The 72089-nt window shown below is 46.1% G+C and overlaps 2 protein-coding genes across 2 annotated transcripts; one reads left to right on the top strand and one right to left on the bottom strand.

The window, feature by feature from the left end:
* Positions 1 to 15649: 15649 nt before the first annotated feature.
* CCDC152 (coiled-coil domain containing 152) lies at positions 15650 to 39054 on the top strand. Its single transcript, XM_015424463.1, has 8 exons — positions 15650 to 15712; positions 16855 to 16960; positions 27695 to 27763; positions 30165 to 30229; positions 33750 to 33852; positions 35445 to 35572; positions 37517 to 37603; positions 38938 to 39054. The coding sequence occupies exons 1-8, from the start codon at positions 15650 to 15652 to the stop codon at positions 39052 to 39054; spliced, it is 738 nt and encodes a 245-aa protein (XP_015279949.1).
* Positions 39055 to 40692: 1638 nt separating this feature from the next.
* On the bottom strand, positions 40693 to 49135 carry SEPP1 (selenoprotein P, plasma, 1). Its single transcript, XM_015424483.1, has 5 exons — positions 49003 to 49135; positions 47349 to 47564; positions 44605 to 44817; positions 43256 to 43373; positions 40693 to 41120 (listed from the first exon to the last, which is right to left on the bottom strand). The coding sequence occupies exons 2-5, from the start codon at positions 47549 to 47551 to the stop codon at positions 40866 to 40868; spliced, it is 789 nt and encodes a 262-aa protein (XP_015279969.1). The 5' UTR covers positions 47552 to 47564; positions 49003 to 49135; the 3' UTR covers positions 40693 to 40865.
* Positions 49136 to 72089: the final 22954 nt, after the last annotated feature.

Raw genomic sequence — 72089 nt, 5'->3', positions numbered from 1 at the left:
TGCTGACTGGGAAGAATTCATCAGGCTTCTTCCTGCATTCAGTGAAGATGCAGGTGTTTGTCTTGAAGATAAACTAAAGATGTAGTAAGTGGGCATTCCTTTTTTGTTATTCGCTCAACGAACCTTCCCTCATCTTGTCCCTTCCAATTGCCAAGGGAAATAAGCTGAGAGAACCAGAGACACCAGGAGGGAAAAGCCATCAGCCTCTTATTCTACCTGAAAGTCAGAACCTTGCTTCTTTTTATTCAGTGTAATGTGTAGCCAGATCCGAAGGACTCTGTCAGAACTAACAGCCTATATCTCAAGTAGAGTTAAAGGCTGCAGTCACACAAACTAACTAATCCACTTTCAATCCACTTTCAATGCACTTTCCAACTGGATTTTGTAAGTTCACATTCAGTCGGAAAGTGCACTGAAAGTGGATTATTAAGCATGTGTGACCGCAGCCCTAGATAAGCAGGTCGCTGCCATTTTTAACTGAGACCTGAAGTTGTGACCAAGGGGTTACCCCTCTGGCATGACAAACCTGAACCAAGGTTCCCAATTCAAGACAACAGGTGTGAACTTAAACAAATCCCAGCATCCTGAATCATGTAAACATGCCTTCTGAAGCAAACCAAATCACATCTGGAGGCTCTGTTATGCTTAAGCACTTCTGAGGAATATAGTTCAGAAACAGTAACTTCAGAAATCAATGTTTCTGACATACTTGCTATTTTAACAAAAGCTATTTTTCTAAACGGCAAATATAAGCAAGGGTGTTGCCTTCTCAGCGGCTGGAACTAGGAAATTCTGTGTTTGGCTTGTATTTTTAAGACAAATTGTATTAGATACTCTGCTGAAGTGTTACAGCTTATTTTTCCTGACAGCCGCCTTCTTTGATTCTCACTCAGCACTAATGCCATTAAAGCTATGTAAGTCTTTGTCGGGGGCAAGGGAGCCTTATACTATATTTCTATATTGATGGAGCATTTCAATCACCAAAAACTAGTTAAATACCTCAATCAATCTCAGAATGTCACTTTGGTACTTCGCTGGTTACACAAGCCATTATAACTCTAATATGAAGAATTGTTGTCTTTCTGTTTATATTTAACTTGCCTCATGTCAGTGTTGTTATTTCTTCTCCAAGTTTAATAAATTTATTTTCGTTGATCCATCTTGGTATCTTTTGTATGCTTTCCTGCAGACGTTTTTTGAAGGATGAAAATGCATTTAAGCCGGAGAAACGCTTCACTGATTGACCGTCAGCCAGCACATTTGCACAACACATTTTCCAAATTACTGCAGTGCTTTTGGCATATAGGGAGGCCTTTGAACAACTCTGAGAAACTTCAGTTGCTTCAAAGAATACTGAGTTATTTAGAAAATGTCTGTGCTACTTTGCCAGAGGGCCTGCTTAAAGTGGCTTACAAAAGAATACATAACCATAAAATAATATAGAAATCCTGTAGATCTGGTCACATTTCACGTATGTGTAAAGTGATGTCAAGTCGCAGTCAACTTATGGCAACCCCGGGTGGGTTTTTCAAGGCAAGGAACATTCAGAGGTGGCATGCCATTGCCTGTCTCGGTGTAGCTGACCCTGATATTCCTTGGTGGTCTCCCATCCAGGCACTAAACATGGCTGACCCCACTTAGCTTCCAAGATCTGATGAGATTGGGCTAGCCTGGGCCGTCCAGGTCAAGGTAGTCACATTTTATGTATTTATTTATTTATTTATTTATTTTATTCTATTTATACCCCGCCCTCCCCACTGAGGCAGGCTCAGGGCGGCTTAGGTAAAGGGTAAAGGTTTCCCTTGCTCGAAAGCCAATCGAATCCGACTCTAGGGATGCGGTGCTCACCTCCGTTTCCAAGCCGAAGAGCCAGCGTTGTCCAAAGACGTTTCCGTGGTCATGTAGCCGGCATGACTAGATGCCGAGGTGCACGGAATGCTGTTACCTTCCCACCAAAGTGGTACCTACTTATCTACTTGCAATTTCTTGCTTTCAAACTGCTAGGTTGGCAGGAGCTGGAACTAGAGATGGGAGCTCACTCCGTCCTTGGGTCTCGAACTGCTGAACTACCGACCTTCCAGCCTGCAGTTCAGCGTCTTAACCACTTGAGCCACTGCAGCCCAGGGCGGCTTACATATATACAATAGCTAAAAACAACAATATAATGAAAGCATTAAATCTTAAAACAACAACATAAGGTGCTAGTAACATTTGCTGTATCCAAAGAAGTGAGCAGTGACTCACAAAAGCTCATAGCCGGCCACATATTTTCTTAGTCTTTAAGGTGCTACTGGACTCTTGCTCTCTTCTACATTCGACTAGAGCCCAAGGATTTTCACTGGCTACAAGTTTGTTTCTGAGCACAATTCAAAATACTGATTCTTACCCTTTTTCAGTCAAGCAGAGTTTTCTTGTGCAGGGTTACTCCAGTCTAAGCCCATAAATGATTGGAGTAACTCTGCATCGAGTTGCATCATAAGCAACCTAAGACACGGATATCGAGAAGCCAGAAAGGTAGCAGTTATGGGATCAGCAATTTAATGCTCAATAAATACGGCATATTTATGTCAGTGACTTCAAGAAATCATACCACATAAGTCCACAGTAACATTTCAGCAGACATAGGGTTGCCAACCTCCACATGGTACCTGGAGATCTCCTGCTACTCTGATTGATCTCTAGATTATCAAGATCAGTTCCTCTAGACAAAATAACTTCTTTGGACAGTGGACGCTGTGGTATTATATTCTGCTGAGGTCCTTCCGCTCCCCAAACCCTGCCCTCCCCAGGTTCCACCCTTCAAATCTCCAGGTATTTCCCAATCCAGACCTGGCAACCCTATGATGAAGCTGTTTCCAAAGGTGTTGGCGATTGCCTGACTGAACCGAGACCTTTAAATTGGGTATAAGCATAAAGATGCCCTTGCAAAATGTGAGAAATCTTTGTGCTAGTACTGCCAAGCCAGTGTGGCATAGGGGTTAGAGTGTCAGACTAGGATCTGGGAGACCTAGTTTCAAATCCCCACGTGTGCCATGAAGGCTCACTGGGTGACCTTGGGCCAGGTACACTGCCTCGGCCTAACCTACCTCACAGGGTTGTTGTGAGGATAAAATGGAGGAGAGGAGAATGACACAAGCTGCTTCGGGCCCCCATTGGGAAGAAATTGAATGAAGTAAATAAAAAACCATAGATACTGAGAGGATTAGATAGTCTCCACCTGCTCAGACACTGGCTCCTACACGAAGTTCTCCAGCTGATACAGAAGGTGGATTCCTGAGACGTGAAAGAAGAGACTTAAAACATCAGCTTCACACATAGACATCAACTGGACCTTAACGAGCAACATTGAGTGGGAAATCTGAATAACATATCAGATTTCTCTCACCACCAAGGTCCTGGTTCAGTTTTACTCAGACTTCCCAGGCTATAAAATAGCTGTACGATAAACCAAGTCACAGGGCAGACTGAGGTCAAAATGGCCCTGGAAAAGGACAATACCTCACCCTGCTACCACAGCCCCCTCACCCAACGGAGGGCCAAAGAGTCAGTTGGAGAAAAAGGAAATGCCACCACGCAGAGACCGAAGACAGAAGCTGCTGAGCTCTTCCTTGCCAACAGCACAGGATTTTACGTGGTAAAATTAAATGGAAGATCCGCACTTGCCAACAGAGTAACTCATTGTCTGCATTTGTCCAGTGATAATACTGTGCATCCTATTGTTTTCATAACTCAAATGCCATCTACGCACCACCTTGCATCTCCCCCAAAAATCCTGCTGACTTTTTTCAAAGGGAAAACAGGATAGACTACAGTAATAAGTATTATATACATTATATATTGTATCTCCTGTATTCTCAGTTAAATTTCTGTCCCTGCTCCCTTCTATCGTTTCATAGCACTGCAAAATACAGCTGAACGTCATCCTGGGATCTATTGTTCCAATGCATTACAAATAATGCCCATTTTCCATAAACTTGATACCATATGAATTCAACATTAGTTATAGCAACTTTGAAATGAATGAAAAATCCCATGTTAATTTTTTTTATTTATCTACTTATTTAAAACAATTCTATACCACCTCTTCAGAGACCTGCTCAAGGCAGAGGAGGAGGAGGAGACTGAATCTATACTCTGCCCTTCACTCAGAGTCTCAGAACAGCTTACAATCTCCTTCCCTTCCTCTACCCACAACAAACACCCTGTGAGGTAGGTGGGGCTGAGAGAGCTCTGAGAGAACTGTGACTGACCCAAGGTCACCCAGCTGGCTGCATGTGGAGGAGTGGGGAATCAAACCCGGTTCTCCCAGATTAGAGTTCATCACTCTTAACCACTGCACCAAACTTAAAACAATTAAAATTAACAACCTTTTAAAAACAGCCAATCACTCAGAAGCATAAAGCACACAAAAACCCAGCCATATAAAAGCACATTCAAACTGAAAACATGACACCTTTTACCACTGCATTAAAAGAAGACAGATTTCCCCCCCCCCCCAGTATGAGTCAATAGAGATGCAGCCTGTGATTATCGAACCCATAATAATTTCTAAGTTAATTGTACATGATAGCCATAATGGGATATGCAATTGTCACCATCACTACTTTGACACTGACGGATGGGAGTGGGGACAGAAACTCTTAAGATACAAAAGAAATAGAAGATACTAATAATGCTAGTTTCACTTAGATCATTTTCCCTTCTCCCCCCCCCAAAAGAAAAAAACACAGTTCTCACTGCATGACATCAGCAATTTTCATTTGGAGTTGTGTGAAGAATCAAAAAGCAGATTGTGATATATAAGGCATGGAGGAGCCACATCACAAAGAAATGGGCTGATGAAGTCAAAACTCCTAGTTGCTAACGTGAACTCCCTGCATGAGCTTAAATGGCTTATTCTATCCCAAGCCCTAAAGTTTAAAAAAATGGCAATGACAATTCTGATCCATCTTCGTTTCAGGAATAGAATCTGCTATTTATAGGAACAATATCAGAATGGTACTTTGTTATCCAGATAATAGTTCCATTACTGTCAGCTTGGTGTAAATTACAAGAGTTATCCTTTTCTATCAGTAACTTTTTTATTATTGATATACCAATAAAGCACAAACCTCAATTAGGAAAGAGAATGCATACCACCACCACCCACATCTTATATCTAGTATCAATAGCAACTGTTAACTTTATCTAGAAATTAGGGGAAAGGCCCGTTGTGGAAATAAATACAACAACCTCTAGAAAGAGGCTCTGGGCGGGTGCCCCGGCCTTGGACACTCAGTGTCAATTTGCTGTGGTGACGTCAGCAGGGTATAATGACACTGAGTCCCCCATTTTCTCCAGAGGAACTGATCTCTGCTACCTAAAGAACAGTTGTAATTCTGAGGGATCTCCAGCCCTCACCTGGAGATTGGCAATGATGGTTCCCCAGAAGGGAATAGTTGGTTTGGAGGGTGAAGTCTATGGCTTTGTATCTGTCTGAGGTCCCACGCCTCCTGAAACCTCACCCTCTACAGGCTCCATCCCTCACATCTCCAGGAATTTCCCACCTGGAGTTGAGAACCCTATCTCCTTCCCAGCCAATCATCAACCTACCTTTATTTCCCCCTCACTCTTCAGCTTTCCACCCCCCACACACCTGCAGCCTCTCCCGTGCTCTGAAGCCCTGACTTCTACGTCACATTGGCTGTCATGGGGGCCACCTCAGCAGCATATAAGGATACAGAGCCCACCATTTTCTCCAGGGGAACTGATCTCTGCCATCTGGAAAGCAGTTGTAATTCTGAGTGATCTCCAGCCCTCACCTGGAGATTGGACACATTTTACCTCAGAAGAGCAAACTGTTTAGAATGTTAGAGGCAAAAGCCAATCAAGTTGCATATGCAAACGACCTCTGTGTTCCAAGGCAAAGGCCAATGAGGCTGTGTATGCAAATAACCTTTGTGTTCTGACTGGCTGTGGGGGGGGAGAGGAAGAGCAAACTGTTAAGAATGTTGGAGGCAGGACTCAGGCAAAGCAGCCAGTGGATAGGGAGACCCTCTGAATGACAGATCAGAGAGCGAACTGGTTTTGGAGCTTGTGGAATGTTCTAGAGAAGTGCCACCACCATTCGGCTTTTATTTATAAGAGAGATATTTCATCTCTTCTGTGGCTGGAGCTGTGTTGGGGAAATTAGATAATCTTTCATAGGGCCAAAGGAATGATTAATGGTGGGTATTCTCTGCAGAAAAGAACACAATCCATTGTTCTGCTCTGAAGTGAAATGACAAAACAAGACTGGTCTGAAATTGTGTATCCTTTCTTCCTTGTTTGTGTGATGAATTCAGTTACATGGACTGATCCCAATATATTGCATGTTTTACTTTAATTTTCTCAAAGCTATTCATGTTTAGGATTCAGGAGGCAAAAAATAGGAGGCCATATATTTAATTAATGCCATCTATTTAAGTTGTTCAAAACAGTAACAGTCAAAACTTGAGGATTTATTTATTTATTTATTTGAAAAACAAGATTGGGTCTTGTAGAAGTGATTAATTTTAGGTGACATTCAAAGACAAATACATGGAATACCAGTCCATCAACAAGTTTGGAGGCATAACTTCTGAATGAGTGCTGAGGGGCGACAACAGTGAGATGGTTTGGCCTTCATGTTGTGCATATAGTGTTTCCAGAAGCATCTGGTAAGGTACTGTGAAACAGGATTCTGGATGCTGGATCAGATGGATCATCATTACTCTGATGTAGCATAGCTGTTCTTTGTTCATTGAATTATGAGATCTTACTGTATATCTATAAGGTCCCGTTCACACTAGCCGATTTGGGCCGGGAGCGGGACAGTTCGGAGCCGGATCAAACCGGCGCGATCACACCACAACATCTGGGAAGTGTATTGCTTCCGTGGCCGAACTGCCCCTTCCCCGCCCAAAGCCGCCTCAAACCGAACCACCTACCTGGGTGGTTCAAACGGAAGAGGCGCTTCTTCCCGGGCGTTTGATCGCCGGCGCAACTTTGCGCCGGCACAACCCCGGCCCGGAGCCGAACTGCGCATGCTCGGACATGCGCAGTTCGGCCGGCCCCCGGTTAGGGCCGTGTTTTCTCCCCGGCGTTTGATCGCGCCGGGGAGAAACGGCGGCGCGGCCGGGGGATCCGTGGGATCCCGCCGCGCCGTGTCAACGTTGGCGCGGCTTTTAAAAGCCGCGCCTTCAAGCGCCTTTTCCCCTGCCGTGTGGCAGGGGCCTAAGAGAACTATATTCGATACTGAGCATCTAAAATAAGCCTGCACATCCTGTGAGCTACAACAGTATGTGTGTCTCCCACAACAGCTCGCCCAAGACTTGATAAACCTGCAATATTTGCTCAGGCCTTCTAAAATAGGGAGTAGTGAAGCTCTTGGAAGACCACAGGTCATAGCTGTTTTTGACTTGGTGGGATAAAGGTTGCACTGACCTGAGACTAGATACATTTTACAACACAGGATACTCTATTTTTACCCCATCTCGAAATGGAATCATATGGAATCCTCTGCATAAGTGTTTATAGTACTATTGATTAGTCCTGAAAATGATTATTGTGTACATGCATAATTGTTATGTATTCACTTGTTGGATTTTGCAAGTTCACAAATACTAAATTGAATTCCAAGCAAATTCAACCAACAAAGATGGGGAAGAATACTGTAGCCTGTGTTGTATTTATTAATTTATTTTCAACATTTATATCCCCTTTTCAAGAAGAAGAAGAAGAAGTAGAAGTAGAAGTAGTAGTAGTAGTAGTAGTAGTAGTAGTAGTAGTAGTAGTAGTAGTAGTAGTTTTATTGCGGGATTTATTCCTGACTGTGAACACCTCTCACCTGGTGGGGTTTGGGTTTTAGGAGGACTTGGGGCTCTGAGCCACCTCATCTCTCTGCTCATGCTGAGCAGAGGGGCTTAGCTACTGGGTACCTCGGCTGAGGACCAGCATTTTATATCCTCCCACCTCTCCTTATTGTGAACACCTCTCCCCTGGTGGGGTTTGGATGTTAGGTGGACTCAGGGCTCTGAGCCACCCTCCCATCCCTCCTGACTGTGAACAGTGGGCACAAAGGGTCCTTGTAGTGGAAGGAAGAAGTCCTCCACCTCCTGTGTACCACAGGTCCCCGTTCCCGGGCACCAAGCCCATCCTGCCAGCCCAGTGGAACTACAAAAGTAGAAAGATCACGGGACAGGTTGTCAAAGAATACACACCATGAAAAATGATGAAAATTGCAAATTATATGAACAATTAAATTTATGTAATGCAATTAATATCTCCGTTTCTATGCACCAAAAATTCAACAATCTTTTAGTGTCCCTTATAAACTGCTGACACAGTCTCATTCATTCATTCCACGGGTGAACTCCATATATCCCAACCATCAAGTGTCCTTATTATGATTTGACTTTGTTGAAAACTGAAAGCGATGGAGGTTATCAGCTGACTTATCTTCCATTCTGTGCTCCCACAAAGCTCACAAACATGACTCCAACAGGCCAGCTATAATGCCTGTTTCACCAGTTTCTTCGTGGGAAATTCTGAAATACAAACTTCAAAGATTCATCCAGTTAAGGATGGCCGATCAATCCTAGGTTTCCAAAACAGCAATAATTGCCAAAACTTCTCTTATCAGTGGCGGCACTGATGTAGGGCATGTAGAGGAGCATCAAGGGGAGGTCCCCCATGAGTTTGATGTCTCTAGCTTAAACAGGGACTATTCTGTACACTGCAGAACCTCCTGAGCCTGTGCCTGTCATTTCCCCAGAAAGCACTTTCCTGGGGGCACCTATTTAAGATAGAGTTGCTACCAAATGCAACTCTGTTAAGTAGCTACGTGGATTCCTTCCCACCAGTCAGAGTACTCTTTATTACTCTCCTTGCCCTGTTATTTCACATAGGGCTTGATTAAAACAGAACAGAGCAACCAGCCAAACAAAGAAAAAGACAGTCAGAATAACCAAGTTGTTCACAATTTGCCACTTAAATCTCTGGCTGGCAACCATTAATCAGGCGTAGCCCACCCACCCCCAGTCATTCTAACAAACAACCCTAAACACAGCAAGCTTTCTTTTTTTGAATCTTTTAAAGGTACTGAAACATTAAAATGTGAAATTATGACCAAGTATTGTAATGTGGACAACTGGCAATCCTTGCATTTAGAAAGAAAGCCAGGTTGCAAGACCCTGCCCATTGTGAACAAGCATCCATTTTATTTTGACTCAGTGGGGCATGGAGATCTTTTGAGAAAACAACTACTGCCTTTTTAAAAATTCAATTGCAGTCCTCATTCAGCAGAATACAAAAAACATTTCATTCTTACCTACAGGTACTTATAAAGCTATTCTATGGCTGCGGTCAGGTGACAGGCTTGGTGTGTCTGGCTGTGCCTTTATTTTATCTGGTGTTACTTGTTCCGAACAGGTTTGTCCAAACAGGCCACCCTTAACCCACCTCACCACATGCTCACTCTGTGGTTGACCATTCAGATTCTTGCGGCACAGTAACCACAGAGTGGGTGGTCAGGCGGCATTCTTTTTTAAATTGTCTTTCACACATGCACAGAAATGTTCATTCAAAGCACCATTCCATTCTGACAGAAATTGTGCCAAATACTGCGGCTTCTCTCAGCCTCCTTCATTTCACCTCTCTTCCTTGGAATGTATAGGTGGGAAAGTGTAAGCATCATGTAGATTTACATGAGGGTAGCCCCACTGACTTTGGTACATTTACTCTTGTGTCAATCGTGGGACGCTCTCAAAGAGCAACTCTGAAGCAGAAAACCCTTTTCCTGCTAGTACAGTTGGCATGGGGGAAGGTGGGATGGGGAGTAGGGTTGCCAGCTCCAGGCAGGGAAACTCCTGGAGATTTGGGGGTGGAGCCTGGGGAGAACTGAGACCTCACTGGGATACAATGCCATAGAATCCACCTTCCAAAGCATTCATTTTCTCTCTGTAATCTGGTTAACTTTAGCCAAGGTCTATGCCCAGAAAGCCCTGCACACACTTTTGAGGCAGATATTCAGCCCAGGTTTGCCCAGAAGTAAGGTGCCTGGATTTAAAATTTTTTCCAACTTTACCCAAGTCTCCCTGAATTAGAGATGCCAGGCTCTCCAGGCTCCCTGCAAATATGGGAGCCTAACTAGGGACTATTTCCATGGCTCTACAACCCCAAGAAACAGGAGAGATGTGTTGGGGTGATTTGTCTCTCAAAAACAACTCACCCGGGGGCCCCGATCCTGACAGAATGTTTGGGTGCAGAAACACACAAGCGATGATTCAAAACCCTGGGGCGAAGATCCGCTTATGCGCACGTCACTAACTGAATTTTTTTAAATGGTGTGCAGACAGAAGTGTCCAATCAGACTTCCCAAATGGCATGATTTCACAATAGAGAGTCCAGAAATCAGGAAATGTGCAGTGAGACCAGTTCAATCCACAAAGAACGGACTTCCTCTGGTGTCAGGAAAGTCAGGGGTGAGAACGGGGCACCGGTGACTGGGGAATGGGCTAGAGAGTGCCAGGGCTCTTTTTGTAGAAAAAGCCCAGCAGGAACTCATTAGCATAATAGGCCACACCCAACAGCAGGAACTCATTAGCATATCGGGCCACACCCCTGACAGCACAGCTCATTAGCACATTAGGCCGCACCCCCACGTTACCAGAAGTGTGGTTATCCAGCCACATCCACCTTTCGCTTGTTATTCTGTTTACCTTGTTTGTTGTCAAAACTCAGGGCTTTTTTGTAGCAGGAACTCCTTTGCATGTTAGGCCACACACCCCTAAAGTAGCCAATCCTAATGAGTTTCTGCTGTTGGGTGTGGCTTATTATGCTAATGAGTTCCTGCTGGGCGTGGCCAACTCCGTTCCTGTGTGTTCTTGCCCAAAAATAGCCCTGGAGATGTCACTGTCTGAATGAGCATTTTCAATCCAGAGGGGAGAAGCGATGACATCAGATCAAACAGCTCATCCGGTTACAGCCTATGTTCTGTTTTGCTGAATCACTGAGTAATTGACTACACTGCTCCAATGTCTGGCTTGTGGCACAACATACCAGATGACCTTTCTGTCCAATCTGGCACCTTGCCATTCACCAGGGTCATGAGATGAGCTTATGGGTAGGTTTACCAAGTGGCGGCGGGGGATCTGCATGTCTTCACAGAATCCCTGCCGCGGGGATGGCGACACGCGTTGCACCCGCCGTCGCCAGGATGTGACGCTACGCGTCGCTCTGACAACGGGACTCCAAACAGCCCTGTTGCCAGAGCGACGCGTTGCGTCACATCCTGGCGACGGCGGGTGCAACACGTATCGCCGATCCTGTGAAGACATGCGGATCCCCTGCCGCCACTTGGTAAGCCTACTTATGGGACACACACACACATTCTGATTCAGACCATTTCTCTATTAAGGTCAGTTTTGTCTACACCCAATATTTTTGAACCTGTGAGCATCCTTTGAATTCTGACCCAGGGTGGTGGGCACAATCGCAAAATGGCTGCCACAGGAGGTGGAGCCACGCACAAAATATCAGGGAGTGAGGCCATGACTAACTCTAACAATAACTCTTCAACATTTCAGGCAGAGGCTATGTTTTATAGGATGTATTTTAAAATGAACATATGGTTTAAAAATATCTTCTTGCACACATGCAGTTTACCTTCAGTCACACACTGAAGATCCTTAAGCTAAGGGGGCAGCTGCTGCCAAAGCATTTTTTAGAAATCTGCACAGCCAATCAGAAGCCCCTGCTGTGCAAAAGCCCCACCTAACCCCACTGTGGCAGCAGAACTTGATTGGATACCACTTGTTGTGGGGATGTGCTAGCAGTGGAGGAAGGTGGAGAACATCTTGCTAACAGCAGCCAAATAAGGTCTGGGCTGAGTTTGCTTCTCCTCTTTTTGCTGGTATTTAGCCTGAGCATACTCAGTGGTGCAAACCAAAGGGCTCTTAAGCCATGGCTCAGAACTAGGGTTGCCAACATGTAGGGCTGCCAAGTCCCCCCGGGGGGTAGGTAAACCCCTCTTTGGAGGCCCAATTTCCGCCGCCGCAGAATCGGGCCCCGGGGGGGACCCCCACCCCGGCGTGCACGTCAGCCGGAGGTGACGTGATGACCCCGGGCACGCTGGGGGCGGGGCCACAGCCATCTGAGGGGGAAACTCTATGTATTCCTACTTTGTATCAAGTACTTTTTGATCCTAGCTCTTTAAAAACATATATAAGGATTCTTTAACAAAGATTTCAAATTGTTTGAATTGCTTCATACAATATAATTTCTCTGCTTTTGTTTGTAATTCATTCACGGAGTGTCTTCATATTTATACAGCCTCCTGGTGGTGGCTGGAGATCTCCTGGGATTATGACTGATCTCCAGGCAACAGAGATTGGTTAACCTGCAGAAAATGGCCACTTTGGAAGGAGCACTCTACAGCATTATACCCTAATGTGAGTCTGTGACCCTTTCCTCCCCAAACCCTCCCCAAACCCCACCCTCCTCAAGCTCCACACACACCCAAATCTTCAGGTATTTCCAAGCCTGGAGCTGGCAACCTTATGGGATTGCGACTAAGAGGATGTAATCATATTTTGTGAACCTGTACTGAGGAAAATTATGGAAAATTAAATATAAGTTTTTACAGCGTTCCGTGCGCCTTGGTTTTTAGTCATGCCGGCCACATGACCACGGAAACGTCTTCGGACAGCGCTGGCTCTTCGGCTTTGAAACGGAGATGAGCACCGCAACCCTAGAGTCGGATTCGACTGGCTTTCGAGCAAATGAACCTTTACCTTTACCTTACTTTAGAAAAGCTTCAGGCATGGCACAAAACTCAGCTCCAAATTCTCTCTGTCAGCATGTGGATGAATATATTACCAGACCAGTGCGGGGAAGCACTTCCAACCCTGTTTGTGTCAATAATGGCATGCTCCATCTAAATGGTGCTTGATTCGCTTGGGGGTTTTTTTTCCCTTGGGGGGGGGGGGGAGGCCTGGCAACACCTACAGTTTAAAGCAAAAATCTTTCACTCTGAGGGAATTTTTTATAGAATCGGTGTTTTAAAAAAATAGAAACTGGCTCCAGAATGTTACAAATATAGGTAGCAGCCTAGTTTTGCCATTTCTAAGTGCTGCATTATTCCGCGTAAGCACTGGTCACACACAACAAATGTGTGTCGAATGAGCAGGCGCGGCCCAGTTTTCATCTGCTTCCACAGCTCCGGAACGTATTCTGTGTGAAGGCTACCTTACCCAACCAAACAGGAAATAAAGGTCCGGCCTACTCTTTTAAGAGCAGTTTGATAGAGAGAGATCCGTGTGAATCCTTTCACCGCGTGGTCCTCAACACAAATCACCTGCTAATTCCTGTGGACCAAGGGACGGTGGTAGGGCAGCCTGGTTCAAAAACTGGCCGCCCTAATTATGGTGCTTCCTTTCTCTCATACACCGGAATACTACACACAGACCTTGTTGTGGCTCACCATGGGCTGAGTTATGTTTCTCTTGAAGAGGGAGGGGGAATGTTTAGTTGTGGAGGAAAGCCTAAATGGCATCCCTTGTGTTTGTTAGTTTGTTTTTAGTTATTTATGTCCTCCTTTTCTCCCCAGTGAGGGCCTAAAGTGGCTTACCACCTTGTTCTTCCCCTCTTTTTTGTCTTCACAACAACCGGCCTGTCAGCAGGCTTGCCAGCAGCCTGAGGGAAAGTGTTCTGTCCCCTTAACAGGGGCTTAAATGTGTGGAAATGGGCAGCTAAAGCATGGACGGAAGCAGCGTCGTTTGATAAATAACCTCCCATCAAGCTTCTGTTCAAGGAGAGAACTTTTTCTTCTTCTCCAGGGTCCTGGCAACCCTCATCCCGTGAGGTAGGTTAGGCTGAGAGGCAATAACTGGCCCAAGATCAGTCAGCCAACTTCTGTTTTGGAGTTTAGCGTTTCAGACTTATAGTGGTTAAGTGCGCGGACTCTAATCTGGGAGAACCGGGTTTGATTCCCCACTCCTCCACTTGCACCTGCTGATGTGACCTTGGGTCAGTCACAAGCTCTGGCACAGCTGTCCTTGAAAAAGAGCAGTTTGTGTCAGAGCTCTCTCAGCCCCACCCACCTCACAGGGTGTCTGTTGTGGGGAGGGGAAGGGAAAGGAGTTTGTAAGCCGTTCTGAGACTCCAAGTGAAGGGCGGGGTATAAATCCAATCTCTTCTTCTTTTCTTCTTCTATGTGACTAGATCAAGATGGGTACCCGTGTCAGTCTGTCTGTAACAGTAGGAAAGAGTAAAAGACCTTATGAAGAAGTGAGCAGTGACTCACGAAAGCTCATGTCCTGCCACAAATTTTGTTACTCTTTAAGGAGCTGCTGGACTCTTGCTCTTTTTTACGACTTATGTGACTAGGGCCCCAGTCACACAGAGAATTAGCTGCGCTGCAGGCTGTGGAAGGTCGGTAGTTCAGCAGTTCGAGACCCGAGTTGCCGCATGACGGAGTGAGCTCCCGTCTCTAGTTCCAGCTCCTGCCAACCTAGCAGTTCGAAAGCTAGAAATTGCAAGTAGATAAATAGGTCCCACTTCAGTGGGAAGGTAACAGCGTTCCGTGCGCCTTGTTGTTTAGTCATGCCGGCCACATGACCACGGAAACGTCTTCGGACAGTGCTGGCTCTTTGGCTTTGAAACGGAGATGAGCACCACAACCCTAGAGTCGGATTCGACGGGCTTTCGAGCAAGGGAACCTTTACCTTTAGGGACAGCTGCCGTGCGGATTTTACGGGCGCAATCACACGTGAACGTTTGGCAAGTGTCCCGGCTGCACCCGTAGGCAACCTGTGGCGCCCGGCCAAAGAAGCGGAGTGAAAAGATAGTTGCAGTATTTTCTGGGAAACGTGCAGCGCGGGCAGATGTCAGATCGTGGAAGCACTGGTATCCCGTCGCATCCGGCGCCTGTCCACATCCCACCGGATTGGTTTTTTGGAAGACTCTGTGGTATGCGCACAAACACGCATGTGCACAAACGCGGTACTGCTGCGTTGCCACACTTCACCATCACCGTGTGATCAGTGGCTGATGGCCTGAGCACGGAGCCTTGGGGAAAAGGTCTGATCGCGATACCGCGCTTCATTTCGCTCCGGAGCAGAAAGCCTCACTCCCCCCCCCCCCGGATTATCTTGCTTGTGTGACTGGGGCCTAGGTATGTCAATTGAAGTGAGGGGAATCAAGCTCCAATAGATAAACAGCTTCAAGAAATTATGTTTGGAATACTGTTTTCTGAATATTTCCAAAGTAGATATTAAAAAAACAGTAAGAGAAACAGAAGGATGTTTACAAGCACTAATAAAGATGGAAAGTATTATGCCAACAACATTCCCTATCAAAGACGTATCAAATTTTGTTGGATGTTAAGAAAAATAGCAATCCTAGTTTTGTTCACAGGAGGGGTTGGGGAACATAATTTAATAAGCATAGAGAGATGTCTCTGTTGTTGTTAGGTGAGTAATACATTCAATTTTGTCAATGGGATCGCACGTTATACCAAAATATAGACTATGTGACAGTAATCCTTGATCCAACATTAATGAAGAAAGAATTGTGCTAATCTGGTTCTAATTCTTAAATACATGTTTCTTTTCTGCAGAAAGCACTTGAGTGATCTTGCACATAACTTAGCATGAAGAAAATGAGTGTGGTAAATCTGAATAAACTGCTAGATGATTTCTCGCATATTGAAAAGGTACTGCTGTATGAAAGTAATACCAAACATTTAGTTTGCTGTGTCATTGCCATGCTAATGTGTTTATGTAGATTTATTGAAAAATTTCTTTCACTCTTTCTCTATAGAACTTTTCAGATGTTGTGTTACAGTCATGCGTACCAGAAGCCTACTAACTGTGTGCAATGGAAATGTGTGTTACCCACAATCCATCCAATATGCACAGTCACCATGAACAGAGTAGCACATATATTTACCATCCATATACACCTCAGGTTGTCAACAGACCTGGACTAGAAAATGTACATTATACCTTTAACAGAGGCATAATGTGAGAAAATGGGCAACTGGAGCTTTTGATGGCACGGCGGTAAATAACTCACTTGGTAAATAACACCCCATTAAGCCTCTATAAAAGGGATAGGACACTGTCCTCCTCTAGTTAATTGGCAACCCTACATAAAGCTTTAGTATTAAAAAAATACACAATTTTGGGGGGCCAGGGCTGTATGCACATGGTAAATATGATCATTGCTCTTGCCTATACAATACAGTGAGTGATTGTATAGGGAAGATTTTTCTCTGTTGTTCTGTGCTGTTTTTATTTGATTGTTTGTTTGTTTGTTGCGGCTTATATCCTGCCCTGCCCCACAAGCTGGCTCAGGGCAGGCCACATCATATCACAATACAGCAGCAGTTTAAAGCATTAAATAATCGTTAAGATGTTAAGATAAGTGAAAACATTAAATAATCTACATAATAATCTGAATCTCCTAACCGACAGTTCAGCAATTGATTACATACTAAAGTACACTGACCCCATGCAAGAAGGGGCAATAGATCAAGATGTATCAGGTTGACTGCTCCTGGCGGCAGTTGATATACAAGCACTGTGGGTGGCCAGTGCCGGGGAGACCAATGTTATTGGACCTCCGCTGCCTCAACCAAAGGCCTGGCAGAAATCTCAGTTTTACAGGCCCTGCAGAATTGTAACAAGTACCGCAGGGCCCTGATCTCACTTGGGAGCATGTTCCACCAAGTATGCTCCCAGTACGTCTGAACAGAACTAATATGATCACAGACAACTGTGGTTCACAATAAAGACATTTTTAAAAAATGGAAGCACAAAAGTTTTCATTTGTAATCTAAACAATTCCCAACAGAAAATATCAGAACTTCATGGAGAAAATAACCGTCTGACTCTTCAGCTGGAAAAAGCAAACAAATTACTAACCATCGGCCAATCACATGAAGAATCAGCCAAAGAAGGTGAGTCACTTGGAAGTGTTTTCCTGCATTCCTATCTCTCCTTATATATAATTGTGTTTTCGCATGGCAACATTCAATGCACTCCCAAATCAATTGGCTGACTGAACTGCCACTCAGTCGCTGTCCCATTTTCCACTGGCTGTGTTGCCTGAGTCCTGCCCACACATGCACCACCCAGCCTCTCCGTCTCAGTGTGCTGGGTGGTGACGGAGGGGCCGGACGCTCCGGCAGCCAAACGGCCATGAGGCCAAGCCTTCTACCACCCTGCCATGGAAGCTTCCTGGATAATGACCTTGGGCCAGTCTCTGCCTCACCTACCTCACAAGGCTACTGTGAGGATAAAATCCAGGAGAGGGCCCTCATGAGGGAGGAGGGCAGAGTATACCTTTTCCCCATATAAGTGAGGGAAATCATCAGACATAAAGCGCGCATTCCTTTTTGAAAGGGGCCCCTTCTCATCCCCCCCTTTATTATTGCCTTCCCCTTTGGTCATACCAGAAGCCAAGGCCGAAAGCCGCGCCTGCAATGAAGCTCGCTCACGACGGGGTCCTCCCAAGGCAGCCTCAGCTTGGCTCGCCCTCTTCCCACGTACATGCTTGGAGGTGAGCGTGGTGATGCTCCAGATAAGCCCGCCGAGCCGCGAGTTGGGCGAGCCCCTGCCGGGCCCTCCTCCTCCTGCTGTGCTGCCACTGCCTCCTGCACTGAGCGCAGCCCCCAGCTTGGCCTGCCCCAACAGGCCGGGTAGGGCGCTCAGCCTCCACTGCACCACATTCCTCATCCCTGGGCCACTGCCACCAATGCTCCAGCTCCCCTCAGCCGCCGCAGCCCTGGCAGAGAAGGCCGCAGTCTGCCCTGGCAGAGCTCGCCTGCCCGGTCAGCTGCCGCCAGTGCACGCTCACTTCCAGGCTCGTCCTGAGGAGGCCAAGGGGAGGGCCTGGTGCTCTTCGCCGTGCACTTTACTTGAGAGGAAACCCTCACGGAGCCAAGTGGGGCTTCCTTCTGAGTAGGCAGGCCGACTGGCCAGCCTACACTGGAGCGCTGAGGGAAGGAAACGGAAGGCCCGTCCTGAGGGGAAAACAGGCCATGGGCAGCCTGAGGAGATTTTCCCGCAGTCCCCAGAATGGTTTACAAATGCGTGGAGTTAAAGTTACGGTTGCCAACGCTCGGGTGGGGGCTGGAGATCTCCCGAAGCTAGAGCTAGGGTTATTTGAAATGCAAAAAAAGGGGGAGGATATTTTCCTGACCGACTGCTTCAAACAAGTGGTCATTATGACAAATCTCCTTTTAAATACCCCTACTATTACAGCTGTGGTCATTGCTACTCATCTCTCCTTATGTATAAGTCCATTTTCGAGTGGCTACATTCAATGCGCTCAATGTGGATTGCCATCATATCCTTCTAGAGCTCGTTGTATTGCTTCTACAACGAGCTTTGCGGCTAGTATTTAATAGATTTAGTATTTTGTATCATTTGTAAATGAATCTAGCATGCAACATGCAATGTCCTAATCAATATTTTATAAAAATACTGCCTTCTCTGAAGAAACATACAAAGGACAAGAGTGAAAAGACTTCTCAAACCATTATGTTTGTGTGTTTATCTGAGCACTTACATGTACAGTGGCACAAAGCTCAAGTGAATATAATTGAAAATAGGTTACAGACCATCCTCTCAAGCTTATACATATTCAAGACAAGAGGAGTGGAGGTTGGAGAAAAGAAAGACGACTAGCCTAACAATTCGAAACTCACTAATTGACTTGTTAACTGGTATTTGCATCCTTTGGGGCCAAGCTAATATTCCCTTGCTGGTGCTTTTGCCTAGATCCTCCCATCCTTTTTCCCTCACTGGACAATAGGCACACTCATGTCCACTTTCCACTCCTTCACTATAGATATACTGAATTCATTGCTAAGTAGGGTTGCTAACCTCCAGGTGGGAGCTGGAGATCCCGCAGATCTACAACTAATCTCCAGACTAAATAACTTACTATTTATTTGAAATATTATTCCACTTCTCGAGAAAATGCCTGCTTTTGAAGGTGGCACTATAACCTACTGAGGTCCCTCCCCTCCCTAAAGCCCACCCCCCCCAGGCTCCACCTTCAAATCTCCACCAGGTATTTCTGAACCCGGAGTTGGCAACTCTCCTGCTAAGTACCAGGCAACCAAGCAGGCTTTAGGGTCCCTTGCAAGATGCCCTGTGGCGGTCCCACCATGCAAGCACGTATACACGTGGGAAAGGAATGCAGTGCTTTAATGTGCCTTTAACCCCCATTAGCATTGACAAGATGCATGGGACATTAATGCGCTCCACTGTCTCTGGGTGCCTCTCACCCTTCCCTGCATGAAATAGGAGACTGCCTGGCAAGGGGATTGCAGCCTCAGGGGTTACTGAGCTGATCTCCCATTCCTGATGGACATGTAGAAGCCAGGTTGGTAGCATGCTGTCTTCCAGAATGCGGTCACTGGCAGACACCTCACTGTGCCAACCCTTGACACGTTGGTCTTGAGCAACTCTGGCCCATGCTGTGGAATTCTGGACATTTGTAAAAAGGGTCCCTAAATTGGGGAACACAATTTACTTATTAGAACATTTATATCCAGGGGTCGTTTCGTAGAAAAAGAGCTAGGGGAACTCATTAGCATAACTCATTAGCATATGCCACACCCCCTGACATCATAAGCCCTGGCAGTGGACCTGCAAGGCCGGCGGGAGTGTGAGGAAGCCCCGTGAAGGCCCTCCCTGGCCCCAGGCAGGCAGGGGTGGGGAGAGGCAGGGAGGAAGCAACTTACCCTCCCTCTCCTCCTGCCTCCTCCTGGCTGAATGAGGGCCAGAAGTGGGGCGGCCGGAAGCAGGGGGCGGGGCTTCATCATGTGCCCTGCCCCCCGCACCTCACCTGGGGAAACTGCGTTCCCCCGCGATCCCCCCCGAAATGACCTCTGTTTATATCCCACATTTCCTTATGGTTCAAGGCGGCTTACAGTAACAGAGTAAAACATTTCCAGTTAAAACTAAAAAATAAAATAGCAAATCCTAGACCCCCGCCCCAAAATAGGTGCCTGCCATTCAAACCCCCTCAAAAGCCCTCTCCACTTGCCACTTACACAGTTACCATCTGTTTCACGGCATCCACATACAGAGACCGAAAAAGCTGATGATTATCTCCTAAAAGGTTCTGCTCATGGTGTTCTAAATCAGAGGTCATTTCGGGGGGGAACGCAGTTCCCCCGGGTGAGGTACGGGGGGCGGGGCACATGACAAAGCCCCGCCCCCTGCTTCCGGCCGCCCCACTTCCGGCCCTCATTCAGCCAGGAGGAGGCAGGAGAAGAGGGAGGGTAAGTTGCTTCCTCCCTGCCTCTCCCCACCCCTGCCTGCCTGGGGCCAGGGAGGGCCTTCGCGGGGCTTCCTTGCACTCCCACCGGCCTTGCAGGTCCACCGCCGGGCCCCTCATGGGGCTCGGCAGTGGAGCTGCAAGGCCGGCACCGGCGGCTGGGACCGTTGGGGGTGGGGTGTGTGGCCTTATGACACACTTCCGGTGATGTCAGGGGGTGTGGCATATGCTAATGAGTTATGCTAATGAGTTCGCCTAGCTCTTTTTCTACGAAATGACCCCTGTTCTAAATAATGAATGTTGTGCATTAAAATACACCTTATTCTGAAGTGTTAGAGCACTTAATAAAGTTCCATCAAAACAATGTCTGCTTCTAGTTTCAAAATGACCCCAAAAAGGTTCACAGCAGTGATTTATAAAACTACAGTCAACAAACTACTTGTGCCGGAGTGCTTATGTCCAAGACTGTGCTCACCTGCTTATCAACCTGCAAAACCCGCCATAAGGTCACATTTGGTACACCTGGTACTAAATGCTTCTTTGCTCCTATGGCAAGACTGTTAATCGGGCCACCTTTTTTTTCCTGGAAAGGTCTTTAGAGCTGCAAGCAGAAATTCAGGCTCTGAAGCTTTCCTTTAGTATTCAAGGATAGTGATTTGAAAATGTTCAGCTGCTGACAGTGCAAGCCTGTGCAGCTTTACTCATAAGTAAGCCGATTTATCCAATGGGGCTTACTTCCAAAGTAAGCATTCTTAGGCCTGCAGCCTGAATCACTGGCTTTCACTTGGATTAGTTACCTGTCTAATCTGTTTAACAAAAACTTTGAATGTTTGCATTCTTTACTGGGAGAAGTGAATGCAATAATAAACATTGTCATGTCTTTTTTGTAATTGTGCCTATATTCTACTATGACATTCATATAGTAGAAAATTATTAAATATGACTGTAGATTAAAAGCAGCCCAATGGTTCTGGATTAACAAAGAAACAGAGCAATTCCATATACACTAAATATAAAAACCATCCTTTAAGTAGGTAAAACATTAGCATCTGTAGAAGCAGAAAAGAGCAAGAATCTAGTACCACCTTAGACTAACAACATTTGTGGCAGAGTATGAGCTTTCGATAAGCAGCGACTCACGAAACCTTATACCTTGCCACAACTGTTTAGTCTTTAAGGTGCTACTGGACACTTGCTCTTTTCTGCTGCTGCAGACTAACACAGCTGTCCACCCATCTTGATCTGTTTGCATCTGTGAATAGTTGAAGCATTAGCATTCAAAACTAGATTGATACTGTATAACAAAATTCACTTTTCTTAATCCCCTCCCATAGACCCCCCTCACACGGAAAATTAAATTCTTGGTTTTGGTGCTTGCTAGGCTATATTGATGGTTAGCTTGCAAACCTGTGACTGGTTAGTGCAAATGGTTTTAACAAGAGAACTGTGATGTTCCTATAATGACTGTAGATATTCACCTGCCTGAGCAATCTACCTGCAAAGGATGGGGTCTGAAACCAGTGCTCTGCACAAAAGGAGGGAAGGACAGGGGTGGGGGAGGTTTGGACAGAAGAAGACAAGAATTTAGCAATGGTACTGTAGAAAAATGCGAAGCAGTCTAGCAGGATTTACAAAACCTGAAGCAGATGCAAAGTTCACATCAGGGTTGCCCGGTTCCCCCTGGCCACCAACGGGGGATGTGGGGGATAGGGTTGCCAGATACAGGCTGAGAAACTCCTGGAGATTTGGGGATGCAGCCTGGGGAAGACAGGGGACTCAGCGGGGTACATTGCCATAGAGTCCATCCTCCAAAGCCACATTTTTTTCCAGGGGAATTGATCCCTGTAATCTGGAGATGAGCTTTAATTCTGGGGATCCCCAGGTCCCACCTGGAGGCTGGCATCCAGTGCTGGCCCACTCACTAGGCGAACTAGGCATTCGCCTAGAGCATGGGGCCATCATGGGGGCGCTGGGCCGGGGAAGCCAGGCGGCTGCCGGAGGCCCCTCCCCGGGCCCTGAAGCCAAGCCCGCTTGCGGGGAGGGCGGGGTAAAAATGTCTAAATAAATAAATAAATAAGCCATCCCAGCCAGCTGGCTTCCCTCTGTCCTGCGTGGCCTGCCTGCCCCATCGAGCGCTGAGGCGCCCCAACCCTCCGGCTCCTGATGTGCTGGCTGACTCACCCCCCAGCCTCGCTGGCTGACTCACCCCCCAGCCTCGCTGGCTGACTCACCCCCCAGCCTCGCTGGCTGACTCACCCCCCAGCCTCGCTGGCTGACTCACCCCCCAGCCTCGCTGGCTGACTCACCCCCCAGCCTCGCTGGCTGACTCACCCCCCAGCCTCGCTGGCTGACTCACCCCCCAGCCTCGCTGGCTGACTCACCCCCCAGCCTGGCTGGCTGACTCCCCCCCCCCGGGTGGCGAGGCGAGGAAGGCCAAGGAGGGAGGTGTTGGAATGGCATCACCAGGGGGGCGAGTGGGGTCTTGTGACTCTCCGCTCCACCAGAACTCTCCTGCTCTTCCTCCCACCCTCCCTCACTTCCACTAGCCTACCTGGCAGGGCCTGCCTTGGGCGCAGTGGGGGAGGGGGGGGACCAAAACACCCTTCCACCGCCCGGCCACCTCCTCTTCCCACGGCCTGGAGCTGTTCTTTGCACCAGAACCTCCGGGCAGGCGGGCTCACGAGTAGAGCGCAGCACTGGTTGCCTTCACTCCTCTTTCCGGAGCATGCTGCCCAGAGCCCCGCAATCAAGAGCAGCATCAGTGCGCGCAACCCCCGGATTAAAGGCCACAGGACTGGGCCACAGAGACATTTAGCGCCAGCCAGGGCGACATGAAAGCAGCCTCGCAATAATCCAACAGAGGGAATTTATTTCCGCCGCGGAAATTCCATGTTAGAGAAAGGGGACCCAAGAACAGGAGGATGCGCCCAGCACAACAGGATGGGAAGGGAAAGGGAAAGCAGCTCTGTGGCGGGCCCTGAGGGGAAGGCAGGGTAGGGACTAGTCTGAGTGGAATGGCGGCTTTTGGCAGGGAGATCCAGGTGGGTCGAAGACCCAGCAGGCCGGGGCCAGCCGCCCATCCGGGTGTGGTAGGGGGGAGGAGGGAGAGGCCCTCTCCTCAGCCTCCTTTGCACACCCCCTTTCCCAGCCGAGGCACCTGGGGAGCCGCCGGCAGCCTCCTCATTCCCCCCACCCGAACGGGGCGGCAGCTGGGCAATGCCCCAGGGGGGGAATGTGCCAGAACGTCGCCGCCCCTCTTCCTCCCAGAAGGAGCTGGCAGCTCCACACAACCCTCCCGCTGGGCTTTCCCCCCCCCCGCCTAAACTCCTGGCCACAGCCCTGCCTAGAGGTTGGCAACTCTGTAATTGGTGGGCGCACGGCGGGGGGGGGGGCACCAGAAGGTAGCCTCACCTTCTGGTAGGAAAAAACCTGGAGCCGGCCCTGCTGGCATCCTTAGAATACGTATTTACAATATGCCATATGAGACTTTGTATGCTTCCAAGAGGTGCTGCTCAAACAATTGCTATGTACAATATTTTATCTGACTGCATTTCAAAAACATAAATTACAGCTTATTACAGACATAATGCGTCTCAGTGCTTCAGTGCATCCAACATCAGACCAAACTCTGGACCACACACTGGCTGCTGCATTAATCCCAGCCTATTCCTCCCACCCACCTCCTTCTCCCCTTCATATGCAGAGCTGATCCAAACCTTCCTTGTTTCAGAAACCTCCTATCAAATGCCAGTTTCCCATGCCATCCAAATATGAATGCCTGGCATTTTCTTCCCCACAAAACAGGGTTCTGAGCAGGGAGGCAGTGGAAGGGAAGATGGAAACAAGCCAAGGTTGAGACTGCTACAAAAAACCCCTTTGTTTGATTGTGAAATTTGTATGCAACCGCTGCTTGGGTGAAAGGAGAACACTTAATACTATCTAATCTTAGTGGCTTTTCCTACTCAGCATGCTAAAGAAGAACCAAGTTCAGGATGTTGTTTTTTAAAATTAATTTTTAAGGGAATACAGAATGAAAAAAGGTAATAGCGGAAAATGCTTTAAAATATAATTACAAAAACACGATATTAAGGGCAATTTTACAGATATTAAGGAAATTCCTTGATCAAAATAGATGTATATATAAAAGAGTATATGGCATAATATGGCATAATGACTTAGAAATATATATGGCATAATAGCTTAAAGATGTAAATGGCATAATAGCTTTAAAAATCAGTATAACAACCTATTAGACATATTCTACCATTGTCTCATAATAAGAATCATAAAAATAATGCCTTTAATATTTCATATTAAAACTATCATATAGTATCATCATATAATATTAAACCATTCAAACGTATAACTATAGAGATTGGTTATAATAATCATAGAACACTCGCCATTTATTTTCAAATCCATCTCTTGGCTTTTGATTAATTTAAGTCAGTTATGCCATAACTGCATATTCTGGTATCTTGTCTATCCAGTTTTCAAGAGCTGGGCATCCCTTGATTTTCCACTTAGCTGCAAATACTACTCTTGCTGCAGTTAATACGATATTTGAACAATTCATGAATTGTTCCTTCTGCATTCACTGGTAGAATTCCTAGTAGCATTGTCTCTGGTGACATAACAAATTTAATATTCAATTTTTTAAAATTTCAATATGTATTTCTGTCCAATAGTTGCTAGTTATTTTGCAATACCACCACATATGGTAAAAGGTACCATCTATCTCTTTACACTTCCAACACAATCCTTTATAGTTTTTATCCATCTTCTCAATGTATTTTGGGGTAACGTACCAGCAGTAAGACATTTTATACCAATTTTCTCTAAGTGCTTGACTCACTGTAAACTTTGTATCTTTCGTCCATAGCTTTTCCCATTGCTGGAATAAAATCTCCTTCCCAAAGTTTTGTGACCATTTCACCATATAGGTCTTGACGTATTCTGTTTCTGTACCATATTGAAGAAGAAGTTTGTAGATATGTCCTAGAAGATGATATTTTTATTCAATATTATCTTTTCAAATTGGGTCAAATTCCTTAGTGTATCTCCTTCTCAATGCATATCTTCTTTAAGCCTCAATAAAAGTAAAAAATATGTTAAACACTGTATCTTTTTTCCTTCTTCATTAATAATTTGCCAAGATTTGATTTCCCCATATTTATTGATCATATCTTGATATTTTATAAAGTCATTTTTCCTCTCAGGTTTGTCATGATAAGCATCTAGTGGTGACACTAAAGGTGATATTGGGGGACTTGTATTAGGTGACCACCAATTTTTCAGCAAACTATCTCTAATAACATGGCCAATACTCATAATTTTTTTAGTTGTTTTCCCAGTTGTTTTAATCCAAAAATGTCTATGTAAGCCATCGGACAAATCCTCTGCTTCCAATTTCATCAGTCTTTCATTCAGATTTTTAATCCAGTCAGAAATCCAAACCAGGCAGTACAGCTTGATATTAGGGACCACTAGTCCTCCTCTTTTTTTCCATCTTGTAAAGCTGGAGCGCATGTAAGACAGCCTTAAACTGCAAGTATCCCTTTCTTAATTATTTATTTAACTTATATCCCGCCCTAACCCACGGATAGGCTCAGGGCGGCTCACAACATAATGAAAACAATAAAAAGCAAGATATAAAAACAGTTAACAGTTAAAACAAGATGGCATTAAACAGAAGTAATCCAACGTCTTCTGTGACATTTTAACAGGCGATGGTAGATGGCCTGATTTATAACAGTTTTTAATCAGATGGTGGGAGGTACCTAAAATGTAGTGCTCCACCAATGATCAACAGTGTCTCGGAGGCATTGGGCGGGTACCAAAGGCAATAAGTACAAACAGTACGAAGTACTTAAAAAGGTGAGCCCTCAAAATTAATCACAGCTATATTTTTCACTGAAGGTCGATGCCTAGATTATAGCTTTGTAAAATAAACACTGATCTTAGTGATCTGCAAATTCGAAGATTGGCTGGATATAAATTGCAGGTGGGAAAGAAATTATAACTTTCATCCCTTGAAGCATTCTTCAAATGACAGAGCAGAACAGAACAGCTTATAAATCACAGATCGTTTTGGTAGAAATGGAGCATTATTTGTTAGGCTGTCTCAACAGTAATTCAAAGACTTTACCTGTAAAGAAGAAGAATGGTATGAAAGCACAGATGGATTAGTTTAACAGAATTTACTGTGCGCTATCGCTTTGCAGACTTCCTTAGGGATGGGCAGTATACAGAATGAATAGGCAGTGTTTATTAACAGTGCAGGGAAAACTTTGAATGTCAAGATTCATTTTCTTGGAGTATGTTTTAAGCACAGAAGTTTTCTATGTGTATAATATGTATTAAATAGCTAACAATAAGCTCTTCTAGCCAAATCCATTTCACATATTAATTACATATCATTAATTATAGCACACCGAAGAATACACGTTAAAAAGATAGTCTGTCATTCATAAGAGTTTGTTCACCCCCAAATCTGACATTCTGTGAGCATATACAAAGTATGCTAATTTGACTGCTAAACTCATTTTTCAGATCTTATTAAATCATTATAATCTTGATGCTTTATTAGAAATTTTAACAGCAGTCAGCAGATTTATAACACTGAAATGTTCTTTGATTCCTGAGTATATAAAAAAGAAGTTATTAACCACCATGCATTAATAATCTCCAGGACCTATGTATTCCAATCTGGCGCTGGCCTTGCAAGCAGTTTGGAAACTATATCAGATGCAAATGAACAGGCTGCTCTCCATCCCAGCATCAAGAGCCTGCATGGTGGGGACCAGAGGGAGAAATGGAGTCAATGGATCTTTTCATAGGAGACCCAGACAGCTATCCCATTCATGGAAATGTTTGGTCGCATTCTCATGCAACTGGGGATGGAAGCAATGAGGAGGGGAAATGGGGCTTTATTATGTCTTGTGGTATTCTGATAGGTCATGTGGTAGGTTTCCTTCAGCCCTATCTAAAGCGGTGTTTTGCATTTTGATATTTTAGGAAGATAAAAAGACCATTTTGTTTCAAAGCTACCTGGCAAATATGAGAATACCAGAGGTCCATCTTGTGTTCATTATATGAAATTGCAAGCACTTTTAAATGCAACTCGATTTTTAAAAAACAAAAACAACCTTTTAAAAATACAGCTGTTATACTGGTTGTTAAATAGCAGGCACGGTAAATGCAAAAACAATGCTTAAAAAACTTGGAAGATGCAACAGGTAGAGGCCCAGCAACCAGAAAAACATTTTTACAAATTACTCAAAAGAATGCCCATTCTCAGACAGGATCATTTTAAATGCTTTGACAGATCTGTATAAGAAATAATTACAGCAATTTTTTTTAAAAAAAATAATCTTATTTCTGTCTGGCTTTTTAAAAGAATGTGCTGCACTTCAGAATGTGATTAAGGGCCTCCAACAAGCTATTGAAAACCAGCATCATTTGAGAGGTAATAAAACAGCCGTGTGTTTAGCCAGCTGTATTGTTGTTAGATAACTGTGCTATTATTATTATTAATGTATTGAGGGGCTGCCTCTATTGTGTGTTACACAACATTTGGAACAGGTCTTCCAGAATAAATCTGTCACAGTTTGGGGAGGAGAGGGGTGGGCTGACCTGGCATGGCACTCTAGAGATCGATCTAGAAGTGTCGTGGTGGGAGACCTGCCATTAGTATCCTGATCCTCCTTCCTTTCTTCCAGTAAAATATAACCATTGGAGCAGCAGTGTAAGGAAGGGAACGCTTAACTCTTTTCCCATGGACCATTTCCCCAGTCTTTGCCCCAAGCTGCACTCTTAGCCACAAACTGATCTATAACACATGGGGAAAAATTGCACACACGCCTTCTGGCTTGCCATTATTTCCATCAACGTTACCACTTTCTAACATTGTTTTTCAGTGAATATTTTAAAGAACTTGTTTGGAGAGTCATGTTGGACTTCCTAGATCACAACCAGCCTGGCCACAGAAGGTGTGCAATTTCCCTTGTGTCTGTACTGATTTGCATCAGCAAAAAGTACTAGTAAGGATGTCCACAGAACTGTTTAGGGGCATAGGGATGCCAGCCTCCAGGTATGGCCTGGGGATCCCCCAGAATTACAGCTCATCTCCAGACTAAATAGATCAGTTCCCCTGGAGAAAATGACAGCTCTGGAGGGTGGACTCTACGGCATGGTACCCCACTGAGTTCCCTGTCCTCCCCAGGCTTTATACCCAAATCTCCAGGAGTTTCCCAGCCTGCATCTGGCAACCCTACCCCCACATCTCCCGCCGGTGGTCAGGGGGGACCTAGGAGCCCTAGGCATGGAGCATCAGGGGTTCTTCCCCTTGTGGCCATGTCAGTATTGTTTGCTTGCAAAGTCATTTGTAGAAGGAAGATCCCATTTGGAACGGGGGGAGGGGTTTGTCACAGAATCCAGCATTACACAGAAATAATGAATGGTGATTAGAAGTACCGAAGACATTCCAAAGTTCCTGGTACGTCCTTCTTCAGGCCTCCTGTGTTTAATTATATTGACCCTGTAAAATGTTGGGGAAGTCTCAGACTGGAATCCCAGAAGCCAGGCTCCAGTGCTTTACCATCAGCAACACCAGTAACCAGTAGCCTGTGAGAGCCTTGTGAGATCTGTGTTTCAGGGTTGCCATATATATATAGTCTGCAATCACACACACTAAATAATCCACTTTCAACCCACTTTCAAATTGGATGTTGCCAGTTCACACAGGCCCAATCTGCGTCTAGCATTTGACCTGCTGTTTTACCAAACCCACGCTGGAACTTTGATTGATCGTTGGATTTTATGGCAGTGTCCAGACTGCATGCTGCTTTCAGTTTGATCTCTTGGTTTTATGGTAGCCGTCTGCACAGATTTATGGCTGTTTTATGGCCATTCAGGGGTGACTGCAGGCAGTTCGGCCTCGGCCCAGAGTATTTGAATGTGGTTTTGAACTGCATCTTTTTCCCCTCCAGTGTGGGTTTGGTAAAAGAGCAGAGCAAATGCTAGATGCAGATTGGGCCACAGTAAAATCCAGTTGGAAAGTGCATTGAAAGTGGATTATGTAGCGTGTGTGACTGGAATACAGTTTTGCCTATATGCCCAGTCAATTGACTCAAGGATGCCTTCCAAGTGGCAGCATCAGCTCAGTCTGCTAATCTTATCTCGAGGGCCAGTCCCTTCCCACCAGTCTATTAAAGTGCTGTCACTCAACGCTTACTCTTAGGGGCAAGCAATGTCTCTGCTTATTGCCCAGCAGGCTGCCCAGCTCCTGTTACCTTTGGCACCCTACTTGGTACCTGAACTTTGCCTGAACCTGTTCCCTCCCTCTCCCTCTGGTCCCTGGATACTGCATGGCACCTAGGACTTGATTCATACTTGGTGTCCCTCTGTAAATACCTGTATTAGGCACCAATGGGTCAATAAGAACACAGAGGAAGCTGCCTCATACTGAATCAGACCCTTGGTCCATCAAGGCCAGTATTGTCTACTCAGACTGGCAGAAGCTCTCCAGGATTTTAGGATGAGGCATTTCACATCCCCCACAATCTGATCCTCACTGGAGATGCTGGGGATTGAATCTGGGACCTTCTGCAGGCCAAGCAGATGCTCTACTGCTGAGCCACAGCCCCTCTCCATAACTCCCTCCGCATATGTCCCCTGGCCCCCAAAACCCACCAGCTAGAAAATATTCTTCAGTATGGCCTGATGAGCCTTAGCACTTAATGTCTTCCATCTATGTGGCAGTTCAAAAAGGCAAGTTCTATTATGTAGTTCATACATTTTTTAAAACATAAAATCATTTGGAGCTGCGTGTTGCAGATCTGATTTTTAAGATTATTTTCTTCACACAGATGAAAATGAGAGACTGAAGAACACAGCCTGCATGTTAGAAGAGAAAGTAAAGGCCTGCGAACAGGTAGGAATGTTCACTGTTGTGTTTGTATTGGGCTTCTTTTTGTAGGAAATCAACGGTGCAATATTATTTCCATGCAAAGGTTGTCTTTTTATGATAAGTTGTTATTGGCATCATTCTCATTATTGCTCTCATTGTCATTAGAAATCATCGCTAGCGACTTGAATATAAGCAGATTTGATTATGTTAAAAGTTAAAGTTCTCAGCCTTGGTTGAGGCTCAACATCTGTCATCACACCCATCCCAAACACTTGTTTGTGTGCATCATCTACCAAGAAGGTCATAGTTATACCCATACAATGTGTATTGTGACATAGCACTAGTAGAGGTGCTGTCACAACCTCTGTTGGGCTCATTGTACTTACCTGCACAATAAGAATGAATCATAAGTTTTGAGGGGGAAGGTCATACTAGGGTTGCCAAATCCTTTGTACTCACCGGTGGCGGACTCTCTTGGCTCCAGGAGTTGCTGCGGGACCCGTGCACGCACGCCACCTGCACGTCACAGGAAGTGACGCACGACTTAGAGCACGTTGGGGGCGTGGCCCCGATCGGCAGAGGGAAAACCGGGGTTCCCCCCGGGGCCCGATTCCGCGGCGGCGGAAATCGGGCCTCCAAAGCAGGGGTTTACCCGCCACCCGCCCCCACTTGGCAGCCCTAGGTCATACTCAGAAATAGATCACGAATACTGCATGCAGGAAATTCACTCATAGTGAAAAGGGTTGGCCTCAGCTCCTGGAAAAGAGTCAGTGAGCTGGCTTGTGTAAGGTAGCTTTATGTCTTCTAACCTTGTTTTAATCGTTCTCTGCAGTTACACTTTGATGGAGTTCATTGCAAGTTGTACACAGCAAACAGGTTCAGCCAAAGTGTCTGAGGGTATAATTAGATGTAATGCCAAGAGATCGATTATTGAATCTTCCACAGTTGTTTTTTTAAGCTAAGAGTCTCAGGGAAGGCAAAATGGATTGGGGCTACGGTGGTGGTGGTGATGGTAGGGCGAATCCTTCAGGGGAAAACATACAGATACCTGCGAATTTTCTCCTACAGGCCAAATAACAGTTCGGGTGAGGGTGTGATTTCAGTCAGGACAACCGTGGGTAGAAAAAGGTTACATCCCCCCCTATCACTGTAGCCCCAATTCAGTTAAGGTGCTCCCCTTTGACTACTATTAACTTTAAAAAACTACAAGGGTCAAGGGTTCTAATCAGAGATTGTTTGGCCTTTACTCCCATTGACAATTGGACTGTGGCATGGCTGTAGTGGAACTGTGCAGTGGGAAATGGCTGTAGTGGAACTAGGGTTGCCAGCTGGCTTGGGAAACTCCTGGATATTTAGGGATGGTGAGAGGAAGCACATGAGCAGGGTGCAGTGCCACAGATTTCACCTTTTAAAGCAGCCTTTTCTCCCCAGGGGAGCTGAGCTTTGTCATCTGGAGATCAGTTCTAATTCCAGGAGATCTCCAGGCTTTACCTGGAGGTTGGCAACCCAGAGCGGAACAATGCAGCCCTTATTCAATTATGGTGTTCTTTCATCACTCAACTACATGTCCAACTGATAGTGCCAACACATTTCTTTTCACGTTCTTTCAAAGCTGCCAACAACTAGAAAGCACTTATTCAATGTTATGAGCTGCGTGCTGGTAAACAAACCTCTCCAGAGGCCTACTCAACAGGAAAGATCAGGAGTATGAACTTGCCCTAACTTAGCTTAAAGTAATCCAATTCTTCCAACTAAGCTGTTTTGGGGATAAGGGCTATACTATCCCTCCTTTCTGGAGGATGCTTCAGTCCTAGATCCCTTCCAGTCTGGCTTTCGCCCGGGTCATGGGACAGAGATGGCATTGGTCGCCCTGACTGACGACCTCCATAGGCATCTGGATCGAGGTGGTGTGGCGGCATTGCTGTTCTTAGATCTTTCGGCCGTGTTTGATACAGTCGACCATCAGCTGCTGGCCCACTGCCTCGCCGACGTGGGGATTCAGGGGCTTGTCCTTCAGTGGTTTGCCTCGTTCCTGCAAGGTCGGGGACAAAGGGTGACGATAAGGGATCAGCAGTCCCAGAGGCTCCCTCTTGAGTGTGGGGTGCCTCAGGGGGCGGTACTGTCCCCGATGTTATTCAACATCTATATGCGCCCCCTTGCCCAGATTGCCCGGAGTTTTGGCCTTGGGTGTCATCAATATGCGGATGACACCCAGCTCTATCTAATGCTGGGCGGCTGGTCGAACTCCGACCCAGATGACCTTCATCGGGCATTACAAGCTGTGGCTGATTGCCTCAGACTGAGTCAATTGAAACTAAACCCAGCAAAGACGGAGGTCCTGGGCCTAGGTTGGGTCAGTTCGGTGTTGGGGCTCCCTCTCCTGGCCTTCGATGGGGCACCTTTGGTGCCAGTGTCGAGGGTTAGGAGTTTGGGAGTGCTCCTGGACTCCTCTTTATTGATGGAGGCCCAGGTGGCAGCCCCTGTCAAGTCAGCCTTTTACCATCTTCGGCTAGCGCGGCAGTTGGTTCCTTTCCTTGACTGCAAGGACTTTGCCACAGTGATCCATGCGACGGTCACCTTGAGGATGGACTACTGCAACGCTCTCTACATGGGGCTGCCTCTGTCGCAAATTCGGAAGCTGCAGCTAGTGCAGAATGCAGCAGCCAGGCTGTTGATGGGTCTCACTAGGCGGGACCACATCCAGCCGATGCTGAAGGCTCTGCACTGGCTGCCTATAGCATACCGGATTCGCTTCAAAGTGCTGGTTCTTACCAATAAAGCCCTTCATGGCCAGGGTCCAGCGTACCTAAGGGACCGCCTTTCCCCATATGTTCCCCCAAGAGCATTACGGTCAGGGGCACAACACCTTTTGGTTGTTCCAGGCCCCAAGGACATCAAGTTGGCCGCAGCCAGGGCTTTCTCAGCGGTGGCTCCTGTCTGGTGGAATGAGCTCCCAGAGCAGGTTCGGGTCCTGCAGGACCTGGCACAGTTTCGCATGGCCTGCAAGATGGAGCTCTTCCGCCAGGCTTTCGCATAGGAGCCGCTGCCGCCACTGGACCACCACCGAGCTGCCATCTTCGACGGTGGATTCGATCTGGATCTGAGCTGGCCCTGGGAAGACGACCAGATGACCTGAAGAACTGGTCATGAAGGGACGATAGTAATAGATTCCTGAACTTATGCTGGCGGGTTAGGCCGGTCAATAGAACCCCATCTTGGACCGATAAGAACTAATATCAAGAGCACCGGCACTTTGGTGGGAGGGATTGTTTTATTCTGTTTTTAGTTGTTCAATTATGGCATATGCCTCTTTTGTTAGCCACCCTGAGCCCGTTTGGGGAGGGCAGGATATAAATCTAATAAATAAATAAATGAAGATTTGAGACTGGGTCTTGCCCAAGGCCTCCAGAGGACTCATGGCTTACAAATGGGGATGTCAGCCTCCAGGTTATGTTAATCTTAATATGGTAGGTAGGGAAATTTCGTGACTGCAGATACCTTTCAAAGCCTATTGTTCCAAACCATTGTTTAAACAAATTCACAGGAATATAAAAGTCAGATTGACAGACTCATGAAAGAAACTGAAAGCAAGGAAGAGGAGCACAGGCTTGAACAAAAGAAAACTCACTGCGAAATGAACAAAAGACGTAAGTAAGCACAATACACGTACACTGCATTTGAGATACACGGAAATTTGTCACATCCAAAGCAAGGGGAAAAAATGTGGCCTGGCACTGTTCTTTCAAAAAGTTTGGTGGGGGTTTTTTGCTTATGAAGAAGCTGCTGGGAACAAGTCTAAACGTGACAGAATGACCCTAGTTTGTTCATGTGTCTGCCCCACTAATGTATAAAGGATGTGAGATCAATCAAAAGGGAGTGTGTGTAAAGGGTGTGTGAGTCTGCTCTTCCCCTTACTTTCTCATGAGCCATTGTCCCAGGCATTTCCCCCCACTTTGGGTATATGAACTGATTCAAGAGAAAAAAAAAACCTTCCGGTACTAAAGAAGTATGATGAAGCTTGGATATATAAACCTGTAGGCCTTGAAACAGAGATTGGGCATATCGTCCCTGTTGTGTCCGCTGACCGGCACTAGGGCCAGCGATTACCCCAGAGCTTGACTCTGGGAGAACAATAGGGACTAGGCTCCTAGTCCCTCCACTGGGGGAGCTAATGGGAACCGGGGTGGGAGATTCAAACCCACCAACGGGACCCAGGGTTTTGTCCCAGGGGTGTATATAGTTGGCCAGCCAGCCGTTAGTCCCTTGTCTTGTTGTGTACCAATAAAGCGTGCTATGCACTATGCCAGTCTTTGTCTTTCGTACATGCGGCAAACCCACTACACAATACTCCCACATTGGCTTCCCCTTCCACATAAACTGGGATTGGTGGTGGAAAGTGCTGTCAAGTTGCACCCAATCTATGGTGACCAATGCTCCCTCTAAGCTGTGGAGTCTTGTGAGCAAAAATTCTACTTTGTGAGCTACTGGCATTAAAGTTGTGAGCGAGCAATTTGGCTACTGCATAGATTAGTTTGCTCTGGAGCCGTCCTTCCTGAGCTAAGACAAAAATCTGTGAGCCGGAAGCTAAAAAACAGTGAGCTAGCTCATACTAACTCAGCTTAGAAGAAACACTGATGGTGTACCCATTGGGTTTTCAAGGCAAGAGGCGAATAGAGGTGGTTTGCCATTGCATGCCTCTGTGAAACAACCCTGGACTTCTTTGGTGGTCTCCCACCCAGGTACCGACGAGGGCCAACCATGCTTTGCTTCCAGGATTGGGCTAGCCTAGGCCGTTCAGGTCAGGGCTAAAATTTACAGTAGCTACAGAAAGATTCCAACTTGTTTTGGACCAAAATGGCTCTTTTTGTAGCAGGAACTCCTTTGCATATTAGGCCACACACCCCTAATGTAGCCAATCCTCCAAGAGCTTACAGAGCTCTTCTTACAGGAGCTACTGTAAGCTCTTGGAGGATTGGCTACATTAGGGGTGTGTCGCTTAATATGCAAAGGAGTTCCTGCTACAAAAAGACCCCTGCATGTTTAAGCAATGTATTAGTCCAGTTCTGCAAACACAAAATTCTGAAGGGGGTCTTTTCATTTTAAAAATAATAATAGTCTCTTTGTTAAAAAAAAATGAACAGATCGCATTCACAGCTATTTATCGCATTAGAATCTCCTTGGGTTATCCAATGAATGCCGCGACAGTTAAGTGCCATGCTGTTGTCATTATTTTTATCAGTTGAAACGAAAGAGGAAGAACACAAACAACTAATAGAAAAGAAAGATCTGGAGATCTTAGAATTAACCAGGCAACTGAGAGTTCAAGAGAAGGAAAAACAGAATGAGATCATCAAATTACAAATAGAGGTACATGCTAGAAACTAATAGTGTTCTTGCTAAATGAAAAATAGAGGAAGAAACCAATGCCCACATGGCAGAAACCTTGTGTTGTATATCATCTGTAGTACTCTGAATTTCACTGACATGCACAGGATTCCTCCAGTAGTGTTGGAAGTGAAGGACTTTGCACTGTGTCTTAGCCTCAGACTTCAAAGAGGGACTATAGAGAGCCAGAGAGATAGATAGGTCAGGACCCTGTGCATCCTTCCTTTCTGCTGCTCTGCTGCTACCCCTTTGATAAGTAGATTGCTACTCTCAAGGAATCCTCCTTCCTTCCAGCTAACACCTTCTCTCTTCTCCATCTTTCTTCCATGAGAGCAGGACATGTTCCCTGCAGCTCCATCCATCCTAGTTAGTTATGACTAGATTAGAATCTTCCCTCTTTCTATCCTACCTATAATAGAGTTCCTTAAAATAAAGGGTTCGTATTAACTTGGTAAGACAAAAAGGCTCAGTGTGAATTTTATTTCCTCAGCAGCAAACACACACCAGGTAATTCCGCTGTGCCATGTTCCTTGAGCAATCTGTAACTTCTGTCAAAGAGATCCCATGGAGTGGCCAGTTTACTCTTGAGTGTGTTCTGGTTATGTCAAGGAGAACCTCTCAGGAGGTCTGAGAGGCTTGAATATACCCGATCCTGAACCTCTAGAGAGAGCTGAAACTGACAAAAGAGGCTCTGGTTTGTAGTAATACTTTCTTCAGACATGCAGATGTTCTTGCACTATGAAGTTCTTGTGGGCACTTAGGCTTGGGTGCATTATCTCCCTATATATCAACTTGGGCAGTGTTGACATTTGCAAACCTGCGTACAAGAGATTTTTTTTCAGAATCAGGTTGCGAGCTGATAGTTTGGCCATGGAACAAAGTATTCGCTATTTGATTTGTTAGATTTGAGTCCCGTAGCAGCTAGAGAACAAGATTTTTTTGGGGGGGGGGAATAAGCTCTCAAGAGTCAAAGCTCTCTTTCAAGAGCGTATACCCCAAAAATCTTGTTGATCTCAAAACCACTACTGGACTCTTAATCTAGTTGTTCTACTGCAGACCAACATGTCTACCTTTTGAAACTATTTTATTTGAAGGCTCAAGAGGCTATTTGTGAAAAAGATTTTTGGGTTTGGTCTTTAAATGAGTATGCAAAAACAGCCCATGTGGACTTCCAAAATACTTAGAAAAGGTATATTTGGCCTAGTGTTCTGAAAAAGGGACAAGTCTCCTTCTGTAGACTCACCCATCAACTACAGTGAGCCTAACAGCTGCTTTTGAAAGTCTTCTCCTTCATTCATTTAGGTTCATTTAGGCTCTTGGCCTGCCAGCAGAAGTGTAGAAGCAACCTTCTCTGGTAAAGTTCTGAGAACTCTGCCCCGCTGTTTTATTTCAGCAAGGTTTCTCTGGTGGAGTTCTGACTACTTTGATCTTTGTTTTGAATCCAAGGCAAAATTGGCTGTTAGGTACAGATCATTTCTGTGCTTTTGATGCAATTCTGAGCTTTGAAATGAGGTATCAATTTTATCAATCCATCTGTAATAGCCTTGCATTGGGTTTTGTTTACATCCACTGTCATTCATGGGACTTGATTCTTTAATAATTGCTTAAATCGCAGGTGTCATTGAGCTGTTTGTCCTTCTCCATTATATTTCTCAGACAGCAGTAAATAGAGAGACCAAAATATTTCCATTGAAGCGTTTTGCTTTCTTCTGCCTTGCCTAATGGAAATAGGTTTTTACTCATACATTGAGTGCTTCAACATACTATCCTGTGTTTTGTTAGATGTTGGAAAGGTCTTGCCAGGACCTTGGTAGATTTCATCATTTTTTTTCAGATGTGAAGTACAATCCCCCCATGATTTTCCGCCCCAGTATGCAGGGATGTTTCCTCATAGGGTTTATCAATATATTAACATTTTTATTTCAGTTTGATGCTAAACTGACACAGCTTCAGAACAGAACACCCAAATCGCATCCCGATCCAAGAGCATTACCTCAAAACATCTACAGACAGGTATGTGTTTTCCAACCCTTTCTATGCTTGCCAAGCGTTGGTCTGTATGTATCATCAGACAACGTACAGAAGTGCCATTCTGCTTTGACTATTAATGATGTGGTGTACCATACTTAATATGTACCAATAACCAGGGGTCGTTTCGTAGAAAAAGAGCTAGGGGAACTCATTAGCATAATTCATTAGCATATGCCGCACCCCCTGACATCACCGGAAGTGTGTCATAAGGCCACACACCCTGACATCACCAGAAGTGTGTCATAAGACCACACACCCCGCCCCTAACGGTCCCGGCTGCCGACCATGCAGCTCCACTGCCGAGCTGCATGAGGGGCCCGGCGGTGGACCTGCAAGGCCGGCGGGAGTGCAAGGAAGCCCCGCAAAGGCCCTCCCTGGCCCCAGGCAGGCAGGGGTGGGGGGAGGCAGGGAGGAAGCAACTTACCCTCCCTCTTCTCCTGCCTCCTCCTGGCTGAATGAGGGCCAGAAGCGGGGCGGCCGGAAGCAGGGGGCGGGGCTTCGTCATGCGCCCCGCCCCCCATACCTCACCCAGGGGAACTGCGATCCCCCACGATCCCCCCCTAAATGACCTCTGCCAATAACAAAGCCTCCTCTGTGAAGGACAACAAATCACCCCAATCCAGTGATTTTTGTTTGTGTGTGGAGGAGAATAGCAGTGTACTACTTGAAGGGGAGAGTGGCAAAGAGTTTCTCAGTCCATTTCAAAAGAGGGAGCCTACCCAAACGTTTGACGCTGAAATTAAAGGGGGTCACTGTGCACACATGGATCTCCAGATAAGGGCAATGGAGTCTGCAATCTTCATCCAGTGTACAGTGGTCATCTCGAGTGCTTTCTGCTTATTGCTCTTACATCATCAGAAAAAGCCAAAAAGTGTTGTGTCTCTATAAAATTACTTGGAAGACTGTCAGTATTAGCCTAAGCAGTCACACACCCTTCTAAGCCAATTGACTTTGATGAACTACGAAAGATACAACACTGCTTAGGATGGCACTGTGTATGTAACCACTGTTTAACCAAGAGTTTTTGGAATGGCCTTTGGACATATTACGAAACTATACAAGCCACGACTTAGTTGAGACAGTGGCTGCTAAAAACTGCCAGGTGTTATTACAACGGTCTTGCCCTCGTTTGGACCAGTTCCATGTCATAGTTTAGCCTGGCAGGTACATGTCATGGTCTTACTTTATTCATAAGATATGGTATTTTCAAATAATTTCTAGTATTTTTCAATGGCAGAGGCACTTCCACTGCATTTACTTTATCTCAGTTTTGGGGTCTTAATGGGCCACAACCCTATTTGCTTGAATTCATATAGAAGCTTCAGCACTTTCAGGAAGAGAAAAACAAGGAAATTGAAGTTCTCCGCAACACCATCAGAGACTTAGAACAGCGGCTCGGCAAGGGTCAAGATGTCCGCCCAAAACGATGGTAGATTTGAGAACGACTCGGAAACAGTATCAGACAAATGGGAAGCGATGTTCATTGATGAAGACACACACAATTGCCATCTTTTCCATTTATTAAAAATTCCCTTATCATTTCCACCACAAGCATAAAGTCCACTTATATTCCAAACTTCCTTCATGCTTACAAAGCACTTGCCATAAAAGAACTCAAGTTTTGTAGGAGCTGATTTCCCTATTAAACCATCAATAACTACAGCAAGCACATTCTAAGCAAATTCCCTCTTGGTTGAATATTTTCTTTCATCTCTGAATCCTTCAGGTCAACACAAAATTCAGTTCATTTCAGAAATATAAAGCGCTATAACAAAACAGAGTATTTAGCTACCGAGATAAAGAGATGTTACGTAAGTTTTAATAATCAGTTATAAAAGGAGTTGACATTGGGCTCTTGTTGTAACAAACCACAGATCAACAGAAATGGTGGATGGCTATACTGGTTCTTACATCTGATCAACAGAAATGTTTTTAGCCCTCATCCTTTAATGCGATCTGCCTGCCCCATACTATCCCACTCCCCCCACTCCTCACCCCAAGTCCTAATGACTGGGATACTTAGCTTCAGTGGGGCTGCTTGTGAGTAAGCAATTTTAGAAACATGGTTACTTTCTGCACACAGGCAGGGAACTGGGCTAGTTAACATACTACAAGACATCCAGTGCAGTCCTATGCAGAGTTACAGAAGCCCAATGACTTCAATGGATTTAGAAGGGTGTCACTCTGCTTAGGATGGCACCGTTTATCCTTATATATATGTACAAAACCTGTTGTCTTGGAGCGACAGATTCCAGTAGAATCCCTCTTAGGATGATAATATATTCTTTGGAATACCACTAATGTGTTTGGTTTTTTTAACATTGTGGCTCTTTTTTAGTGGGGGGAGCCCGATTTGTATGTATTTTCTTAATTTTTCTCATAAGAAAAAAAGACAATATACTATAGTTTTCAAAAAGTGGTAAACATATCTTTCCTTGTCCTCTTCTGTTCTTGGTTGTAAGACATCAAACAGAAGCCCCTAGGTCATAGTTTCTGCTTCTGCCTTCATGCATACAAACAGAATGGTAGAAAAGGAAACAAGAAAGACAAGCCACCAAAATACTACAAACAACTGAGCCAGCACTGGGGGGAAAGCGTACCATTATGAGGGTGTTTTCCAAAAGCAACACCGGCTGATTTTTGCAGAATCAGTACAAATCAGCAAATCAGCAGACCTCAGCTTCCACCAAAAGTATATGGCTGAAATCCAAGCATGCTGACTTGACTGATTTGTGGGATGGAGCTGCATAGCTGACTCTCTTTTGAACAGTCACATAATGGTTCCTTCACAGGAAGATCACTATTCAAATAAGACACACTGTTGTGCTGTCTTGATGAAACGCAAATCTGGTGGTACCGACAACTGCATTGTTATGGAATGCATTCTGTAAAAGGGTGTGATCTTCCCTAGTGCTAAAGATGTTTAGATGGCTCGTCAGGCTCAGCTTCCTGCCCTTTCATCTCAAAGTCAGACATCAGACAGGACAGGCTCGCTCTCTGCTTGTGACTGTCAAGCAGCTGTAGGCAGTCGTCACTGTCAAGACTCAAGGACGTTCTCTGCCAACAGCTGACCCTGTCACCTGCAGGAAGATGGGAGCTCACCACGACAGTATCAGGAGGCTGTGCTAGCCAGATCCGCAAACAACAGGTGTCGGCAGTGTCAGCATCAGCTACCTGAAGCAGGTCCTGTCTCCTGCAGCCAGGATCAGCTCAACTGCCGGTTGCAGCTGGCATTCCCTTTTCGTCAGAGACGTATCGCTTGTGGGGCAGCTGCAGCTACTTCCAAGCTACCTGCCTGACCTGTGCTAACCCTGTGCTGTCGGACCTGATGGGACTGATGTTTGTGGGCATGGCCAGTGCCATGTTGCTTTTGATTTTCAAAAAGCAGGTCCCCGTGTCTGTGATGGTGCTCATGATGTCTTGGGCGAGGAGGTGCTCCCTCGGTAGATGCTGTGGGTACTTTCGTTAGGTTGCTACATCTTTCTTCTATCTCCGGGGTCTAGAAGGAATGATTTCAGGCAACACATTAGTTTCATCAATAGATTTGTTTCCAGCTAATAACCAAAATCTCAGTCAATTTCTATGTTCAGTTGTCAAAAAATTAAATTAAATTTAAAATAAATATTGCAATTGTAAGATACTTAATTTTTCTCTAAGACAAAAGTTACCAAAGTGGCAAATCTAGGCAATCTTTTTGAAAGCTGCCAAAGTATAGAATCATTTTCTTCTATCTTCCTCAACCCCAATAATTCCTGAAATTACTCCACAGTAAAACAAAGATCTTTTCTCTGGAAAGTTTGTTTTCATTTTCGATTGCAAGCTATGGGAATTATGGTTGAAAGTCAGTCTATAAACACACAGAAAATCAATTTTTTCACATGTGTATTTGGATATTCTAAGGAACTCAAGCGGCTTCCATGCAATCTCCAGTTCAGAACACTGGCGTCCCCAAACTTATTTTGCCTGGGAAACAGAATTACAGAAAGTGCATTCCTGAACACATAGGAGTTTTGCCACATTCAGGGGTCGTTTCGTAGAAAAAGAGCTAGGGGAACTCATTAGCATAACTCATTAGCATATGCCACACCCCCTGACATCACCGGAAGTGTGTCACAAGGCCACACGCCCCGCCCCCACCGGTCCCGGCCGCCGCCGGCCTTGCAGCTCCACTGCCGAGCCCCATGAGGGGCCTGGTGGTGGACCTGCAAGGCCGGCGGGAGTGCAAGGAAGCCCCGTGAAGGCCCTCCCTGGCCCCAGGCAGGCAGGGGTGGGGAGAGGCAGGGAGGAAGCAACTTACCCTCCCTCTTCTCCTGCCTCCTCCTGGCTGAATGAGGGCCGGAAGCGGGGCGGCCGGAAGCAGGGGGCGGGGCTTCGTCATGTGCCCCGCCCCCCATACCTCACCCGGGGGAACTGCGATCCCCCCCGAAATGACCTCTGGCCACATTATAGAAGAAATCAGCTACATCAAACAAGCAGGCATGTCCAAAATGCAACTTGATAAATTTGGCACCAAATCAGGTTGATGTTGACAGAGCAGCTTCTTAGCGCCACAAAAAAAATATGGGACTGAGAAGATTCCAGGCACTAGGGTAGTCTGGACAAAGCATCTTGATGTCAGTACCTATATATTTTGGAATGATCTTATATTCCATTAAAACCAGCAGGGGGCAGGGAGTTAAAAACAAGCTTACCAAGTGCAGCCCACCCCCTAGTGTCTAAGAACAGAATTACACATTATATGTATCTGCAATTTTTCTGCAGCAGGGCCAGAATCACTCAGGAGCAATGTTCCCTCTAAGCTGTGAAGTCTTGTGAGCAAAAATTCTACTTTGTGAGCTACTGGCATTAAAGTTGTGATCACGCAATTTGGCTACTGCATAAACTAGTTTGCTCTGGAGCCATCCTTCCTGAGCTAAGATAAAAATGTGTGAGCTGGAGGCTAAAAAACTGAGTTAGCTCACCCTAACTCAGTTTAGAGGGAACATTGCTCAGGAGAACTTTTTTTTAAATGGGAAAGTGCGACAAGAAAGGATATAACACTTCCCACCTCCCCCTCAAAATTAAAGCCAGTGGGTGTATTGTATAACTAAAAAAGTCAGTTAAAAAGGATCACGGAGCTACATGCAAAAGAAGTCTGATAGCAAAGCGGCCATTCAATGGACAGTTGCAATTAGAATCAAAGATTTTTTTCAACATATTTCTTGAGGAATTTCTGTAACCATTCCTTAACAGATTTCATTCTTGTAGATTTAAAAAAAAATGTGTCTAGAGTACAATATAAAGCAATGGTTCACAAGCATTTGGAAGCAAGACTCCTTCTAAACGTGCCGTAGCTTTCGGATCGACTTGTAAAGTCACTTGATGCTACTTTTTTCCATCAGTTAACAGTGAACTAACTTATTTATAAATATATGGTGGTGCAAGAGGCTTTATTTCACAGCCATTTCACATACGATGCAGAGACAAAACCAAACATCCAACAGAGCCTCCCAGAAGCTTCATGTCCCAGCTCCTCTCCCCCCCCCCCCCCCCCCCCCCCCCTTGGCCTCATGACCCAACTCCCAAGACAGTTGCAACCCACTCTTAGGTCCCAACTCACAGGATGAGAACCACTGCTATAAAGTGAAGTCATACCATGTAAGAACAGTTTCCACATGTTGATTCACAGTATGTAACCTGAATGGCTTCTTCCACATATGGGAAAGTCAGAAAGGAGTAAGGCAAACTAAGATGATACACAAGACGGCCACACCTAAGAAAGAGAACCAAGTCTCATTATCAATGCAGTCTTTATGCACAGTTTTATCGAACTGAAAAATAAATATGTTCTCTGGATGACCTATGCCGTTATGATCCCCAAGAGTTCCTGCCAGCCCTTTCATTCCTGCACCAACCGTATGTGACAAACCTTCACAGAAAGGATATTTGCAGTAGCTGTTTGCAATAGCAACTCTGGCCACTGTCTCCTTGCATAAGCAAAGCCCTGCTGCATCAGACCAGTGGTCTATCTAGTCTGGCATCCCGCTTCACACAGTGGCCAACCAGTTACTCTGGAGGGCCCACAAACAGGGCACAGAAGCCAAAGCCTTCTTCTGGATGTTGTCTCCCAGGCACTGAGTTTCAAAGGTTTACGGAATACAGAGGTCCCTTTTAGTCACCATGGCTAGTAGCCATCAATGGACCTCCCCTCCATCAATGTCTAGCCCCCTTTTAAAGCCATTTATGCTCATGGCCATCACTACCTCCAGTGAATGTCACAATTTAATTACTAATTGAGTAAAGAAATGCTTCCTTTAGACTGCCATGTACCTATTGCCCATTATCGTCATTGAGTGCTTATAAGTTCTGCTGTTTGGAAGAGGGAGAGAAAACACCTTTTGATTGTTACGGTGCTGCTAAAACAGAGGCACCCTCTCTTTTTCTGTGTCTGTACAGTCCAGGGAGCTCTTTACTGAATGTCCCATTCTGTTGATTGTATTGACTTACTCTGCATAATCCTCCTCGAGTCCCAGTGAGAAAGGCGGACAATAGATAACACAAATACAAATAAATAAGGCATAGTCCTCATTCTCACTATGATTATGTCAGTGATTAGTCAGGGCTGTACCACGTCAGGCTGCATGACTGAGTCTCTCTCCATAAACAGGGAACTCATACACAGAAATGTAGCGTGTCAGGGAAAGGATAGGCTACAGCCTTTCTCCCTCATATCTAATTTATTATGTCCAGGGTTGTTGTTTTTTTAACATATAGCAGCATTTGAGGCTCTACCCGGTCTGATTTGGTAAAGGCCAGACCCGGGCATACCACCTTAGGGAAAACTATGACAAAGTCATCAATATAATGAAGGGTTACCAAGAACAAGAGGTTGACATGTAGCACAAAATGGGGACCACCCCCTCTTGTAAGGTCACACGCTTCAAACCCCTTAATAGTGCCCTATCTGAGTTGAGATTTCCTCACTTTCCCCTTTATAGTCAGACCTGTCATAGATCAGGAAGTCATCCTTCTTTCCATTTAGAATAGTCCAAACATCAGGCTGGGTCTCTCCCTGCTGGTACACAGGAATGTTCTCTGAAACCTTCTCTCTCAGATGGGGATACTTTTTCTGGGAACTGGGCCCTTGGTGGTTGACTACCACAAAGGAGATATTGGTAAATCCATCATTTTCCAGCTTCAGTCGCAGGTCTTCCAGCCTAATGGAACATAATGAAGAAAAGTGTGTAAACTGCGATTTTATTGTGTTGTTATAGACTGGTTTAGATGTGTTTATTGGTTTTACTGTTGTAAGCCGCCCTTAGCTGCTTCGGCGGGAGGGCGGGATAAAAATCAAATAAATAAATAAATAAAAGTGAGCATTTCATACTAAGGGTGTGCATTCGGTATATACCAAGCCGAATAAGTAACCAAATAATGCCTTATCAGTATTGTTCGGGTATTAAACTGAATCAGATTCTCTGATCTGATTTGGCCACTGTACAGAGAATCCCAAATAAAAGCCTAGCTATTTCCCCCCATTGGAAACAATGGAGGATGGGATTGGATGCCCATAGAATTGGACACCCAGGTCCAATATTTTTGAAACCTGGGGGTCCTTTTCGGGAGAGGCTCTAGTAGCTACACGGCAAATTTGACGCCTCTACCTCAAACCCCCTCACTCCAAGACGACTACATATACCCTAGGAGATTTGCCATTGACTATAACGGTCCCATAGGGTATAATGCACCCGAATATATTCAGGATTCCCAAATATTTCCCGAATCCAAATACAATACCCAGCAGGCTTCCATGGCAGAGTGGGCATGTGAGCCTGTTGTCTCCCAGTTGCTATTCCAGCAATCTAACCACTACACTGGCTGAAACACGTACAGGTTTCTCATCTGCCCCAACAGTCAGCAATGTATTCGTGGTGAATTGTCTTCCACAGCCTTGTCTGAAATTGTTCAGTCATGACTGTCTGGCTTATATACCAAAATCTGCATCTTTGGAAGTGGCTTCAAATATTATTTCATTTTCTGATTTGATTAGGAAACAGAATCTTTAGTCAGATGTTATAATTAATACCAATGCTGAACAGGATTTTGGTGTCATATCAGGCCAACATGGTCTGTCTTGGCTGAAATACTATAAGAGATTTCTTCAAAAACTGTTGAATTGAATTACTCCATCGTTTGTGGAACTGAAGTTAGAATTATGCGTCATTCTAAAGACTTTTCTGCATGTTATTCTAACAAGGCTCTGACAGGCACAAATTTGCAAGCATTAGTATAGTGCTGGGGGGGGGGGGAATATGTCATTTTTTCCCTCCAGCTGCAACTTTTGTGCAGGCTACAAGCTGTGTACACCTGCAGCTGGTGAGACAGCAAAAGCAGAAGAGAACCTGGCAATAACAGGCTATTCCCTGCTTCCAGAAAGCAGGCTTGGGCTGCAACATGACTTTTCCCACCCCCACCCCTCAGGTGATTTGTGCACAGTCACCAAAAATGACAAAGGGCAAATGGATGGCCATTCTCAAGTTACTGTTTAGAAGGTCATCCTCCCCAGCTGGTAATGGTACATGGACTCGCACAGTCTCATCATAGCTTGTTATCTGCCCTTTATTTTCCCTGACATGGTATATAGCACCATGGGACTGGCCTAAGGCCGATTTGAGGAAGAGCTTTGTGGTTTCAAACGGCGCTATAGGATCCAAGCTGTGAAACCAGCAATGTCACTTTCTGAGCCAAAAATTACTTTACAACTGTAATATTTTTATTTATTTATTAAATTTCTACCCCGCCCTCCCGCAGCAGCGGCTTAGGGCGGCTTACAAACAATTTAAAACCAACAGTCTAAAACCAGCAAATACAAAATAAAATACAATTCATACAATTTCACTACATACAGTTAGGCTACATAAATAAATACAGCGGCATCCTGTAATAAAGTACTAGTGCGGCCCCACCGGAGCAATCAGTTTTTATTGGAACGCTTGGCGGAACAGCTCCGTTTTTACTGCTCTACTGAACTGCTGGAGGTCCCGTAGAGCTCATCGGGGAGCTCGTTCCGCAGCATTGGCACCACCAGGGAGAACGCCCTGGCCCTAGTTACCACCAACCTGGCGTCCCTAGGCCCGGGGGGGGGGAGGCGGTGTTGTGTTCCAGACCGCAGTGCTCATGGGGGAACATACGGGAAAAGGCGGTCCCTCAGCTAGGCAGGCCCCTGGCCATTTAGGGCTTTAAAGGTCAAAACCAGCACCTTGAAGTGAATCCGGAACACTACTGGAAGCCAGTGCAATGACTTCAGCACAGGCTGGATGTGCTCCCACCTGGAGAGGCCCATCAGCAGCCTGGCTGCTGCGTTCTGCGCCAGTTTAAGAGCACCATACAAGTTAAGGCCCCATTAAATCTGGTAAAGTTCCAGAAACCTGAAATATTTTTTATTTAACCAACTCTGTCTTATTCAAGCGTCTTATTTGTCAAAACACACGAAGCTGCCCTATACAGAGTCTAACCTTTGGTCAATCAAAGTCAGTACAGTCGACTCTGACTGGCAGCAGTCCTCTATGGCCTCAGGTCTTGCACATTACCTACTTCCCCAGTCTTTTTAACCAGAGATGCACGGGTGGAACCTGAGCCCTGCACCTAAAGCAGATGGTTGGCCACTGAACCATGTCTACAGCCCTAAGCAAAACTTCCTCTGTTCTGCCTCAAAATGCAATCTGAAAATGCAACAAGCCGTCCTCACCTGGAAGCCTGGAGCAGGCACAAATATCAGCTAGCTTGGAGAAGAGCCACGACTGTTACAGAACCTCTGGAGTCCAGCATCGGGTTTTCCTCCCGGATGTGCCATTCTGGAGGTTCTTTACAACGGGGGCTGGAGCCCTGGCTCTCCGTCCCTCCTCCTGGGAGGAGACAGAGAGCCAGGGCAAGGCCCAGCCCAACCCACATGGCTGGGCTTTGGCTGCAAAGCAAAGCAAAACAAAGTTATGGTAACAGCCTAGGAATCTGGAACCTGACAGGTGATCACGCTCTTTGCCCATGGCAAGCATTCCAAGAACAGCGAGGGCACCGAACTCTCCAAAGAACTTTGTTCCAAGACGGTTTTTCAGGACATCCCCTCAATTCTTTGTTAAGCAACAAACCAAAAGCTAACTACTTTGCATTTGATAAAACTAAGCATTAAGAAGACAGAACATTTAAGCATTCCCCGTTTGTAAATATAGTTCTTTCAAACATACAGTCGTTGTCCCCACCGCCACCACTTGGAACAGATTTCAGGTTCTTTGGTCATTCGAATCAGCAGAATGACACTACCTAGCACTTGTGGCCGATGTGCATACCACAAGACAAAGCATGTGGGCTTGAAATCCCCATGGTGTTATGAGGACTCACGACAGAGTAAACAGGTATAGGATTGCAGTCTTTGTTCCTGCTGAGCCCCTGCCTACAACTCTTCAGATAACTGGAAAGCAAAGAGGAGTTCCTAAATATGCCTACAGATTTTAAAATCCATTTCTATTATTAAACGAAGAGCATCTTTTCTCCGATTTTTCGTCCTCTCTCCACCTTTTTCTGGCAACTAGCCTTTCAGTCATAAATTGAGGGGGGTGGGGGAGACAAGCTGGAAACGCGAAGCAACGGGGTTGCACCCAGACAGCTTTTCGGCAGGCGAAAACGGGACGGTGGCGTCCCTTCAATCAAAAACAATGCTGGGGATCACGGGACCTGTGGGGACAAAAGGGACTGGGACGCTGCAACACGGAGAACTCGGCGACGCCCAGTGAGAAAAACTGGCCGGATCCGTCCTATTTTCTTGCCTCTCCAGAACCCAAGAACACCGTCTGGCCCCTAACATCTGCCAAACAGCTCGATCACACATAAATAGAACAGACACACTGATTTATTATAAAGATTAACGTTATATACCGCCTCCCCCCCGCCCCAACCAGAAGGCACCGTTCAAAACACATTAAAAAGAGAACACGACTTGCCACACATATGCCACGAACTACTGGAATCCAACTTTCATCCGCCAGCTGCATCGCCCTTCTCTAGCCTGAGGAAGCTAACCCGAGAATACAACACTTGGCGGTCCCGCTCGCTCCTATGTGCGCGTCCTTTGCGCACGCATAAAAAAATCTATCATTATCAGTAATTTCTCGATTAGTCCACGAATCAACACGTGGCAATCAGCAGGGCGCTGGCGTGTGAAGGTACAGCGGAGACCCACCCGACAGGCGGGTGGGGTGGGAGTGGGGTGCATGCAAAAGTTGAAGCCAACTTCTCTGCACGCCGCCTCTCTCTGCAAACTTCTCTTCCAAAACTCTTATCGACCTCTGAGCCGCCAGTTTTGCACCAAAACCGGCGAGCCAAACTTCGCAAGGAAACCAGAGACTTACCCGAGCCCGCGCTCCCGCCCCTTCCTCTGCTTGGCGGCTCTCAGCAACTTGGCTCGTACAAGACGGCGAAGGGGGAAAAAAGATAACAGCCACAGCCAGTTCCAGAGCTCTGGTATTTATACTTCGCTTGTTTATCGCCGCAGTCAGCTGCGAGTTCAAAGTTCAAGGGACTTTGGCAATCTCTTGGCAAGCGAATCACAAGCCTCGGAGCTAAACCAACCCAGTTTTTTGTTTTCATTAACTAGCTGGGAGGGGCGACGGCGAAAGGGTCTTTTGCAAGAGCTCTCGGGGTCTGGGAGGAGGCAGTTTGCGACCTCCTCCCCTAGTTACTGGTATAGGCAGAAGAGGAGGGGGGGAGTGGGAAGGGCCGCCATTCAGAAAAACGTTTTCTTTCAACAAAAGAGGGGGAGAAGGAGCTGCTGTACCAGCGGGTTGTTTTGCTCTGTCTTTTAGCTCTTGCTTTGAGCTTCCCGAGCGGTTGTTTCGCTACCCGACAGCTGGTTTTTCAGTGACATCAGTGCGCTTGGAAATTGATTGGAAGACTACATCAAAAAGTACTCAAAAGTTTTCCATTTGCAAAGTAGTGGCAGGTTTGTTTCTGGCATGCACCGCTTTGCACTCCAGGTGGGGGGGCTCACATGATCGAAAGCTCCTCCATATAAAAACACCTTTCACATAGAAACTCAACAAGGCATGGACCCACTTTCTTTCTTTTTTTTTTAAAGATTTTTCTGTGCAGGGATTTGTTGGTATGGAGGAGTGTTCCCTGACCTAAGCCCCACTTGCAAGTTGGTGTAATAAAACAAACTCAGAAACAAGTCTTTTGGGGAGCACTAGGGCTGCTTTTGCATAGGAATGGTCCCCTGTTGCTGTGCAGCCCCAAATTGGGACTGCGCTTGCACAGGCCACCAGCAGAGAACTCTTCTCTAGCTAAGAATTTTCCAGTACTGAGTACTGCACATGCCCTTTCCTTACATGTGCCTCACCCATATCTCAGAAGGACTGCACCACCCCATTCGCTTAGTTCTTTCTTCACCACCGTGTGAGAGGAATCTTCTCTACTCTCACTGTTAAAACTGTTTCTCCTCAAGATCATCTACTGTTTCTCCTCAAGATCATCTACTGGTATTCAGAAGAAATAATATTATTAGTTTAAAGTCACCACTGTTCCCCCTCAGGTTAATATCTCTGCCTAGCTGGTGTTTGATCATCCGAGATGGCATCTAAACCTTTGTTTAAGAAACGTAAGAAATGTAAATGTAAGAAATGTGGTCTTAAGATGACACGCAGTGATGAGCATGAGCTTTGTCTGTTTAGGGGAGAGCCACAGTGGGGCCCAGCAGGGTTTGCCAAAATTCACTGCTAAGGCAAAAGCCGAGGCTGCTCTGTGGGAGAAAGCGTGCTCGCGCCTCAACCCGTCACAGCCAAATGTTGGCCCTCCTTCAACCATCTCGGCACCGACCACAAGTACCTCTGCTATGCTGATCTCAAAACGACCGTCTGTCCAGTCGGTTCCAATGAACATTACTATGGCTCCACTGAAGAGACCTTTATTAGTGTCAGAAAGACCAGGGAGTGATGTGCAGATTTCTCCACCTCCTGTGGCATCTGTGCAAGGGTCTGAAACTGAACCAGTTGGTAAAAAGCAAAACAAATCTAAACATAGAGAGAGGTCTCCCTCCATTTCTAAGAGATACAGAGGGCAGGGAAAAACGGGAACCTACAGAGAGCCGGGGAAGGGAACCACGGAGGCTGCCTTTGGTTCCAAGAACCCCTTTGCCACATTTAACATTTAATGAGGAACTGGCATCTGATAGGGAGCACAGCCAATCAAGAGATCATTTGGAGCCTGTTCATACAATGGACTTTGGGGGCGCAGTTCATCAGGCTGGTTGAACTTCATAGCCCAGAGTAGTCCATGTCCTCCAGTCACCCAGAGCGCTGGAATCAGGAACCCCAATTCACAAATCATCAGTCCATTTCAGGGAGAGCAGTAGGTGAGCTCAGTTCCTTCTATCCATTCCAACCACCACTCAGAGAACAGGAGGGGATGTCAGTCATTTCTCATTGCAGCACTGAGACTGCTTCTGACCCCTCTCCTGAGGAGGCCGTCGGGGGATGCATCTCTGCTGGTGCCAGGTGATGATTTGGACTGCAAGAAGATCAAATCAGTCAGTCCTAAAAGAAATCAACCCTGACTGTTCCCTGGAAGGCCAGATAATGAAACTGAAGCTCAAATACTTTGGCCACCAAATGAGAAGGGAGCACTCCCCGGAGAAGACCCTGATGCTGGGAAAGACTGAAGGTCAAAGAAGACAGAGACGGCAAAGGATGAGATGGTTGGACAGTGTCATCGATGCAACAAACATGAAATTGAGCAAACTTCAGAGGATGGTGGAAAACAGGAGGCCTGGCATGATCTTGGCCATGGGGCCGCGAAGAGTCGGACTCAACTGTGCGACTGAACAACAACAAAGTGAACAAATGGTTCATGTGGCAAAAGCACTTGAAATGGACGTATCAACTTCTGATGTAAGACCTAAAGACAAAATCTTTAGCCATTTGCATTCTGACACGCCAACTTCTGTCGCTTTCCCTTTTTTGCAAGGTGTGGAGGACTTGACAGTTCCTACATGGAGGAACCCAGCCTCTGCTCAGGCCAACCCAAGGAAGACAGAGACACTGTACCGGGTTAAACCAGAGGTATCAGAACATTTGTTCACCCACCCCAGACCTTCGTCCATCATAACTGAGGGGATGCAGTTTCATCATAGGCCAGGTCATCATGTGTCACTGACTGATAAGGAAAGCTGTCCTCTAGATTACATAGGCAGAAAATGTTATCCTTCTGCTTCGCTTAATTTTCGTATAGCAGACCTAGAAACAATTATGGGTGGCTACCAATTGTATCTGTGGGAAAGCCTTTCCAAATACTTCGATCAACTGCCAGGGCAAGCTCAAAGTTTGGCAAAGCTTATCCAAGATGAGGCTATGAAGTTGTCAGAGCAGCAAATTAATGCAGGAAAGCATTTGGCTGAGAGAGATACCTGCATGTCTGCGCAGACACTCATTGCTCCGGAACACAGCATTTCGGGTTTAGACTAGATCAAGAGTGGAGGATCTCCCTTTTGAACGATCAACAGATAGGGGCTCTGGGGCAAGTGATGCTCTGTCATCTTGGTGCTTGGGGGGGGGGGTCAACAGTGGGAGGGCTTCTAATGTCCTGGCCCCACTGGTGGACCTCCTGATGGCACCTGGTATTTCTGGCCACTGTGTGACACAGAGTGTTGGACTGGATGGGCCTTTGGCCTGATCCAACATTGGCGTCTCTTATGTTCTTAACTCTGTTTGCTGAATCTACAGGTGAATTTCTATCAAATATTAAGAAGAGCGAGCAAACTGCTTGGTCCCTGAGTATGTATTCAGGGATGGCTAGTCAAGGCTACCGTTTTCAGCAGAGACAGCAGTCCATTCCAATGTATCCTTACAGGAATCAGCGTTAACCACATGACTTTCTATATCCTCCACGTCAGTTTCAATCCAGTGGTTTTGGGAGAAGGAAAGGCACCACTGGTGCACAACCACCCCAGCAGCAGAATCACCATGAAATGGGTGAACAGCAACAACCTAAATTGTGACTAGTTGATTCCCCTGAGGGAGGCACTACTACATATATTAATTGTTTAGCACAGTTTCCTCAAAGTTGGATTTCTATTTGTTCAGATTCTTTGGTTTTATCTCTTTTCACTCATGGTTATAGAGTTTTGGTCACGTCCCCAGTTTTGTTTAGGTTCTGCAGCTGTTGATAATACTGTCCCAGAACTCACAGCCCAGTTGAGAGACTTCCTTTCTAAAATAGCGGTTCAAAAGGTTCCAAATGGTTTGATTTCCATGGGTTTCTATTCTAGATTTTTTGCTGTTGATAAGAAAGATGGGAGCCGGCCCATCTTAGACCTCAGGTTATTAAATAATCTTTTGTCTATTGCCAAATTTAGGATGGTCTCCCTGTCATCAGTTCTTGAGCTTCTTTCATTGAATAGGTGGTTTGCAATCCTGGACTTGAAGGCTGCATATTTTCATATTTCTGTTTATGAGTCACATAGAAAATTCCTTCATTTTAGACATGGTGATGACATTTACCGATACTCATCTCTGCCTTTTGGTTTGGCAAGGGCCCCAAGGGTGTTTACAAAATGTATGGCCATAGTGGTTCCCTACTTACGAACCCGGGTTGTCCCATATTTCCGTAGTTAGATGATTGGCTTATAGTGGCTAATGCCAAAGACTCTCTACAGGTCAGGTTAGGATAATTACAGGTACGTGTAGAAGTCTGAGGTTACTGTTAAATATGGGAAAATCCAAGTTAGAACCATCTCAAACCGTCACTTTTATTGGTGCTTTCCTGGACTCTAAAGTCGGTAAAGCATTTTTGCCTACAGAGAGGACTAGAAGTATAAGGGCTTTGGTTTCGGCCTTCAGCTTTGGCCGGCTCGCAGGCCGGCTTATATTCCCTGAGAAACCGCCAACCAGAACACCTCCCCACTTCCCCATAGATTATTTACAGTGGCCGAGAGTCCCATTGGCTCTCGGCCAGGAACCTAGCCCCCTGATTGGAGTGGGCTAGGATCCGCATAGTCCATTGTCTCTTGGAGCGAAGCTCAACGTTTGTGTCTGGACTTGTCAGGACTGTTTGTCTCTGGACTTGTCAGGACTTGTCAGGACTGGATACATTACACTGCTGGCAACCTATTAAATCAGTCCAAAGATTACTAGGTCTAATGGCATCAACCACTGCAGTGGTTCCTTTTGCCAGGTTGCAGACAAGAGAACTATAGTTATGGTTCTTGAGGAAATACAATCCCAGCATCCAGGTCCCAAATTGCCGTCTTTCCATCCCTAGGGTAATCCTGCATTCTCTAGAGTGGTGGATGCAGGACAGTAACCTATTTGCTGGGGTGAAGTTTGGTTCCTGGGTGCCTGACATCACCATTACGACTGATGCATCCTTACTTGGCTGGGGAGCCCATTGTGGGGAGCACTGGCCTCAAGGTAAATGGTCAGTTACTGAAAAGAAACTTCATATTAATGTTCTCAAATTGAAAGCTGTTAGGTTAGCCCTAACGTGTTTCTCAGATATTGTGCGGGGGATGAACATTTTAATTCAGACAACATCTCCACAGTGTATCACCTAAACAGGCAAGGTGGCACAGCGTCACCCACCCAGAATTCCCAAAGTGCCCACAGGCTCAAAAAGGTTGGGGGGCCCTGCTCTAACCACTTCACCAGACCAGCTCACACCAATGTCCCTCACCACAATGCCACACACTGATGTCCCTGAAAATTACAGAAAATTGCCGAGGCTTTTTTCCATGAGTTGACCTCTCCTCTACAGCTTTAGCAGCAGTGTCCTCTGGATGTTCCGGTACATGGTGGGATCATATTGCATTGTGCCCTGAGGCAACCTGCTTTTCAAAAGGATTCTGAGGTATAAAAAACCTTGTGCTCATCATGTGAGGGGACCACTTTGTTGGGCCAAAACAGAGGGAGAATTACGTTGGAAATTTGCCAAGATAAAAATGGCTCCAATGAACCGCCCTCTTCTTTCTTTACGTCCCTGTCCATAATTTTGTTTTCTATCCTATGGTCACATCACACAGGAATGTTCCAGAAGTGAGTGACCTCCAAACTCCTTACACAAGTGATTGGCTATGGGAAACTACAGCCGAAGACCATCCTATTATATACTTCCGCTTCCTAATAGCCTTCGTAAATGATCTACGAATGAGTAAGCAATCTCCAGCCTATGATATTTATTTAGCAAAGGGTATCCTTTATTCCCCCAGGCAACATAAATGGTTGTTGCAAAGTCAGAATAGCATGGGCCCACTGGCATAGTTCTATAGTACATTTAGCATAATGTTGTGTATGCTGACCACCACCAGGGGCCAGCGAACACCCCAGAGCTTGACTCTGGAGAACAATGGGGACAAGGCTCCTGGTCTCTCCACTGGGGGACCAATGAGACTTTGGCGGGAGGTTTAAACCCACCAACTGGACCAAGGGGGTGGTCCCCAGGCTGTACATAGTTGGCCAGCCGGCCGTTAGTCTTTAGTCTTTGTTGTGTCCAGTGAACCATGCGGTCACTACACCAGCCGCAGTGGTTCTAGTATGCGTTGAACCCACTACACAATAATGGCGACGAGGATGGGATCCCGCTGAGCAAGCCGGACGGGCTATCGGATGCTGGGTGGGAAGACCAAGCATCGCGACCCGTGCTCATCTGGTGATGAGTACCGAGGGTGGACAAGCTGTTTCCCTGCCACGGCCGCAACCAACGAGCACAATGGCTGTTGCTCCGGGGTCAGGGCTGGTACCGCCTTTCGATACAGCCCGTCCACAGCAATGGGGAGCCTGGATCACCGGCCTGGAGCAAGTGCTGATATTCTACCAGGTGATGGACGAGGCTAGGAAGAGGGGTCTCCTACTCGGGTGGTGCGGACCCACCATCGTAGAACTGGCTCAGCACCTACTCTCCCCTAAGAAGCTCGGAGACTGCACCTTCAATGAAATCGTCTCTACACAATACATAATAACTTGACAACTCTGGGGAAACAAAAACTAGGTTGATTTTCAAATAGCAATAATTGCACTTCTTACATCTGTTCGTTTTGGAAACAAAAGCTTATCTTTGTGCATTATAAAATTACCAAAACCTGTTCCAGCCAATTTGGGGGTGGGAGGGAGAGATTCTGTCAGTCCTGAAAGATTATTTATTCTGCCTTGACAGGATGGCTGGGGTCCAGAGAACTACTTTCAGTCAGTGCAATTGGTTGTAAGTGCCCGGTAGGATTTTTGTAATTTGTTTTTTTGCTTTTGCTTTTAGAATAGTAGATGCCCACATTTCAAAGAGGGCTTGCCAAGTGACATGGGAGACAGTTGTTGGAGAACCAGTAACCCAAGCATTTCTTTGGCACACCGGACCAGTCACGCAGGTTGCTGTATCTCGGAATGCTTCTCTAGACTAGGAAGCCCTGCTGTGTGTCGACTGGGTTCTCGCGTTACCTTTCCAGACAAAATGATTTATGAGTTGCTGGCTACGTTCTCGTCTGACCAGAGGCTTGGACCGCAAGCTCTTGTTTGGCAAAGAAACTCCCTTTGAATTTTCTAATTATTTGCCATTTAGGTTTCACCCCTTGAGTGCTTTACACAAAGGTCGCTCTAGCAAATTTGCTGATCTTAAAAAGATAACCGGATTGGTAAGATGCCATCAGACATTCATAGCACACTCCACGGTCCAGGTCCATGAAAACACAAGAGTAGTAACTTGTAAGTATACAAGCCCTTACAGTTGAGGATGCAACAACACACCAGATCAGTGTGGGGTTGTCAAGTAAGCTCCAGGTCATGGGTGGAGATCTCTTGGAATTGCAGCTGATCTCCCGGCAACAAAGATCAGTTCTTCCGGCGACAATGGCTGCTTGGAAGGTGGACTCTGTGGCCTTAGGGTCCTCTCCTCCCCAAACTCCACCTTCCCCAGACTCCGCCCCCCAAACCTCCAGAAATTTCCCAACCCGGAGCTGGCAACCCTAGATCAGTGTGGGATCTGCATGTTCTCCCACCTGTCCCAGTACTGTTTTAATGGTCCTCCCTTCCCTGATCCAAAGCAAAAAGCCATCCTGGCACCCAGTTAGTGGGAAGGAAAAGAAGCAGATGGAGGAAGCAAAAAAATAACATAAAAGCTTGGCATTAGGTGCAAAGACTTTGGAGTATTTTTTTTTTACACCAATAGAGGAACTGAACAGGTTGCAAGGTGCTTGCTACACTTGCATGTCGTTCTGCCCCCGTTCTAAAACTGGAACACCTACCCTCCCTATTTAGCCAGGGCAGTCTTGTTTCTCTGGTACCTGTGTCTGGCAAATCACAGTCTCTGTATTTGCCGTCGGGGGAACATCTGATTTTGCTAATGTGATTTGCTAAAATAACGGGGTTCAGCTCCTTCCCCAACTCGATCGCCAACCCCTGATGTCTAGTAGCTACATATCTGAGTGGGGAAGTCACATCTTGTGGCTAGTGCTCATGAACACCAAGTGGGTTGTGATTGAAGAAAAAGCAGAGGTCATTTCGCGGGGGAACGCAGTTCCCCCGGGTGAGATGCAGGGGGGCGGGGCACATGACGAAGCCCCGCCCCCTGCTTCTGGCCGCCCCGCTGCCAGCCCTCATTCAGCCAGGAGGAGGCAGGAGAAGAGGGAGAGTAAGTTGCTTCCTCCCCACCTCTCCCCACCCCTGCCTGCCTGGGGCCAGGGAGGGCCTTGGCGGGGCTTCCTTGCACTCCTGCTGGCCTTGCAGGTCCACCGCCGGGCCCCTGATGTCAGGGGGTGTGGCATATGCTAATGAGTTATGCTAATGAGTTCCCCTAGCTCTTTTTCTACGAAATGACCCCTGAGAAAAAGGCAGGCGTATCACTGAAGAATCAAATGCAGCCCATGACTTGTCATTTCATACATTGTAGTTGGCTGAGTTATGGTTTGAACTCTTGATAACACTGTTGTTGTGTCCGCAGAGCGTCACTAGGGAGCCAGCGCCTTAATCCAAGCTTGGTCCTGAATAACAAAGGGACCAAGGTTCCTAGGAACACCAATAGGATCCCTAGGGGGAAAGTCAAACCCACCAGTAGGAAGAGGGGACCGGACTAAGAACAGGTTGGGGACCCAATAAATACAGGACCTTGTGAGCCAGTGGTGGTGGTTGTGTGTACGTGTGCTAATAAACTGAGCTGATCACTATGCTGAATCACTGATCTTTCCTGCAACGAACCCAGTACACAATAACACATTGTTGTAAAATTACATTTTTCTTAATATAATTGGCATCGGACAGGGTGTGGCAGGGCATAAAACAGATAAAAGAGAGCTTTTGCCGATGAGTAACACTGGAAGCGTTCTGTGTGCCTTGGTGTTTAGTCATGACCACGGAAACGTCTTCGGACAGCGCTGGCTCTTCGGCTTTGAAACGGAGATGAGCACTGCAACCCTAGAGTCGGATTCGACTGGCTTTCGAGCAAGGGAACCTTTACCTTTACCTAACACTGGAAGAAGGGGGCTGTGGCAATGGATAAGGATATTACACAGCTGTAACCTATTTTCATCAGTCCAGTGTTTAGGGTTATCAACAGGGCCGACTTATCCATCAGGCACAGTAGGCACAGTGCCTAGGGGCCACAATACTTTTAGGGGCCCATGAAAATGTTTCAGTTTTTTTTTAAAGAAGAAGAAAAATGAACTTTTAGGGTCAAGGAAGGGTAGCGCAGGCAGCGATCTGACCATGAGGTAAATCTGGTTCTCACTGCAATTCCATGAGGGCTCTTTTCTGGGACTGCCTGCCGCCACTGGAGGTCAGGTATGTAGTGACAAAGGAGAAGGCCTTAAATAAAAAGCGGGAACCTGAAGGAAGCTAGGCCAGAGAAGAGAGTCGTAAGGGGAAGGGAGACAGAGGAGTAGGGGCAAGATGAAGTTAGGTCACATACTTGCAGCCTAGCCTACCTCACAGGGTTGTTGTGTGGATAACTTGGAGAAATGAGGAATGATGTAAGCGGCTTTGGGCCCCCATTGGGTAAAAAGGTGAGGTATAACTGGAATAAATACCCAAATAAATAAACAAAATTGTGTCTTCCACAAATTGGGCAAAATAACATTGTGGAAACTGCTCTCACCGCTAATTAGACAAGAAAAGTGTACTTGTTTTGTCCTGGTCGGAGGGAAGGGTGACTTCAAGCTTTCGCAGCAGTGCAGTCACCAAGGGGGTGTGGCCCCAGAAGGCATTTAATCCCTGGCAACACCCTCTTCGCTGGCAGGCTCAGCCTGGAGGACAGTAATGAATGGCAGCTCCAACAAGCTGAGTAGTAATTTGGAAACAAAGCGATGGGTAGAACGGTGATCTATTGTCTTTGTTTTAATCTTTGTCAGAGGATCACACCAGATAAAATGCTGAAAGACCTGTGATTTGCCTCTAGGTTCCTCATATGGTTTTCCCACCTGGGTGAATGGCAGCGATAGAGTGCTCTTCTGTGAGGTTGGGGAAACGGGGCAGGCGAGGAGGAGGGGATCCTTATGCCTCCAGTCCGAATCAAAGGGCACCGCACCTGCTGGCTCTGCCAAATCCCTTCATAGATGTTTCAGCATCTCCTCTGGCTTCAGCTGGAATCTCCGAATGAAATAAAGCAATAACTTGGCCCAGTAGTTTCTGGAAGCAAAGTCACACTCAAGGAATGAAATCTTGTTGCTGTGGATTAAACCAAACCTAAGCTTTCACAAGGAGGAAAACTGCAACTTGGCATGTTTCACACAAACGTAGGGCAAACTGGATTCATTTTCTTTGCTTATCTAACCAGCCTCTGAGGTCCAAGGATGTCTAGAGTTGTTGTGCATGAAGAGGAAACCTTTGGACGAATAGTGGGGGGTTGGGAGCAACAACCTTGAGAAATGTGCATCCAGAATAAATCTTTCGAAGTGCATCAGAAGATGAGGAAAATAATCATGAAAGGGGTGTTGGAAATGCATGTGTTTACAAGGTCTGACAATCCAGCCATTATAGGGTTAACTTGTTTTTCCTAGTATTGCTGTTGTTTAGACTGACCTGGAAGGGATACCTGGCAGTAAGCCAATGGGGAATTAGCCCGGGAAAAGTAGTTTCTATTGTGATACAGATTGGTTGTTTGTTTCAGGTGACTTCCTTTCTAGGGGTCGAGAAGAAGGACAGATTCTCCATTATCTCTGTGTTAGTGTTGACTATAGACAGCTTAGAAAATGTAGCTGTTAGTGTAATGTTTATTTGTAGTTATCCCGTGTATCTTTTACCCTTAGAAATAAAGGTTTTTAAAAACAAAGAAATCTCTTCTTTCCAATAGAGCAAGATCCATTGATAGTCTGAGTATTAAACACTTTTGACTATTTTACAACAAGGGGTCCTTTCTTTGCTGGAAACCTCTGTGTCCTAACAAGGGTGCCACTGAGTGTTTTTGACTGTGGAGTGTAAAGGGGAAATTTGTTTTTTTAAGGAAGAAAGGAGAAGACTGCTGGGCCTGCTTTAGAAAGGTTTGAGTTGAACTTATAGTCTAGGACTGCCAAGCCGCGGCGGGGGATCCGTGCGTCTTCACAGGATCCCTGCCGCGGGGGACAGCGATATGCGTTGCACCGCCGTCGCCAGGATGTGACGCTACGCATCGCTCTGGCAACGGGGCTGTTGAATAGTGTAGTGGTTATGAGAAACTGAAGCCCTCATTTTAGATGTCATCCCAGTCAGGGACATGCTGGTTAGGCACAGGCCCAGCTTCTAATGTGAAGCACAGGAAGATTAAAATTCAATGATAAATCAGCCTTCCTAGACTGAAATCACTGCTGCATTGTAAAGCATTGACACGAACTTGTATGCTAAGTCAGTCTTCCCACCTGGGCATCTATCTCCATGCAGAAACCCGACACCAACACCTTGAGATCTGCCTTTCTGTTTTTTCACACATGTAACAAATGTGTGTTTAAAACTATCTTTGTGCTCTTCACACATGCACACCAACAAGCAGGTGGAAAGTATCAGGTATGGAGTTGGTCTCAGGTTTTTTCTCTTGGCCTTAAACCCCCCCCCCCCCCCCCCAAATCTTTGACACTGACATTGTTGTTAAGTCACACAGTCGAGTCGGACTCTTCCCATGGACCACATCACGCCAGGCTCTCCTGTCTTCCGTCGACACTGACATTGTATTGATATTATAGGACAACCATTAGGATTACAGAGATAACGTGTATCTGAAGAACTTTGAGCATTTGAAAAAAGTGCTATATAAATGCTGAGTCCAGAATAACGCAACAACTATAATGTGCAAAGGGCAGTGGGAGGAATCCTAAGCAGGTCTACTCAGAAGTAAGTCATGTTTTATTTAGTGCTGGGAGCCCCCCCCCCCACACACACACACTGGCAGGAGATGGGACTTATTGAAACAGTGATCTTCAAATGCCACTATCTCACTTCCCACTACATAAACAGAAGTGACTTCACCTCATCACAGAATGTTCTAGGATTTACCTGAAACCCTGTGGTAAAAAACACGGTTCTGGGTGAATCCTAGAGCAACCCGCAATGTGGTGATGTCACTTCCAGTTACATAATTGGAAGTGATGTTGTGGCACTGGAAGATTACCATTTCCCACCCCCATTCCCCACCCTATTATGTAGGGTTGCCAGCCTCCAGGTGGGGCCTGGGAATCTCCCGCTTTTACAACTGATCTCCAGCTGACAGAGATAAGCTCCCCTGGAGAAAATGGCTACTTTGAAGGGTGGACTCTATGGCATTGTACCAGGCTGAGGCCCCTCCCCTCCCCAAACCCCACCCTCTCCTGGATCCACCCCCAAAGTCTCCAGGTATTTTCCAACCCAGACCTGGCAACCCTACTATTGAGTGCCAGCAGGGGGTGGGCAAATGGCAACCCTGGTTTTATTTAAAAGGGCTTACTCCCAGTAAAGTGTTTTTAGTATTGCAGCCAATGTCTACTCTATTCATAGAACATGCATCAAGTGCTGTCATGGCTTCTTGTATTTTGTGACCAGCTGAAAGTAAGGTTGTGCTCCAGCTCAAATGAAACATTTGTGAGTCCTGTTTGTATCAATGGGTTTGTTATAGGATGGCTGGCCTGGAAGGAAGTCATGTTACTTTAAATCACTTGAAGAATAGGAAAAATCATATGCACAACCAACATTCTACTGCACAATAACCACATTCACAACTGGAACTAACAGTGTGAGAGAGATTCAGGTGTGCTTTTTAGTATAAAAAGTCTCAGAGGAAAACTTTCTGAGTTCAGAAGAAGACTGGTGTCTGCCACATTTGAAAATAGCAAAGACTGGATATGGCAAGATAATGAGATGAAGTTTTTGCCAGACTGACATAGATAAGATGAAGTGAGCCATATTATCTTTATATGACAACTTGCGCTTTTCTGAACAGAAGATAAGCCAATGTTCAGACAACTCACCAGGTCAAATGCTAATCTCAAATTCTTATCATTTTGATAGCTTTGCAGTGAATAGCTACATAGTTACTTGTTTTTCTAACACTAGGTTTTCAGCCAGCCCATAAACAGTTGAGCCACCAATTTGATTGACCTGCCAGTCATGTATTGAGGCCTGCTGGGGCACAATAATGTTACTTTTTCTGATTTTTTCTGAAACTGAAGCAAAACACAGCTCATGGATGCTGGGTTGCTTATAGCTCAGAGGTACCATAAATTGTGCGAGCCACGTCTGCAGGCCCAGTTCCAAGCCTGTATCTGAAGCCACCAGCTGACCGGAGGTTCTCGGGCCTCTGTCTCTGGTTATCGCATGGCACCCTGGGTCTTGCATGAGAAAGCACCAAAGGCCAACCTCTTGTCGCCGTCTCCTCTCCCCTGCAGACTTCTGCTGATGCCCATGTGTCAAGGACAGACTTGCCTTTTCTGTTTATGACAGCCTTTCTTTCCTCTTCTTCACCTCGCCTCTCCAGACCCATTTGACTCACCCTCCCTACTTCTGCGCCGCCAACCAACCCCTTGCTAACACCTTTATTGTGTGTGTGTCAATTCCTCTGGCCTGACCAGTGCACAGAATCTCACAGGGCATCGGTGGTGGTGCCACTTTCGGATTCCATACAATTTCTAACACAGTATTATAAAAATAATTGTTTGCAAGTGAGGGAGATACGATCAGTAACACTGCCCAAAGGGATAGCAGGTCTATCTAGCTACCTAACTGGCTAATTTTCCCTGACCTGGATAGCCCAGGATAGCCTCATGGCAGCTCCAGGATCGGATCATGGGGTTTTCAAGGCAAAAGATGAGCAGGGGTGTTTTGCCATTGCCTCCCTCTGCATAGCAGTCCTCGCCTTCCTTGGTCTCCCATCCAGACACTAACAACACCTGTGTTGCGATCCACTGGGCACACAGAACGTACAACACCTGTTTGCCGGAGGCAATCTTGCTGATCTGTTCAGAGCCCGCCAGTCCAATTCCCAGCTCTGAGATCCCTATCAAGCAGCTGTTTTTCTTTTCCTGGCCTGAAGTCAGCTTCAGTTATGCCTAAGTAAGGTCATGCTGGCAACAGGTCAGCTTCATATTGTAATATAACAGCTGAGATATGACACATTGATAGAACACTGATCCATGTGTGACATAAATGTACAAAGAACTGTGTGAACTTCATGTTATCTGTGAGATTTGAAACTGGATCCATAATTGGATTTCTGTCATTTTGCCTCCATATTACTTTGGAATAAATGTCATTCATTCACTTGATTTTTTACCAAGTATCCACTCATCAGCTTTTACAACCCAATGCTCTCTGGTATTGTTTTGGTTACTCTTTCTTCTTTTTTTACTTGATTTTACTTAAAGTGCAATTGTAGCAATAAGGCTGTTTGAAAAGGGTTAGTATCCCTTTAAATCCCTCCCTCGTCTGTTTTTTTTTTTAAGCTTCAGCTTCTCAGCTTCATTAATTACTTCTTTTTTTACAACAAAAGCAACTGGCCATCAATTTTCTGTTATTTTGTTATCACAATGGTGCAATTACAAAATTGTGATCCTGAAACTCAAAAAACTGGCAAGCAGTCACTAAGCTGCAAAGGGGAAAGCAGTGATTAAGCCCCCACCCCGAGCAAAGGAACTGATTAAGGATCCTTTCAAGAATGCAGTGGCTACTGTGAGTTGTTTAGGGTTGCCAGCCTCCAGGTGGGGCCTGCAGATCTCCCGCTTTTACAACTCATCTCCAGCTGACAGGGATCAGCTCCCCTGGAGAAAATGACTGCTTTGGAGGTTCGACTCTATGGCTGTTAAGTCCGTGCTCAACAAAATAGCCAGAGAGTGATTTCAGCAAAACTCAGGTTTATTTCAGCTCGACGATCAACTTCTCTGACACGGTACAACTTCTCTGATAGCCCGAACCAGCGAAACCGAACTCGAACTAACTTTCATTGTCGCTGTTCGGTATTTAAACATTCCGGGCTAATGTAGCCACACCTACTATACAATTATCAACCTATCAGGTTGTTCGCATAATAGCCCAATCACAAGCGTTCCCACCACAGACAGTTCAAATATGATTGGACACGATACTTTCGGCGCGAATCCTTGCCGACGTCTGAAGCTTAGCATAGCTTCTCTATGGGATGATTCTACGTTCATCCTCGTGTATTCAGGGCAGCATCTGAATACACTACAATGGCATTGTACCATGCCGAGGCCCCGCCCCTCCTCAAACCCCACCCCTCTCCTGGATGCACCCCCAAAGTCTCCAGGTATTTTCTAACCCAAACCTGGCAACCCTAGAGTTGTTGGTAGGAAGTAATTAATGTCTCCACATGCATCCCAGGGAACTAGGCTTGCCAGCACAACGCTCGCGACTAGCGGGAGACTCACCACTTGCAATGTCACTTCTGGCACAACCGGAAGTGATGTCAGTACACGTGATGTCCTGATGTCACTTCCAGTTTGTGCTGGTTCTGGCCATTCGCCACGGATATACTTCACTGAAGCTAGATGCACAGTCCAAAAGCAAGCCAAAAAACAGTGCCAAGGGTCAGAATGCCGGGAAATCAGTCAGAGTCCTCAGGAGCAAAGAGCGGAGTCTAGCAGCTGGGACAAGGTCCAAGATTGCACGGTTGCATCTGCACCGAGGCAGGTGAGCGTGGTTGCTTATATTCCAATCCTCCCTTCCCTGGGATGTGACCTGCAAACACTCACAGCCCCTTGCGTTGCCTTTACAAGAGCTGAAGCCTGGCAATGGTGCAATTACAAAACTGTGATCATGAAACTCAAAAAACTGGCAAGCAGTCACTAAGCTGCAAAGGGAAAAGCAGTAATTAAGCCCCCACCCCAAGCAAAGGAACTGATTAAGGATCCTTTCAGGAATGCAGTGGCTACAGTCTCCTCTGTCTCTCCTGCACTTCCAGACACAGGCATGTTCTGCGTCTGGGACATCCAGGTGAGCTGGATGGGGACTTTGGCCTTGAGGTGTCTCCAACTGGGGGTGGGGGCTGGGCCAGGCTCTTCGCCAAGCTCTTCATCTTGCTGCACCTCAGATGCTGGAGCCTCTTCTCCCTCAAGTGCTGGCAAAGGCTCCTCTTCTGGGCTGACTCCGGAGGAGGCTGGGTTGCTCTGTGCCTCTTCCTCGTCTGAGGAATAGACAGCCTCGGCTGAGCCAGGACCCATGACACAGTTGTGCAAAAGTGACGTCAGCAGGTCCAGACACTAGCCACCCCCCTCGTTTCCCTTTCCCTTTTCTCCCACTGCCCAGCTGAGCAGCAGTGGGAAGGGCCCACTGAGTGTGGGAATTCGGTAACCCTACGTGGAACATATGGATTGCCCCAGTGGGCCAAATAGTGCCCTGGACTGTTCCAACTCAGGGAAATGGGGGAAGGAGACTGAACCCCCTTCTCCATACACAATGCAATCCTGATCTGAATTGGGGACCCCATACACAGGAACTGAGGACACCCAACAATTCCCGTCTGTTACAAATGATGGGGACCCCCAACCCAACTTGTCTGCTCTCTGTGTTAATTGGAACAAAGCTCTAGGGATCCTGGTCTCTTTGGAGGCCAGTGAGTCATGTGATTTATTTTCATACTATAACAAAGTTTGAGTCCAGTGGCACCTTTTAAGACCAACAAAGTTTTATTCAAAGTATAAGCTTTCGTGTGGAGGCACACTTCTCATACTGTGTTTGTGCTGGATGTGAACGGACTAAGTGGTTCAATCCCTCTCTTCCAGCAAGAATCTCCACCCTTCAGGATGACTTTTTAGTGTTAAAGCAAAATCACAAAGTCTGACCACTGGTCTTTCAAGTAATGTGCAGTTTTGTCCTTAGTCTTCATGTCTGGGGATTACCATATCCTGTTGTCCCCTATACAGGATAACTCAGCTGTCAGAAGTTCATAAAGCCAACTTCTACTGCAGAATCAGACTCCGAAAAGCTCATCCTACACAATCCAGAGTGCTACAGAGCAGGCACACATGCAGTATGGAAAGGAGGCCTACAGAACGAAGAGTTCCAAAGTATGCTGAGTTAGTGGGAAGGGAGGAGGAAATCCGAGGGGCGGGGGAATAACTCCAAGGTCACCAGCCAGTCTGATCTAGAAGAAGATTCTACAGATATGGGGGAAATATATTCAATTACCAGGCAATTCAGTTGTGGCAGATTAGTCAGCTGTTCCTGAAGGTTGGTTAAGGTGACCTCAAAAGACATTTCCCAGAAACAGCCCGTAAACAAGTTAATGATTTATATTCCAAAGTATAAGACTGTTCTATGATCTGCGCGCGAAGAATGTTAACACAAGCACGGGCTGAACTAGTGTGGGAATGGGGTCTTCGCTCCCTTTCTTTGTACCTACACATAATGTGGCTGGCAAAACACAGGTGACTAATGAGTTTGAGGGGCGTTCCCAGCTAGCCACATAGCAACATGAGTTGTTTACAGAACAGATTTCACTTCAGTCAGTGAGATAAATAGCGTGTTGTATTGACCCGTTCAATATTTGTTGAGCTGATGACATGAATAGCCTTGCTCTTTGGGTACATTTGCACAAAGATGGTGAGTACAGGTCTGGTGATGTCCAGTGAGTTGCTTGGGATCAGCTCCCAATACACGGCTTGCAATGGTGGCTGTGGGACACTAAGGCAAAGACAATGGCACCAATGTTGGTGGGACCTTCTAAAAGGTGCACCTTCTCATCCAGGCAGCTTGCTGATGCACGTGGACTGCATTCTTCTCAGAAAGATCATACTGAACCAGGTTTAAAAAGAGGATGAGCCAAGGATGGGGAAAACCTAGAACAGTGGACAGTTAAGAGGGCAACACTGTGTAGATGGTACAAAAAACTGGAAGCCAAGGTGGAGAAAAATTTCCATGTGGGTGTAGCCGCAGATAACTGGAATTACTTTCTTCTAATACAATGCAGAAACGGACTCTTGTTTGCAGAAGACCAGAGCTGTGTTATTCCTACTGTTGCTGCAACAGACGGTCCCAGCTACCCCTTTGGAATCAGTTCCCAAAGACTGGGTTTCTTTCCTTTATGAAATGATTTTTTTTTTTTTTGGCATAATCACGTCAGAGCTTCTTCACTTGTTACAGTGGCATGACTGCATTTGCCAGTTTGTTCCTTCATTCTGCTGGGAGGCACAGAACAGGCATATCTTTTATCTGAGCAGTGAAGCTACTGAAAAATGGCCAGTTTTACCATCTTTAAAATAATAAGGCTTCAGAAAACAAGGAAGGAAACAACTGATCCATTGAACATGGGACATGAAACTTCTGGTTTTAAAAGCGTTATGATTACTACAAGTAGGTAGATTTATGCTAAGGGTGGGAAACTCTGTAATCTTTCTCAGAATGAACCCCCTTCTAAAACCACTGAAGTCAATGGACTTGGGAGGGTGTGTATTGTCCCATTAATGGTGAGAATAGTCCACCAATGTGGCAAGCTGCTAAGGGACAGCATCTGGAATCCTGATCCACAGAGACTTTGAAGAAAAGGATGGCCCTGAAGCTATGCTTTAGGATGTCCTGCCTCTGGGACAGAGCTTGGTCTGGAAGATTAATCAGCTGGGGTGGCTCCCAGCTCTTAAGACTATTGTGTGACGGAGGCATTAAAAGTTCAGGTCAAAGTAAATTGGGGGGGGGGGGGAATCACAGAGATTGGCAGCAGGCAGTGTTTTTGAAGCTCATTCCATTCATATTCGAGAATCTTGGGAAATGTAAACATATTTTTAATGGCCTTACTAAAAAATTCACAGGTGAATTCTCCTGCATTAATGAAAGAAAGCCGTGCGAGGGAAAGGCTAAGGCAGTTTAGCGACAGGAGCCGAAAATCCCCGGTTCTTAAATGAGCTTAGACATTTAGCTGACTTTACAGAAGTTTATCTGGACCATTTCCAACGTGTCTCTGTGCACAGAACTAAACGTTACCCAAATCATTATCCAGACATTATCCCCAACCATGCATCCGCCAAGATAACAGGAACGCAGAGGTAGGAGCTTGATTGCAGGAGATGGTTAGCCGGAGGGAGGTGAACTTACTTGCAAAATTCTAGCATTCAAATGCTCCTCTGAAACATTTTTACACCTAGGCCAGGTTCTCTTCCAGTTTGGGAGACTGGCTGGAGGGGAACTTTTTTTTAAAGCACTACTAGGGAGGGAAGGGCAGGACAGAATCAGAAGGCAGGAGAATGGTTAAGCACTTCCCACTCACATGCCAATTCCTCCCTGCCAATCAATCAATCAGTCAATCAATCAGTCAGTCAGTCAGTCAATCAGTCAGTCAGTCAATCAGTCAGTCTCTCTCTCTCTCTCTCTCTCTCTCTCTCTAAATAAATGAATAAATAAATAAATAAATAAATAATACTGAATCAGACCCTTGGTCTATCAAGATCAGGATCGTCTTTTCAAAATATCCAGGTTCTCAGGCTGAGGTCTTTCACATCACCAGCTGCCGGATCCTTTTAACTGGAGACTCTGAGAATTGAACTCGGGACTTTCTGCGTGCAAAGCAGAGGCTCTTCCGCCCTAACTTGGATAGCCCAAGCTAGTCCTGTCTCATCAGATCTCGGGATCTAAGCAGGGTTGGCCTTGGCTAATACTTGGAAGGGTGACCTCCAGCCCTGTAGCCACGAATTTTGGGTTGGTGGGGCATGGGGAAATTTTGGGGGGCAGCAGGGGAGGGGAAGAGGGAGGGGGAGGGGAAGAGGGAGGGGGAGGGGCGGCCGCATGACTTCCCTGACCTCCAAGTGGTGATTCGCCTCTTGGAGATCAGGGAAATCGTGCAGCTGCCCCTCTCCCTTGCAGGAGGTGAGGGAGAGGGGCAACTGCTGGCTGCATGACTTCCCTGAACTCCTGCAAGGGGGAGGGGCGGCTGCATGCCTTCCCTGAACTCCAAGTGGCAATTTCGCCACTTGGAGATCAGGCATGGGCGGCCCCTGCTGGAAAAGCAGCATTTAAAAGGTTTCCTTTAAATGCAGTTTTTCTAGCGAGGGCTGCCCGCGCCTGATCTCCAAGCGGCGAAATCGCTGACTGGAGTTCAGGGAAGGCGTGCGGCTGGCAGCCATCCCTCTCCCTCACCTCCTGCAAGATTTAAAGGGCCTGCTGATCAGCTGGAGGGCCCTTTAAATCTTGGAGGAGGGGAGGGAGAGGGGCAGCTGCAAGATTTAGAGAGCCCTCCAGCTGGTCGGTGGGCCATGTGCTCCCGCTGATCAGCTGGAGGGCCCTTTTCATGCCCGGGAGGGGAGGGAGGGGGAGAGGGGCATCAGGCCTGGGCAATGGCAAACCACCTCTGAATGTCTCTCGCCTTGAAGACCCTATGGGGTTGCCGTAACTGGCAGCAAAAAAAAAAAGCCTCTCTGATGCTGCATTAGTGTTAGGAAGAAAATAAACAGTTGAGGATCCTGGTTTTCCCAGCTAACATCAGGTTCGACTGTGCCTCTGAAGCTGCTGTCACGGACAGGGCACTGGCCTACCTTACAGGGTGTGCGTCAGCCGTTCAAATTCGTGCAGCACTCTGAGTGCTTAAGGAAAGTGCAGTGTTACCATGTCCATTTCAATGCACCTCATGTAGAAGTGTTCCTTGGGACTGCAATCCTTCTTTCTAGCCTATTCCGTGTTTCTTGTTTCGTGAGACCAGAACGGCACAACACCCAGCTTTTATCCGGTTGTTCCAGTTCCAGAGCTCAGCCCACATCACAAAGTTTTAAAAGGGTGGACAGCTGCGATAATCCCTTATCTTTCAGGAGTGCTGTTATTGCTCATTTGATGCTTGTTAGTGGCTTTGAGAAGCAATGTAATGTAGCCTTGGCTCTCCCTTGAAGCCGTACCTCGCTGAACTTTTGCCAGTTCAAAGCACAAGGGAAAACAGGACACAATTTCTGCTGACTCTGCAGCTCACAATCTTTGCCAAAACTTCCTGTGAGAACATGCAAAAGGAAAGCAAAGCGTATCTGCGAGATACACAGTTTTTTCTCAGAAACAGGAACATGCTTGGAGCCGGGAAGGTCATCAGTGGCTACATTTAATGCTAACTATCTTTTTTGACTCACATTTTTATCCTTCAAACAGCTCAGGAGAGCATTCGTGGGTTCTCATTTCCTCCCTGCTACAAACCTGTGAAGTAGGTTAGGCTGAATTTTAAGAAACACAATCACCCTCATCTGCATTTTGAAGTGGTATTATCTAGAATTCTGTAGCTTCTGCCTATCACTGGCCCCTGCCACACGGGACGGCTGAAACGCGGCTACTCAGAGCCGCTCCAAACTTGAGACGCCGCGGCGGGATCCCACGGATCCCCTGAGCCGCGGCGCATCGCTCCCCGGCACGATCAGATGCCGGGGAGGAAAAGTCCGATGGGAGGGGGAGGCTGCCGAACTGCGCATGCTCGAGCATGCGCAGTACGGCCGGGGGCCGGGATGCGGCGGCGCAAGGACGCGCCGCCGATCCCACAGCCCAGCTCGAGGTGCTCCAATGGATGCAACCACCTAGATAGGTGGTTCTTTTTTACGGCGCGGTATCGGTATTTGGGATGGATCAGGGACGGAGACGGCACGCTCCCCAGATGTTGAGGTGGGATCGCGCCCGTTTGCTCCGCCCCCGTTCCGTCCTGCTCCCGGCCCAAATAGGCTCGTATGAACAGGGCCACTGTTTTACAAAGTTTGAGTCCAGAGGCACCTTTAAGACCAACAAAGTTTAATTCTGGGTATAAGCTTTTGGGTACATTCATCAGAAGCATTCGACCCTTGATCTTTGCATCTGAAGCATCTGACACTTGCACACAAAAGCTTATTCCCCGTAATTAAATCCAAACAAATTGTGCCCATATAAACTTAGCTTGTTATTCTTCTTAGGTCTTTGCATCTGTTAAAACATCTTCATCATGTTGCATGCTAATTTGCTGTTCAATCTCTGTCCATTTCAATGTATCTGCACACGAAAAGCTCATACCTTGAATAAAACTTTGTGGGTCTTAAATGTGCCACTGGACTCAAACTTTGTTCTTTGTAACAATGGTTACACATGTAATTTCTCCAAAGCTGTGTCTAGGGGGGAAAGGGTTACAAATAGGGTGGTGTACCCACTGAAAACAGAGGCAAAGTAAGCCATAAAATATTGGACAGGTAGGGGTAAAATCGCCATAATTTAGCACTCAGCAGCACAACTCTGAACTCCTTTTTCCTAGAGCTCTGTTGAAGTATAAGCCAGCATTTCTTCCAATAGTGCTTTCTTATTTGGGCCTTTTAACAGCTCAGTTAATCAGGTGTTGACCACGCACATATCTGTGGTATACAACTGTATGTCACTTTTTTGTGGTAAATTAACTGCCTGAACCCTTAGAAGAAGGTACAATAGAAATGTATGTAAACAAAACACATCTCCCTTTCTGCACATTGTTCAACTATTTGGACCACCTGAGGAGTTCTAAAATATCCAATAGATTTTGCATCAGAAGCATTTGACCCTTGACCTTTCTTTGTACATCAATCAACATCCCTCCCAACATACCACACCTTTTCAAACACAAAGAACTTTTCGTCAAATAAAGATTAAGTTTATGCTTCAAAAGATCTGAAAAGCTGAGGCATCTAATGATTCACTGAAGAAACATACGCCCTGTTCCAAATTCAGAGACAGCAAATTTGGGCCCTAATTTTTTTAAAGGCACACGAGTTTAAAAGTCACCTGCACACATGAAACTTTACATTATTAACTGGGACTGTAGTGTTCTAGTTAGTTGGACAGGATTCTCTCATCTGATCACAAAGCCTCTCAGCCGGTCAGATTGAGATCTGCTTAGCTTCACAAGAAGGTGGTGTATCTGTCCTCCAACAGAAGTACTCTTGTTACAGCTGAGTGTACCCTACAGCAATGTTCCCTCTAAGGTGAGTTAGTGTGAGCTGGCTCACAGTTTTTCAGCCTCCGGCTCACACATTTTTGTCTTCGCTCAGGAAGGATGGCTCCAGAGCAAGCGAATTGATGCAGCAGCCAAATTGCTCGCTCACAACTTTAATGCCAGGAGCTCACAAAGTAGAATT

Source organism: Gekko japonicus, unplaced genomic scaffold (genome assembly GCF_001447785.1).
Source record: "Gekko japonicus isolate JY-2015 unplaced genomic scaffold, Gekko_japonicus_V1.1 scaffold82, whole genome shotgun sequence".
Taxonomy (NCBI): domain Eukaryota; kingdom Metazoa; phylum Chordata; class Lepidosauria; order Squamata; family Gekkonidae; genus Gekko; species Gekko japonicus.
Note: the sequence above shows the minus strand (reverse complement) of the source record. Positions and strands in the feature narration are given on the sequence as shown.

Coding starts and splice junctions, on each gene's coding strand:
- CCDC152 (XM_015424463.1), top strand. CDS start 15,650: ATGAAGAAAATGAGTGTGGTAAATCTGAATAAACTGCTAGATGATTTC. Junction 15,713..16,854: donor ATTTCTCGCATATTGAAAAG/GTACTGCTGTAT, acceptor AATTCCCAACAG/AAAATATCAGAACTTCATGG. Junction 35,573..37,516: donor TCATCAAATTACAAATAGAG/GTACATGCTAGA, acceptor TTTTTATTTCAG/TTTGATGCTAAACTGACACA.